Genomic DNA, 53,664 nt, shown 5'->3' with positions numbered 1-53,664 from the left:
TGTGAAAGGGTTGTTTGACTCCTAAAGGGGTCATGACCCACATGTTGAAAACCACTGCCCTAGTATCTCCTCCGAGAAACAGTCACAGACACTCCCAGTGATTCATGCGAGAAACCAGCACAGATACTGACCTGGCAGAGGAGACACCATGATCACGAAGGTGGTTTTCCCAGGGCGAGGCTCACCTATTGCACTCCGGGTGTGCTGGCCCCTGTGATTTCCCCAAATGTGGGAAACTCGACTGCATAATTTGTGGTAGTGGGGACTGCGTGCACACTCTCCCCTATTGAAAAAGAAAGAAAAAAGAAAGAAAGAAAGAAAGAAAGAAAGCAGCACAAGTCATGGGAGAATTCTAAGGACACAGCCCAGCAGCAGGAGAGGTGATAAGAACCCTCAGAAGGATGACTTAGTGAAAGGCTGGGACCTGCTCAGGAGGAAATGCCCCTGAGCTCACTGTACAGGGCTCAGCCTCCTTCCAATGTGCTCTGGGCTGGAGCAAGAGCCAACCCAGCCTTATTTTCTCAGGTATCTTAGCAGAGCATGGGGTGGTGGTGGTAATCAAGGCTAGAATATAGCTTTCTGGGTGGTTGTCCCAGAGTGGTCAGGATCCAGTGATAGAGAAGATTCTGCTCCCCCAGTGTCTTCTCTTACTTAAACGGGGATAATAGAGCTAGAATTGGGGTAAATCCATGGTCATCAAATATAGCTCCAACATTGCTTCTTTCCCCACCTTGCTGGACAGATTGGGCAGATTGTTCCTTCGCCCTCTCCCACAAAATTACGCCTGAGTAGGTCACGGATGACGGCCGAGGACTCGGAAATGCCACCTGCCGTGCTCCTCTGCTCTGCTTCATGTCGTTGCCTTTGGATTGCTTTTTAAAAATGAAAAGTGATTTTTATTGCCTTTTCAAACCACAGATTATTTTTTCACATTCAGATGCTTAGCATTTTATAATCTGCAGGCATCCCCCCCCACCTACTCACAGTAAATCCATATTCTTAAAGTCCCTCCCTCACTAGGTGACAAGCCAAAAGACCACATAAACAAAGTAGTTATGAATGCCCCCTAACTTGTTTGAACATGCATTGTGCTCACACCATACCCTGTCACTGAGGAGTTGAGAGAGAAAATAAAGTATGACCCTTCCTTTCTGTGGAGGCCAGATGGATATAATTTTAAAAATCATATTTTCAGTTTATGTAGGGAGCCCCAGTGGCATAGAAATTACATGTCCGGCTGCTAACTACAAAGTCAGTAGTTCAAAACCACCAACTGCTCCTCAGGAGAAAGATGAGGCTTTCAGCTATGAAGAGTTAGAGTCTCGGAAACCCCAGGCAGTTCCACGCTGTCTTATTGGGTGGCCATGAGTCAGGATCAACTCAATGGCATTGAGTGTGGTTTTGGTTTACAGCGGACAGTGGCTCTAATGGAATTGTGTTCACTACCAAACCAAATCCAAATGCACTGCCTTTGAGTAAATCCTGACCCGTAGCATCCATCTAGGATAGCGCGGAGCTGTCCCTGTGAGCTTCCTAGACTCTGGACCCGAGTAGAAGGCCCGGCGGAGGGAACAGGGGAGCTGTGGCCACAGGATGATTCACAGTCCTCAGTGGAGCTGAATCTTGTGGGAGGAGAGATTATCCAGTTGGAGGGTGGAAAAAGGACTTCCTAGGCAGCAGAAATGAGTGTGCAAAGGTGTGTTTGTGAAAGGGCTTGTAGTGGGCAGAGTGAATGTGCTCGGGTGTGGATAGGGAGGGGCCCTGATAAGGTTGAACAGAATTGAATGGGTCTGATGAAAGGTAGACTGGAAAATAGTACTTCCGCCCTTCTAAGGAATTTGAAAGGCCTAAATCCTGGGACTCAAATCATTTAACAACTGGTTTGCTGCCCTAATGACTGTTTAAGTCTAGAAAAGTGATATACCGACAGGTAGTTTATTATTTCATACTAGTGAATACTTAAATAAGAACAATAGAAGAGATACACAAAACTAGGTAATGTTATAAGAAAGAGTTTAGAAATATTAATGTAAATTATTAAATAATACCTAACAAAAAAACCCATAAACCATTACTTAAGATATTTCCATATTGCTTATTGCTTGGTGTGCTCACTTGCAGTATTCTTCGCTTTTACGTGAGCATCACAGGCTGTGTGGTTTGTCCTCGCCATCTTTTCACTGTAGGAGTAGGTTCCCATTCCTTCAGAGGTAGGCCCACGAGACAACAGTCATTATGCTTGACATATCTGAAAGAGGTGACTTCTTTCTCTGATCATGTGATGTTCATTTTTGGAAAACCCCTTTCCCCTTCTACTCAGTTATTCTGACAAGACTTTGAGCTCTTTGACCACTTTCAGGGATTGCCTCATTCACTCATGATATCTTGTGGGTGTTTGGAGCATGACCCAAAGCTGAAACGAGTGACCGTGTGTCACCTTCTTGTTAGTTGGCACTTTTCTCTTTACGTTATGTATTTGTTTACTGAAGTAAGAAATGCAAAGGAATAAAAACGGAGTATTTCAAACAAAGTATTAATGAGTTTTATGAAATGAATAACTATTACAAGCATAATTCCTTCTATTTTTTATACCAGTGGACAGAATGAACTGTACTGTGAGCCCTTAGAATGTGATTGCTGTGCAGATGAAAGCTTGTCAGTCTGATCACAACCTGATGCTACCTCCTGTGGGAGGGGCCTTCTCCTAAGGAGGACCCTGGGAACCCCCCCAACTCTCTACCTTCATCTTCATGCCAGCGAGCCACTCTGGGACCTGCAAGAGGCCTGGGATGCTCCCACTGCCATTGGATCTGCACGCTGTACCCACCGGCCTGTGATCTTCCTGCGGTCTGCATCATTGCATGTGGCTGTGTGAGTCTGAAGAAGGACTTATGGCCCAGTATCAGATTTTTTTACTTGATCTGGACTGAGCTGGGATGTTATATTGATGCTTTATATCAATTACTTCTTGATATAAAGCTCTTTCTTACACCTATAATGTCACTGAATTTGTTTCTCTAGTCAATCTGACCTAACACATCAACTCAGATAATTGGGTACGTGTCTATAATTAAGTGATAGAAAATATGGGGAGAGAGGAGTCAAGTTTGGGAAATAAAGAAGTAGTTCGGGTCAAAGGGGATTTCAAGTGCTTGGTAAAGGTATCCAAGAGACAGAATTGAAGATGAAAGTGGATTCAGTAGCCACCTGAAGGCCAGCAGAGCCTGTGTATAAAGAAGCCACAAGCCTGGGACATTCCAATTGACATTTTAAAAAGCAGCTGGAGAAAGGGCCATTGCAAAGAGGACAGAGAAGACACAGGCGGAACCCGGCACGGAAGAGCCAGGCCAATGGCGTCTGCAGCTGGTGCTGAGAGGAAGGGGAAGGTTAGAATTGCAAGGGCCCCTTCTCAGTCCCAGTGATGCACCCACAGCCACCCAGGCAATTCTTACTCACAGTGAAGTGGAACGGCCTCAGAGAGTGACCAAGCTTGTCAGTGTTTATGGAGGCAGACTGCCACCTATGATGGATGGTAGGTTTGAACCACCGACCTTTCAGATAGCAACCAAGCACTGAACCAGTAGGGCAAAGGGGATAAAAGCAAAGTTGAATGGGTCTAAGGAATAAAGAGACATGAGGAGGCAGCCATCCTAGACTACCCGTTCAAGACACTTGGCTATGAAGAACAAGAAAGGAGGGTGCACTGGAAGGGTTTTCTCTACGGGTAGAACAGAGTTTAGCAGGTCGTTTGTTTTCTAGCGTATGCTTCTAATGTTGCTGTCATTAAAATGCCACAAGTGAATGGCTTTAATAACCAAACGTGTTCTTTCAAAGTTCAGGAGGCTAGAACTCCAAATTCAGATAGCCAGGGCCAGGGGAAGGCTTTCGCTGGGTGGAGGCTCTGGAGGGAAGGCCCTTATCTCTTTTCAACATCTGTGGGCTTGGAGTCCTGTGGAGCTCTCCTTGTGCCTTAGCACAATTTCCTCAGGGTCAGGGAGGTTCGCAGCACAGAGACCCTGGGTACAAAAGACAGGCTCCTGGGTCTTCTTTCTTGGTGGTACTGAGGCCTCCCTCCCTCTCTGTTTGCTTCTCTCTTCTTAGGTCTCTTGTACAATAAAGATGAGGCAGACCACATCTCAAGGAAACTCCCTTTATATCACATATCAGGCCTGCTCCATCTAATCCCATTCTAATCCTCCCGAATTGGCATAACAAATGTCCTAATTCTTAACAAATAGAGGTCACATAACGAGGACCATAACAAAACATGCACAATGATGGTCTAGCCAAGTTGACATATATGGGGGGACACCTTATGGATCGTGACAATCAGAAACAGTAAGTAAAGTGCTAGGGAAGTGACCGAAAGGCACACCTAAATTGAAAGATGACCATGTTTTCTCAGGATGGTTATTGTGAAACTAAGCCATGACAGTCCGTTCTATCCTGAAAATGATTTCTGGGTACGAAAGTTCTTTTTAATGCAGTAGCTTAGATGCACTTTGCGTTTTCCAGCCTGACACGTTACTTCTAGTGGAAGTCATGGGCGTGGTGAGATTTTCCAGTGGGGTGGACCCCAAGGAACCCGATGGGTCAATCATGGACGGAGAAAAAGGATGAAGACAAAGAGGACTTGGAGAGTCAGGGGGCATATAAAGAAGGAGAGGAAGAGGCTGAAGGAAGGAGGAGGGGGGAAGAGAGAGTTATTGACAACAGGAGAGAGTTTCAAAAGTTGAGCACTGAGAAGTTTGGGCAATGGACAAGGTCCAGGTGGGACCATGGGTGGCCCCTTCAATGACATCATGGACCTTGTGTGGAGGGATGATGGAAGAGGGATGGGTCAGAAAGAGGCTGAGCCAGGGGGACATCTTCAATGCTGTGGCTGGAAACCACTGAAACCCTCAAGAAAGAGCAAGTAAGGAGCGGGGAAAACTGGTATTTCCTGAGGCCCCGGAGGAGGGGCTAACGGATACCAGAGGCAGGCTCACCAGACCTCTGCCCTGAAGCTGGATGTTTCTGTTGTCAGATTGCACCAGAAGGTGATTCCCAGGGGACTGGGAGCAAAGGAACGGAGAGCAGGGCAAAAGGGTGAAGAGAGGAACTGGGTTCCATTGGTTCCCAGCACCATCGCGGCCCAGATGACTCTCCAGTTATGTGTCTGAATAAGGAGGCTGGAAGACAAGGCCAAGAGGCCCCGGTCCTGGAGGACCCTCACGTCGAGGTGCCTCCCACACCCGTGTTTTCCCATAATTTGGGCTTAGAGGATGAATTGTATGCAGCCATAGGCACCTTTAGGCTTTTGAGTAATGTAGAATTTTTCAAGTTTTGCCCTATCTATAAATTTAGATTTCTATCATATTTGCACCCTGGTGATTTTTTATTTCACGTTATCCCTTGTGGTTGTTTAGGGGCCAGTCCACCGGCTGGACGCGCGTGTCAGTACAGTGACTTCACTCAGCTCAGACACAGGTACGGGCTGAGCAGCTATAGTGGCAGCAGCTCAGCAGCATGCTCTGTGAACGCATTCCCCATGACGCTCGCTCCATCCACAGCTAGACCCTTCTGAAGAGGGCATGCCCACTGTTCTGTCAGACAGGCTTTCTACTCCCATGCAAAGTCATGGTCTCAGCAACTCACCGGGGAAATTCCACCCTCTCCTACAGGGTCCCTACGAGACGCCATAGACTCAGTGGCAGTGAATTTTCGTTTTGATCAGGGGCGTCAAACTGGCGACCCGCGGGTCACATGTGGCCCCCAAGGTAATTTTTTGTGGCCCGTGATGCTCTAAAATAAAATAGAAATAGAAAAAATTGTTATGGAGAAAACAGCGCTTAGGTGAGATGGAGGCAATAGTGTACACGCAATTCCTTCGTTAACCCTTTAACTACTGAAGACGAGTCTACACGTGGCTCAGCGCCTTTCCCGGGGGCCTGTGGACGTGTATAAACGCGCTGACTCAGTTCCGGCGACGTTTGGAAGCGATATGTCTGCCACTCTCAGTGTCATGTCATGTACACAGATCCCAATAGCGAAAAGGTTAAAAAGAGCACTCTGGGGTGTGCTGTTAGGAATCATACCTAGCGGCAGCGCTAGTTAGCATTTTTAGAGGGAAGCCATTGTGTGAGCAAATATTTTTGTCCATGAAATTAAGTAAAATGGCATACAGATCAAGATTAACTAACAAACATCTATCTGCCTTAATGAAGATTGTCTGCTCTCAGTCTTTGAATCCAGGTATTAGAAAACTAGTAGGAGAGAAGTGCTGGCAAGTTCCGTGTAAAAAAAAATTCTAGTTTTATAAATACGTTAAATAAATAAATGTTTAAATAAAAGCAATTATATAGTGTTGTAATTATCCTATCCATTCCTGAATCCTCATTTCAAAATGTAAATTTAACACAATTTGTAAATGTGATGTAGCCCGCGTGAATCTTGCCTGTTGCACCAAATGGCCCGCGTTTTAATTGAGTTCGACGCCCCTGGTTTGACCCATGCCCCAAATATTCCTGTACTCTGTGATTCACAACACAGTCAAATAGCAGTTTGGGCACCTTCAAGGGATTCAAAGCATGTTACTTTTAAATGTTGAGTTTGGGGAATGAGTTAGTTAATTGTGCCAGCCTGGCCGATAATCACATGTGGTGCTGATTGAAAGGCGGAGGGATAAATGGGTGGTGAAGCCTCGCCTTTCTAGTTCTCGGGTCTCTTGTTTTGTGATGGTTGCTTCGGGTGCAGCTGCCTTAGCAGTTCCCTGCTTTAGCTTGCAAGATGGATTTCCTACAAGACATCCCCAAGGAGAAGCCGTATGGATCTATCCCGATGCAGCCCTGGGTGCTGGAGCAGCCATGTGGAGACCCCTGCCAGTGCTGAGATGCTTACGCGTTCGCTGACTCAGCTTTCCTCCTGCAGTCGGCATTATTGCCTCTGTTTTGTGAGGTGAAGGACTTTGTGGACTGGTGTTGGGTATGGGTTAATGTTGCACTTGTGGGCTTGGGCAGCATTGGGTTGGGATGTTTTCGTGATGCACATTTTCTTTGCATAAAACTCTCTCTTATACATGAGTTGCTGTGGATTTGTTTCTCCAAAGTACCAAGACTAATACAGGGAACAAAAAGAAATTTGAAGGAGCAACATCCGAGCTATAGGGTAGGTGGGGTAAGATTCCACAGAGACATTCTTCCAGGATAACCCTTACTACTTTTCAAGGATGAGCAGGTACATTGCCATGGGAGGAGAAGATTCCTCAGTGCAACATTCCTGGTCTTTTTAAATTCTCTTTAAACTTCTTCCCAATCACCCCCCCCATGATCTTTTCTATGCCCATCAAGGAACTATATGACCCCTTGGGGAGTACACCAAGCAGTCACCCTAACCTTCTGAGCTGAGCACATTGAGGAGCGCTTGTTCTGCACCACACCTAGTGGCTGGAACCGGCTGGGGACACAGCACTGGCTCAGAGGACACCCCACGTGCTCAGGCCACTAAGACCCAAACTAGAGCCAGAGGAGGCCAACCAGTGTACAGTCTGTGGTCACCGAAGGGCTGAGCCGGCCTTCTCCTGCTGCTCACGTTTTCAGTGAAGTGTTTTAGACCTTCACAACGCCTTCCGAATAAACATTAGGTAGAAACAACTAACCAGGAAGCCCAGTATCCTAGGCAGAGATGTAAAGTACAGTAGAACCCCGGACCTCGATGCTAATCTGTTCTAGAAGGAGCGTCGAGATGCAATGCAGTCGAGTTACGAATCAATTTTTCTCATAAGAAATAACTGAAAAGGGATCAATCCATTCTCAACCACCAAGTTATTACCCTAACCTTGCCTTTTTATAAAAAACATTACACAGAAATTTCGAAGTAAATAAGTTCAGTGTTAAATAATTTAAATAAGAAACAACATTTCGAACGTGTTTAACAACTCCGGTATGGCCCATACCTGGAGATTGATGAGGATCTGGATCTGTGGACACAGGTGTGGAGAGGAGGGATGGAGAGAGAGTCATTGTTTGGAAGGGGAATCCCCTTCCATAAAGTCAACTGGTAGCTGCTTTTCAGGAGTGTTTTCCCTTCTTTGCCTTTTTCACTAGGACCTGGAAAAAATCTGTCTAATGTGGTCTGCTGTTGGCATTTCCTTAACTGTTTTCGAAAAGGGTTTACTAAATTATCATCAACAATATCGATAGCACAGGTAACCAATTTCTTATCATGATTCTTTTCTGTAGGCAACTCGACATCCTCCTTACAGAAGGATAGCGGGGAGGAGACAAGTCAGTCAGGGTGCAGTGTAGCAACGATGAAACATACAACTTTCCTCTAGTTCCTAAATGCTTCCTCCCTCCCACTATCAAGACCCCAATTCTACCTTACAAATCCAGCTAGGCCAGAGGATGTACACTGGCACAATAAGAACTGGAAACACAGGGAATCCAGGACAGATGATCCCTTCAGGACCAGTGGTGAGAGTGGTGATACTGGGAGGGTGGAGGGAAGGTGGAGTAAAAAGGGGGAATTTATAAATTATCAAGGGTTCATAAGGGATGGGGTGGTGGGGAGGTAGGGGAAAAATGAGGAGCTGATACCAAGGGCTCAAGTAGAAAGCAAATGTTTTGAGAATGATGATGACAACAAATGTACAAATGTGCTTGACACAATGATGTATGTGTGGATTGTGAGAAGAGTTGTACGAGCCCCCAATAAAATGATTGGGGGGAAAAACCTCTTAGGATGCACGTTTTTATCTAAAAACAGCACAAAAAGCTACAAAAACTAAAAATTATAGCAAAATGCTTGGAACACAGCCTCAAAAGGTTTAAACAATGCGTAGTAACAATGCCAACTTACACCGAGTGACCGAAACACAAACTGCTTTTGTTTACAAAAATCACGTGCGTCGAATTTTCTCGACATTTCGTGTAGAAATCCGAGTATGTCGAGTACTGATGCGGTTAAGTACTGGGGTTCTACTCGACTGCTCACATGGTACCAAGCAAGGTTTGCGTATCGTTTGCTGTAAGCAGTCATTCATGCGTCATTCACTGCCATCCAGTGGATTGCGGCGCACAGTGACCCCATGGGGCAGGTTGGAACTGCCACATGGGTCCATCTCTTGCAAAGTTGTGCTGTTCACTTTGGGGAGGGGCAGGGCACCCGTTGAAAGTCTGCTCTTGTCTACACCTGTGGAGGCCCCTCACCCTGAAGGTGGACTCCGGACCCACTATCTCTGAATAAGGCCAGGTAATAAACACGATGCAACACACAGAAAACATCTATCTGTCTTGTTAATGGGTGGCTTTTTTTTTTAAAGTTGTTTTGGGAAATAAAATCAGGGCTAAGGCTGGCTGTATACTATCACAACTATGTGAAAAAAAGAAAAAACACATCTTAAAAGTAGCTGCATTTTTATAGTATGTTAGCGTGCATTCTCCTTTTTATATGTAAAAGTTTTAAAATAATACACGTATGAATGTGTGTGTGTGTGTAAAAAACAACACTTAAGTTTTATTTGTAAAAATAATATGCTTGTTTCACTATCATACCACCACCTCCTGGAGGTGCCCCAGGCACAAGAGAATTGGCATCCTCTTCAGATCAAGCATAACAGTGATGAACAGCATCCCCATGTGGCCAACAGGAGGAAGTGCAGGTGTCGACCAAGTGGAAGTTGGACTGCGAGCCATTCATTGTTCTTACTTTCTAAACCTCTACATTTTAAAAACGCATTTTTCATTTTGACATAATTATAGGCTCACAATCAGTTAAGAAACAATTCATAGAGATTCCATATACCCTTTAGTCATTTCCCCCAAGGATAACTTCTTGCGAAACAACGGTAAATTATTGCAGCCTGGGTCTTGACATTTTCACAGTCAAGACAGAGCAGCCCCATCCCTGCAAGGATCCCTCATGTTGCTCTTTTAAAGCTCCAGCCACCTCCCTCTCTCAGGCCACCCCAGTCCAATATTAAGCCTTTACATGTTAAGGCTTTGGGCTGCTGGTATAACAGTGATCCAGCCACACTCACCGAGCCTTCTGTCTACCATTACTTAACACATCAGAAAAAGCACGTGGGGGAGAGACCAAGAGCCCTGGATCTCTAGGTTATCCAAGGAAATGGCAGCTGAGTGAGCTGGACACACCTATAGAGAAAACAGGGGACAGAGCCCATGTACAGACATCTCCCGTGGCCAACCACAAGCTGATCAGCAACTCTCACAGCACAGGGCAATCTCTGGCACTGGACGTTGGAAGAGATGAGCTTCCCACTATGTCCCCACACCCCTCCCACCCAGGGGAATGGAGGAGTGAATGGCACCCAACCTATTGCACTCATCAGCTGGTTTGTTGTGCCAATCTGGCTAATAGGAACCCTCTCTCCACATCCCTGGGCTGTGAGTGTGGACTGAAAGTGGGGTAGATCAGGCAGGAATAACACACAGCACAGGGAGGCAACCAAGCAGGGACTGAATCACCCCAGTCCCCCATGGCTCCCTGGTGCCCAGAAGAGGCTATGGCCCACACAATTGTGCAAGTGGAGGCTCTGGCAATTGACTTCCCCAGATGCTTCAACCCCTGGGAGTACCTTGAGGCGAAGGCAGTGGTGAGGACTGGTTGGGCTCCCTCTTCTTTCTTTTGGTTTGATATATGGCCAGCATAGCCAGTCAATATTCCAGATCCAGCAGAAGGTGAAGGGGCACTAGAGTCAGCTCTGCCCAGGGTCTCTCTTACTCAAAAGACTCCATTCCCAAGGAGATATCATCGGACAGCAACTTGATGGCTAGGTTGGGCTCCACCTCTGCCTTCATCCAGGTATGTGTAGTTGACATAAACTCTAATCATCACAGACACAGAAGAACTAATCAATAGAATTCATCAACTTGGCCCCTTAGAGACATATACAGAACACTCCCCCAGCAGCAGTGCAAGTACATTCTTTTCCAGTTCATGTGGGACATTCTTCAGAATAGACCATATGCTAGGGCACAGAGGGAGCCTCGGGAAAATGAAAAGATATCACAAACCATTTACTCATATTGCACTGCTATAAAATTAAATGTCAACCAAAGGAAGATCTGAGGGAAAAGTTAAATAAATGGAAATTTAACAAATCCTTGCTTAAAAACTACTGGGTAATTGAAGAAATAAGGAATGAAAATTTAAAAATCCTTGAAACAGAGGAGAATGAAAATAAAGCATACCAAAATCTTTGGGACACAATAAAAGCTGTGTCAGAGGACAATTTATAGTAATAAACACATGCACCAAGAAAATGAAAGACCCCAGATCAATAACTTCACCCCACATCTTCAACAATTAGAACAAGAGCAACAAAATAAACTGCCAGCTATCAAAATAAAATGAATAATACAGATTCGAGCGGAAACAAGTGAGTCAGAAACAGAAAAGCAATGGGAAGAACCACAAGACGGGAAGGTGGTACTCTGGAAAGATGAACAAAATCGACAAACCACTGGCAATCTTAACAAAGGGCAGGAGGGGAAATGCAAATATCACAAGAAATGGCACAGGCAACACCAACAGAACCAAAATACGACAACTCAATATTATGACAGACCGTCCTCCAGCAAATTTGAAAACCTAGGAGAAACAAATATCTAGAAGCACACTGTTTAACTAACACAAATTGATGTGGGAAAGCTCAACAGACTCATAATAAAGAAGAACTAGTCAGATCCTTGAAAATCTCCCAACCAAATCTATTCTAGGACCAGACAGCGTCAACAGGAATTCAGAGAAGACTGGATACCAGTTCTATGCAAACTGTTCCAGAAAATAGAAAAAGAAAATTCAGCAGACTCCTGAATTCATTCTACAAATGTGCACTACCTTGATACCAAACCAGGGAAAGATATTCCCAAAACTACCAAAATTGGAAATCACAGACCAATATCTCTTATAAGCATAGATGCAAGCATTCTCAATAAAATCTTAGCCAATAGAATTCAACAAGATATTTGAAAAATAGTACATCATGACCAAGTGGGATTCATGCCAGGTATGCAAGGAAGCTTTATCATTACAAAAATAATCAATCTTAGATTGTATAAAGAAAGGAAAACAATTACGGCATAGTGGATACAGAAATTGATTCAGAAAAGGCATTTAACAAAACTACACACCAGTCCTAATAAAAAATACTCAACAAAATAGAAGAGAAATTACTCATCATAATAAAGGCCATCTATACAAAACCAACCTCTTGCTCATGGGGAGAAAGTTACAGCCTTTCTTTCATGAACAGGAAGCAGACATGGATGCCTTTGATCATTATTCTTATTCAATGCTGTGCTGGAAATCCTAACCATAGCTATTAGCAAACACAAAGAAATCAAAGGCATCCAAATTGGCAAAGAAGAAATAAAACTCTCTATTTACAGATAGTATCATTCTATACATAGAAAACCTCAAAGAAGCAACAAGAAAATTGTTGGAAATAATGGAAAGATTTGGCAACACAGTAGGGTACAAGATCAACATACAAAGATCTATCAGTTTCCTACATACAGAGAACACTAAAAAAGAAATAATAATAATAAAAAAATCAAGATCATTAACAATAGCCACCTAATGAAAGACTTAGGAATAAATTCAACCAGAGAAACGAAAGAATTACACACACAAAATGCCAAACTACCTCAAGAAACCTAAAGAGACTTACATAAATGGAAGAAGGTTTCATGTTCATAGAAATGAAAACTTAACATTGTGAACATGTCAATACACCAAAGCAATCTATAAATATAATGTGATTTTGATCCTTATTCCAGCATAGTTCTTTAAAGAGATAGAAAATTAATCACCACCCACATATGAAAAGGAAAGACACCCAGGATAAGTATAACTAACGAAAAGCAAAGTAAGAGACTTCTCACTTCCCAACTTCAGAACCTACTACACAGCCACAGCAGTCAAAACAGGCTGGTACCGGTGCCACAAGAGATCCGCGGACCAAAGAACCAGGACAGAGAGCCCGGAAACAAACCCTCCGCTTACAGACAACTGGGGAGGAGATTGGTTTCTCAACAAATGGTCCTGGCAAAACTGGATTTCCATTTACAGAAAAATGAAACAGGTCCCATACCTCACTCAAAAATAAACAAATAAAACTCCATATGGACTAAAGCCCTAATGATCATCAGTGGAAAAATAGGGACAAAGATAGGGGTCCTAAATACATCGTCAGATACAATGGAAAAGACACACACAGCAGAAGACAGAATAGATGACTGGTTTCTCCTAACAATAAGACATGTGTGTGCATCAAAAGACTTCACCAAAGAGAAGGAGAGGACCCATAGACTGGGAGAAATTTTTTGTCAATGATAAATTAGAAGAATTCACATCAAGTCGATTCTGACTCATAGTGAGCCTATATGACAGGGTGGAACTGCCTGTGTGACTTTCTTAGACTATTAACTCTTTACTGTGGTTTCGAACTGCTGACCTTGCGATTAGCAGCCCAATGTGTCACCACTATACCACCAGGGTTCCCATGATGTTTTGGACAAGAGACTCATTTCTAAAATCTATGGAAAATTTCAATTCCTCAACTGGAAAAAGATAAATAATCCGATTAAAAATTGGGCAGAGGGCTTATATAGACAATTCACCAAAGAGGACGCTCAGGTGGCCAGTAAACATGAAAAAGTGTTCTTTGCCATTCAAGGGAAGAAAATCAAAACCACGATGGGTGACATGCCACCTGACTCCAGCCTTGAGAGGAAAGTTTAAACAAAACAAAGTAACCAATGCTAGCAAGAGTTCAGAGCGACTGGAACTCTCACACACTGCTGATGGGGATGCAAAGTAAACCCCTGTGTAAAGTGGTAGGACACTTCCTCAGACAATTGGGACTGGAAATGCCATATGACCTAGCAATTCCTCTGCTTGATATATACACGTCCTAAGGAAAGAACAGAGCACAACACATATGCGCACACCCATGACCCCCACAGCACTGTTCATAACAGCAAGAAGTTGGAAACAACCTGAAGGCCCATCAGTGGAAGGCCGGATCGGTAAACATTGGCATATACACGCAATGCAATACTAGGCACTGATAAGAATAATGGTGAAACACATCACGATATGGATAGATTTGGAGAACCTTATCCTGAGTGAAGTTCATCAATTACAAAATGACAATTATTGCTATGAGGCCACTGGTATGTAAAAAAAAAATCAAGATAAAGGTTTTCATGACAAAAATAAATAAAGACTGATGGTTATCAGAGGTGGGAAGGGAACCGAGGGAACAGGTAATATAGGGCAAAGAGTAGATAGGCATTAACTTCATAGAAGAAAAGCTAATATCCTACAAGAGACAAATGAGCGAAAAAGGGTGAGGGAGATTCAGGAGGTACAAGATTAGGGTTGGCGGTGTGGTGGGTTCAGAGGTATTAGAGTTGTTGAACACAAAAATGATGATCTGATATATAAACCCCCACCTAAATAACATTAAAAATGGTTTTGTAAAAGGAAAGGAAACAGTAAAATTGTGCTTGTTGGTGATGGTATTTCAGGGGGTTCGTACAATTTTACAACCAGTCATGCAATTTGAAATTACAGAGTTATAATGGAGTTACATAATTATGTAAATCAATGATGTTCATGGAAATAATGTCTATTCATGTGTTTCAGATATTAAATTATTTGAGTTTTTGTTAAAGACAAGCATGTTCTCTAAGACTGTACATGAGCATGGCACTGTGTGTACAGAGCTTGGTCTTCAGGTAATTTTTCTCCCCAGGTGATTTCTTGTTCTTATTTGCCAAACCCTTCTTGAGACACATAGAGTGAGAAAGAGAACTTAAGAGGAATAGGGTAATTTTCACTCTCAGGTATCCTTACAATGTCATGTGCAAAAACTGATGTCCAGAGCTTTTTCTCCGGGGAAGGTCTTCTCCAAGCTTATTCCACAGATAGAGAGGTATCAGCTCCCTTCACATATAGCCCATAGTTATCAAATACTGAGAATGGTTTGTAGTTCAATGTAAGCTTTTCATGCGCATTTATGTTGCTATATTTAAATGCATTTCTACATATTGCCTTATATGATTGAAAAATCTTATTATCAGCCATTTTAATAGACTTAGTTTAGAATCATCACAACCAGTGTTTTCTCAACTGATGAAAATAATTTGTACCAATTTGTATATTTGATTCATGCAACATAAAATTTATTTCTCAAGACATTCATTTAATTACTATTATATTATGAAAAAATCATGGAATGGTGTTACACACTTAATGATTTTTTAAAATCTTTGAAAAATTCATTTGTTAATAATGAAGACTGCTTATATTCAAAATTCTCTTGTCCTTTTCAGCATGAAAATTGTAGTTGGCATGCTATAAATGACATCTTTTAGTACAAAACAATAAAGAGTAATCATCATATTAAAAATTCCTATTGATATCATAATTTGAGAGAAATTTTACAATATATAAAGTTAACTTGTGGACTATGTGCCAACTGCTCAATTTATTGATTGCATTTGTAAAAAATTTGTACTCATGAACTATTTAAATCCAGGCTTCACAACTAACTGAATATGTATGAACACACTTTTTTCTCGCTTCTCATACACTTTTGACATGAGATCAAAAAACAAATACAATGTCAAAACATTTTGCAACACATCACACGAACTGAAAAACCTCCTAAAAACAAAAGAGAAACCTGATGTTTACCAGGGAATTTATAAGCGTTTCTTGAAGAAAAGTGATGTTGAAATGAAAAGCTCTGGTAAGCCGAGCAGTATTTTAGAAACATAAAACCGATATTTTAAAAATAATCAAGATGTTCCTACCAAAAGAAGCAGACTGTGATGATTACCAGGTGTCAGGGAGAAGGGGCAGGAAGGGTAAACAGTAAACAGATGCGTGGACAGGTGCTACCTCCGGATGAAGGTGCAGATAATATCCTACAAGAAGGTGTGGGGGGGGGGACCAAAAGAGGGTGTCAGACGCAGGGGACCAGGGAAGCCATTGGTAGGTTTGATCAATTAGTTAAGTTGTTGAATGCTGATGTGTAAAATGAGTTGATACCATGAGCTCATACAATTGATGTGTGGACAAGAGCTGCAAGAGCCCCCCAGTAAAATGATTTCTATATATATGTTTTTTAATCTCAAAACTAGCTATTCTGAGGATGTTGCATCAGCGTACTCATCTAAGGATGTCACGTTTTGGAGTTGTCGCCCAACATCACTCTCGAGAGATTCTCGCAGGTGGTTCGTGACATTTCCGGGCTGCGTTTTCACAAAGGCATTCCGCGGACCGGAGCGGGCGCCCTTGACTCGGCCCCACGGCTTGGGATGTCCGGATCCGTCTGGCCTGCGGGGCGGGGCCGGGGGCGGAGCCGGCCGCTGTCATCACCAGCGCCGCCCAACTGCCGGGCTTCTAGGTCCGGGGACTGCTCGGTTGGGCCCAGATCCACTGCGATCCTCCCCGCGGCTGCTTCTGCTGGGTGAGTGCTCCCCTCAGTGGGGCTGAGAGCTTTTAGAGGTCGGTACCAGGCGCAGGAAGGCACGGGCTCCGTGGTTTCTGCTGCTGGAAACCTGAATCATTTTGAAATATTCCTGTATTTGGCATTTACTGCCCTGGTAGCATAGTGGCTAAAGAGTTGAATTGCTAACTTCCACGTAAACAGTTCAAATCCGCCAGTTATTTTGTGGGAGAAAAACAAGGAAAAGAAAAGGCTCTCTACTTCCTTAGATTTTTAGAGACTCAAGGGGCAGTTCTACTCTGTCCTGTGGGGGATCACTGCCTTGGGATCCACTTGGTGGCAGTAGCTGACTCATAATTTGGGCACAGTTCTCAGGAATCTATTCTGACTTCGGATGTCTGGACTGCGGTGCCCCACCTCACCAATGAGGCTGAGCCCGAGATTTGCTTGGGAACAGGGTCTTCCTGGTCAGACCTGAGAGTTCTTCCTAAACCAGACAAAGGTCACAGTAGTTCAGACCAGCCATTTTCAAGGATTTTGTGGCAATCTATAACAAAACCAAGAAAATCTAGTTCCTTTTGTGTTTTATTTGCTTTAATTTTGGTGGCGATGTGCAGTGTGCACAATGAAGCGCCCAGTTTCTGCAGAGATAGTCCAGTGAACTTGATTACGTACTTCATGTTGTTACCGGTCTCCCTTTCTCAATCTACATGGGCACATCACAATTAATTTACACTCTCTGCCCCTTCAGGGTCTCATCTGTGCATTAGATTCACTTGCCAGACAATTCTTTCTATGTGTTCAGTGCCCAAGGCACACACATTCTTTGCACTAATTTACTTGTTTAGTTTAATGATGGCTCGTGGAATAGTTTCTGTTCAAGATTTAAAGTTTATTCCAGGGCAATAGACTATGGGGTTCCCCCAGTGTCAATAGCTCCAGTAAGTCTCACAAACATATAAATTTGAAGGTGTGCTCCGTGCTTTCCCTCTGATCACATCAGGACCCATACTTGATCACAATGTTCAGTAATGGTAGTTAGCTGGACACCATCTGTTTCTTCTGGTCTCGCAGCAGAGAGGAGGCGATTAAACCTGCAGTTCATTTCATCCTCCAAGCCTGGGTTTCCTTTTTCCTCTGAGGTGAATAGAGACCAGCTGCTGTATCTTGGACAGCCTCGTGCACGTTTTTAAGACACTAGAAGCCACTCGTGGAGCTAGGACGTAGAAAGGACGCCGAAAGCAATTTCAGGCTAATGGACTGAACAGACCCAGGAAGCCATGAAAACTAATCTGATGGACTGTTTAGTCATACTTAACTAATATCAACAGAGGCAGCCTTTTAAATCACTGCTTTCCAGAAAGTGATTTCCCCTGTTCTGCTCCTACCCATGGTAACCACTTGTAACCATTGCTCTCTATATAATTTTTGTCTCTATATAATGTTTGTTATTTTATAGGGGAACCCTGGTGGGACAGTGGGCTAAGCGGGCTGTTGGGCTCCTATCTGAAAGGTCAGCTGTTTGTACCCCCAAGCCGCTTAGCAGGAGAAAGATAAAGCAGTTGTTTCTTTAAAGCTTAGAACCTCAGAAACCCCATGCAGCCGTGCTGCTCTGTTCCACATTGTTGCTCGGTGCTGTCCGGTTGGTTCTGACTCACAGCAACTCAAACAACTAAGCAAACAACCTTATACACAACAGAGCAAACAATATTGCTCAGTCTGGCATTTTCTTATGTTCTCAATTGTTCTTATGTTTTAGCCCATTGTTGTAGCCACTGTGTCAGTCCATCTTTTGAGAGCCTTCCTCTTTTTTGCTGCCCCTCCACTTTCCAAGCATGATGTCCTTCTCCAAGGACTGGTCTCTCCTGATAACATGTCCAAAGTACATGAGATGAAGTCTTGCCATCCTCGCCTCTATGGGACATTCTGAATATACTTCTTCCAAGAGAGATCTAATCTATTGATTCCTTTGGCAGTTCATGATATTTTCAATATTCTTCACCAATACCATGGTTTGAATGCATTCATTCTTCCTTTTTTCATTCTTCCTTATTCATTGCCCAACTTTCACATGCATATGAGGCAATTGAAAGTCTAAGGCTTGCATCTGGCACACCTTAGTCCTCAAAGTTACATCCTTGCTTTTCAATACTGTAAAGATGTTTTGTGGAGTAGATTTACCCAGTGCAATGCATCTTTTAATCTCTTGACTTCTGCTTCCATGAACATTGATTGTGGATCCAAGCAAGATGAAATATTTAGCAACTTCAATCTTTTCTCCATCTCTCATGATGTTACCTACTGGTCCAGTTGTGAGGATTTTGGTCTTCTTTACAGAGTTGTAATCCACACTGAAGGCTGAAACCCTTGACCCCTTCATCAAGTGCCTCAAATCCTCCTCACTTTCAGCAAGCAAAATTGGGTCATCAGCATTATAAGACATAGTTCATAAGTTTTGCTTCAATTCTGATGTCAAATTCTTCTTCATATAAATCAGCTTCTCTTTGATTATTTGCTTAACATGCATATTGAATAAGTATGGCGAGAGGATATAACCCTGACACACATCTTTCCTGATATTGAGCATCATTCCCTTGTTCTGTTTGCACAACAAGTTTCTCAGGAGCACAATTAAGAGTTCCGGAATTTCCATTCTTCTCAAAGTTACCCATCATCTGTTGTGATCTACATGGTCAAATGCCTTAGCATGGTCAATGAAAGACAAGTAAACAACTTTCTAGTATTCTCTACTTTCAGCCAAGATCCATATGACATCAGTAATCATATCCTTTGTTCACGTCCTCTTCTGAATCCAGTGGAAACCTGTCAATGTATTACTGCAACCTTTGTTGGATGATCTTCAGTAAAATATCACTTGCATATGATATCAATACTGTTCTATAATTGTGCATTCTGTTGGACCACCTTTCTTTGAAATGTGTACAAATATGAATCTCTTCCAAGCAGTTGACCAAGTAGCAGTCTTCCAAATTTCTGGGTATATATTAGTGGGTGCTTCCTGTGCTTCATAAGCTTGTTGAAACATTTCAATTGGTATTCCATCAATTCCTGGAGCCTTGTTTTGGGCTAATGCTTTCAGTGCAGCTTGAACTTCTTCCTTCAGCATCATTTGTTCTTGCTCATATGATACCTCTAGTTGGTTGTTTTGTTTTTGCATAGAGAGTCTGTATATTCCTTATTTATTTATTTATTTATTTTTAACATTTTATTAGGGGCTCATACAACTGTAATCCCAACCCATACACACATCAATTGTGTAAAGCGCATTTGTACATCGTTTCTCAAAACATTTTCTCTCCATTTAAACCCCCGACATTAGGTCCTCGTTTTTCCCCTCCCTCCCCGCTCCCCCCTCCCGCATGAGCCCTTGATAGTTTATAAATGGGTATTTTGTCATATCTTGCCCTGTCCGACGTCTCCCTTCATCCACTTTTTGGTTGTCTGTCCCCCAGGGAGGAGGTCACACACAGTTCCATGTAATCGGTTCCCTCTTCCCTACCCATTCTCCCTTTACCCTCCCTGTTTTGCCACTCACACCACTGGTTCTATCTTTTGATGATGCCTATATCATTCTATATTTTGTCCACAGAATCTTTCATGATCACAATTTAATTAATGCTTGAAGTTTTTATTTAGTTTTTTCAGTTTAATATATTCTGAGCGTGTTCTTTTAGGTTTTTTGACTCTAGGTCTTTGTACATTTCATTATAATATTTTACTTTGTCTTCTCCAGCTGCCCTTTGAAATTTTCTGTGCAGCTCTTTGACCTCCTCATTTCTTCCATTTGCCTTAGTTGCTCTACCATCAAGAGCCAGTTTCTCATCTGACATCCACTTTGACCTTTTTTTCTTTCTTGCCTTTTCTTAAAAATTAAAAGATCATTTTATTGGGGGCTCTTATATGACTTATAGCAATCCACACATCAATTGTATCAAGCATATTTGCACATATGTTGCCATCATTATTTTCTAAACATTTACTTTCTATTGAGCCCTTAGTATCAGTCCCTTTTCCCTGCCCCCACTCTCGTGACCCTTTGATAAATTATAAATGATTATTATTTTCATATCATACACCGACAGCTGTCTCCTTTCCCCCATGGCATCTGTTGTTCATCCCCCTGCGGGGGGTGGGGGTATCCATCATTGCTATCAGCCCCCTGAAAATTGAGAGGTAGACCCAATATGTTTGGGAGCCTATGATGTAGACCAGGGGTGTCAAACTGGCGGCCTGCTGGGACCACATGTGGGCCCTGAGGTAATTTTTTGTGGCCCACAATGCTCTGAAATAACATGAAAATAGAAAAAAATTGTTATGAAGAAAATAGCGCTTAGGGGAGGTCGAGGCAATACCGTACACACAATTCCCTCATTACATTTTATTTCACAGCATCGTGGGCCACAACTTGGGGGCTGCATGCGGCCTGCAGGTTGCCAGTTTGACACCCCTGATGCAGACTAATAAACACGTGGCTCTTTCTCCTACGAAGTTGAGTAAGTGCGTTGAACAGAGGAGGAAAACGGCCGACTTAGAGAAAGGAGAGCGAGGGTGAAGGAATGGCCCTGGCAGAGAGTCTGGAGACCTGGGTGCAAGTCTTTTCTATGCCATTTTGGGGCTCAGTTTCTTATTCCGTACAACTAGAGGAATTGGACTAGACAGGGTCCCCCCGGTTTGAATGCCTCATGTGGCCAGGACCATGATGTTGACATGTAAGCTGGCCTGAAGAGAAACAGAACGGTGATAACTGGTGGCCTAATGAGAGTACTTGGTCTAAATTAAGGTGGCTGTGGGCCTATACTTTGAGGTTTCCAGGGGAAGATACTCCCCAAGTTTGGAGTGACACTAGTCCTGTTTTACAGGTAAACAGCCCCCACAATTTCTGTCTAAGATGCCCACGTAGCTTTCTGGGAGGCTAGCATAAAATTCGGGCCTCTGCCCTAGGAGCGCAGCTTGGTTGGATCCCTGCCGCCTCTCTGACTGCATCTCCCACCACTGAACTCTTGCTTTGTACACAAGTCTAGTCATGCACTTGTTTTCCTTCGACCTGGGCCTCTGTTTCCCCAGGCCTTTGCATGGTCAGCGCCATGCTCAGGGACACCTTGGCTCAGCCTGGTTTACCAGCCACCAGAGCCCTGCCATCTTATCCACTGACATGCTGATTTCTTTGCAATGTTGACCGCTCTCTCTGATTCTGTGGGTGATTTCTTTGCCTTTTGGTTTATTGTTTCGCCTACACAACACCAATGGCATGAAGCACCACTCTTGTCTGTCTTGGTCACCACAGTGTCTTCAGCTCCTGGAGAAGTACTGGAGAAAGCTGCCACTCAGTAGGTCGTTTTCTGGCCAGAGAAGTGTCTTGAGTCCTCTCATTCTGGTCATAGAATCAGCTTCAGTCACGGACACGAAATAAGGGTCCTGGTCTCTCATGTAAAAGAAGTCTGGAACTTGGAAATCCAGAATGCTCTTCCCGATTATAGAAAGCAGTAATAATCCAGGTGTCCCGTCATCCTTAGACCACGACCTCTTTCCCAGGACAAGCAGTCTATCAGAGCCATGGTCACTGTTTCATAGTTCAAAGAAGCAGGTGAGTGGCAGGGCGGGAATCCTATACCTCCCAGCTGAGTCAGCCTCTGTAAGAGGCCCCACAATGTGATTTCTGTGTACAACTCATCCGTACCCTCAGCTCAAGGGAGACTGGGGCCAAATCCCTCTGACTTGCAAGTTTCTGCTGTGCCATGGCTCTGGGAAACCATGTCAAGCATTTTCGGGTATCCTCAGTGGGAACCAGGTCTAAACCAGCTCCCTCATTTTCAGGTGAGGAAAAAGACCCAAACAGAACTGGGATAACTGGAGGCCTAGTAACATCACCTCTGCTCCGTTAACCTGACTGAGGTGTCTGGACTCCGCACTGTCCTGTGGCTGGTTACCCAAGGGAAGAACTTGGGGCGTGGGAAGAGAGACCGGGCATTGAGTCTCCTTACCCAGGGCCTTTCTCAGCAGCTTCGTTCACAGAAGTGTCTGAATTCTTTTCAACTGAAAAGTTTGGATTGGACCCTGCCTTGAGTATTTCTCAGCAGCCTACATTTCCAGAGGCTTCTCTCTTGAGTAGCCTTCTTCTGACATGTTTGCATGATATTGAAGAAGTGGCAGTGTGGCCTGGAGCCAGCACCTCTGACCTGGGTCTCAACCTCTGCCTGTGTTTGTTTCGCTCACAGACTGTTGGTCCTGCCAAGAGAGTGACTTCCTTCGAAAGCTAAGGGCCACCGTACCTTGCCGGCCTTGCTGCTCCGAAACAGCAGCAGACCCTCTTTTCAGTCCTCAGAAAAAAGGAATCCATCTTTCCAGAGGATGGCAGGTAACCATTAGCTATGGTGGAGTTAAACTTGTTACAATTGATAAGATAGTGAATGCATTGCGAATTATAAAAACTCCAAATTAACACTGAAATCTTGGGTACGACATGGATCACTATCTGGAATCCCCTTATTTTGTATTTTTGTTTTGTTTTGTTTTATTCTTCACCCCAACCCCATTTGAATATACATTCCTTGAAAGTGAGCACCAGGCCTGCTTCACCCTGGAATAATCCCCGGGTCATAGTAGGTGCTCAGTTGAATGAATGAGCCCCAGCGACGATCACAGTAAACTACATTGAGGTTATTCTACCCTACTTTTATTTCTGTTCATGATAAGCATGCACATATACACACACAATGCGGCAACTTCTTTTTTTCCTCTCAGCAGTTGAACATGGAAATCCTTTCTGTTGCAAAGCCTGCACAACTCCAACTTGTTCCACACACTAGAGTGTAGATTAGGGTTGACAGCTTAAGTGGGACAATTCTTTGTTGTGGCTGGTGTCCTGTGTATTGTTGGGTGTTGAGTAGCACATCTCCTGGATGGCAAATTTGCCCCCAGTTGAGAAGTGTTGGTATTGATATTTCATTTTTATCTGTTCTCTTGTTAAACACTCTGTAGACTTCCTTAGTAGCAAATGAATCCAAAGAGTTAAAGTAAAAATGTTCATCATTAACCTAAGCTATCAAAGTCAACCTTTATACTCACTTGAATGCCCTGAAGCTGTTTACTTCAAACATTTTTAAACCAAGATGTTAATAATGTAGCGTTAGAGACTGCCCAGGCAAATTTAAGCTGCCCTTTTGGAAGAAGTACAGCCAGAATATTCCGTAGAAGCAAACATGGTAAGACTTCGTCTTATGTACATTGGACATGTTATCAGGAGAGACTGGTCCCAGAAAAGGACACCATGCTTGGTAAGAGAGAAGGACAAGCAAACAGAGGAAGACCCTCCACAAGGTGAATGGACCCCAGTGGTTGCAACAGGGGGCTCAAGCGTAGGATCCGTTTTGAGGATGACACAGGACTGGGTGGTGTTTTGTTCTGTGGAACACAGGACAGCTGTGAGTTGGCGCTGACTCAATGGCACCTAACAACAGCAGGTGAAATGCATACATGATAGCATGGGACCTTCTGAAAGGGGGAAACTCTAGTGCAGGGGCTAATAATGTGAACAATGCAGCCATGCCCGTAAGACCGGAATCTTCTCTGAGCCTTTATCAGGAGGCAACCATCAAAACCTTTGCGGTAGGGGAAATAGCTCTGATGGCAAACATTGACCTTGACTCCTGTCCAAATATCTTTTGGATAAGCTTATAATATTAGCTCAAAAGTACAAGTCAAGATTGCTAATCTTTGATTTAACATGTTATGGTAGTGCATGAGAAATAGAATTGGACCTTTCTTGCTTTCACTGATAAAAGTTAGTCCACAACGGGCTCAAAGTCATTTTTCTCCCGTTACTTCTCTTTCGACCCTTAGCAGAATCAGATCACACAGTGTATCCTGAGCCACAGAGACTCTCAGATACAGGAGTCGTTGTTTAAACTTGCTGTGTGATCGCTCACGGCTGCAATGGAAACCACGGTGGAGAATAGAAACTGCTCAGTGGTGTTCCCCTTCGAGTCGCAGCTCCTCCTCCAGATTCGCCCCGTGGTCTCACTCTCCGTGCTCCCGAGTCCACACAGCGCTCCTCTCCGTGCTGCTTTCTGCATTCTCAGGAACTCCAGCTCGACCACTACTCACCTAGCTGCCTTGTCCCAAGTCTGCTTGCTCGGGTGTTTCAGCCCAGACTGCACCCTGGTTGCTATTCTCTGTCAGGGCTGCCTGCCTGGCTGTTCATGTGCTGTGGCCTGCGTTGTGCCCAGTGTCAGGTGACTGCAGGTGTTTCTGGGGCTCTTCTCTGCTGCACTGGTAAGGCTAAGGGTGGAGGCTCTCCAGAAGTTCTGCTATTGCTTTGGAGCCACCAGCTTGCCAGGAAAGTTTTCCACCCACGATGGCTGGTTCCTGGTGGGTGGTTTAGTTGATGGTGCTCCCTGCTGAGGCTGATGGATGGGTCCAAGGCTTCCCTCCTCTGTGCTCCCAGGAAGGAAGGTGCAAGCTCCTCCACCCATTCACACTGGAAATCATCCGCATCTCCAGATCTGAAGCCATTGTATGTTAGCATAGCTGTAGTCTATCCTGGTGCTGTAGTGGTTAAGTATTGGGCTGCTAACTGCAAGGTCAGCAGTTAGAGACTACCAGCTGCTCCATGGAAGAAAGATGAGGCTTTCTATTCCCATTCCCATTCTGTCCCAAAGAAGGACAATCTCAGAAACGCACAGGGTGGTTCTAGTCTGTCCTAAAGGACCGCTGAGCATTGAAACCAATGGCAGAGTTTGGTTTTGAGTTTTGGTCATCGGTCCAGATAGAAGAGTGTGGTGACGTCCCATGTCTTTCACCTCTTCTATACTCAGATATGTTCCTGGAGCCTGAGGCCAAGCAGACCCTCTGCCTGCACCTGGGAAATGTGCTCGTAGTGGCAGTCTGCTGCGTTCTCTTCCAGCTTTCCCAGGGGCTTGGGTCCAGACTTTGTGACCCTTTCTTCTTTTAGCATGTCTATCTAGATTTTCTTCTAGGATTGCCAGCTCATTTCTCTGGCCCTTGGTCTTGGTGTTCATAAATTCTAATTCATGATGTTTCCTTATTACTGTGCTTGCCCGTGGCATGGGGGCTCCAACCCATGGTGCTGTCCCCTCTGTGTGTTTGCTCCGGCACGCCTCTCCCGATTCTGGACATTCCTACAGTACAGTCTGCACCACTCCCCCTGGTTCCTGAGCTTCCACGACTCAAGTCTATGTTGCACCCAGGTGCTTTTCTCTCCCAGGCCTTGTCCACCTTGTAACTTCATCCGGAGCAAAGCTGATTATTCAGTCTGTGGCCCCTGTGCTGCTCCTATCTTGGTCTCTCTGCTTGGAAGTGCTGGGCTGGTAGGTCAGGTGGGATGTCCTCGAACCTTATTTGGCTTCTGTCTGCCTCTATTGCTTATATTTCTTAGTACGGTGTTCATGTTAGTTCTTCAGCCCTTCATCTGGTATTCATGGTCCCTAGACCATTGCTTTCATCCATTTTTAATGTGTTTTCTTCTAGCCTTCTTGTGGAGGACCGTGGGGATGTAAGTATGGCCTCTGTCTTAAGGATGTAACTGCTTGTTCTTTAGTAGACATACTTTGACCAATCTTATTTTTGTGTATTAGAAAACTCGAGTCATGATGAGGTAGGATAGAACTAGATTTTTTAAATTCTCATTATTTAAAAATTGTTACCCATTCATAAGATAGGTATTTCTAAGCTTCAGCTTCCGATGGATCAAAACATTGGATTTTCGTCTTACTTATCATTGAATTTCAACAGAGGAATTGCTCTTATTGAGAAACATTTTCTTCTCTCAATTTAGGAAAGAAGGTGTTGATCGTCTATGCACACCAAGAGCCCAGGTCTTTCAATGGATCCCTGAAGAAAGTGGCGGAGGAGGAGCTCAGCAGGCAGGGCTGCTCGGTCACTGTGTCTGATTTATATGCCATGAACTTTGAGCCCAGGGCCACAAGGAAAGATATCGATGGTGAGTCACGGGATACTCAATCTTTCATTTTCCTCTTTAAAAAACAAACATGCTTTGAAGAAAGCACATAATTGGATGTGACTTTTCCCTACCCCCATCCCTTTGCCCTGCTTTCCTGGCCCCGTGCTGACCAGTGGTGATACTTCTGTCTCACTCCTCCCGAGACAGTCCCTGCTACACATGCAGTCATGAGTGCATGCTCCCTTCTGCAGTTCACATACAGCTGGTTCTATTTTACACATTACTTTCACACTGCCTTCTTTTTCACTGTTGCAAAGCACACCAATTCCTCACTTATCTATTGTCTTGTTGTCTGACATTTCACATTTATTACAATAGTGAAAAATCTACTACTCAATTATTTTGCATATTAGCAACCTGTGTGCCGTAGTAACAAATGCCCAGGTGCAAGGTGAGAATAACACCGGCTGTCGTTAAGATTATATGTCAACACGGCTGGGCCTCGATTCTTAGTCATTTGGCTGTTATCTAATCATGTAATTTGGCAATTATGTAATAATGTAGTCATCATCCATTTTGTGAGCTGCTGTGGTTATCTTCCTTTTTTGCATAATGCCAATTTTGGCACAACACCTGGTATTTGGAGCCAAACCATCTTGGTAAGTGAGGAGTGGCTATACTCCATTGCATGGAGAGAAACACTTACATAGCTTCTACTAAAGGCTATTTTAGGTTGTTTTTGATATTTTGGTGCAATGATTAATCATGGCTATATGCCTTTACTTCTTACGCAAGTATATCTAGAAATAGAATTACTAGTTAAAGAGAATGTGCATTTTCTTCTCTTTTTTTTTTTTGGTATCAAAATGCTTTCCATAAATTTTATACCAGTTTACACTTCTACCAGCAAGTTAAAAAGTGCCTCTTTCCTCACACTGTCAATAACAGTGTTAAGAAGGTTTTCTGCAACTGCTGGTCTGACAAACTGAAAAGAAAGAAAGAAAAAAGGCCTCTTTGTGCAGTTATAGTTTGCTCTTCTCTCATTATAAGTGAGGTTTAGTGTCTTTATATATATTTAATAATTACTCATATTTTCTTTCCTATCATTGATCTGTTCCTATCCTTTTGCTCATTTTTGTAGCACCTTGTTGGCTTTTTTTTTTCATTGATTTTTAAAAGCTCTTTATATATGAGTGGGTTTCATAAGTTGGTAGGAATATTCTATTATCTATGAATTCAATTTTCCACAAACTTAAAGCTTCCCTCATATTAAAAAATTGACATATGGTGTGAGAATTGTAAATACTTTTCCCCCAAATTTTCTTTTACATTTAGTTTACTTTTGATGTCTTGCGGCTTTTTTTTAATGCAGTAGTTTATTTAGTTGGTTTTATCAGTATTTTTATTTGATGATCTGGCTTTTATGTCATAAAACATACTCTGTGATTATAAAAAACATTTATGGTGTCTTCTGCTATGTGACAGGTTTTACTTTTTTGCATGTACATATTTTTTCTACTTCAAATTTATTTTGGCGCATAGAGTGAGGTATGGATCCAATTTATTTTCAAATACCTATTTAATTGCCTCATCACCATGTATAGAATAATCCAGCTATATGTATCGTATGTAACCAGCAACCTTCACTAAATCCTAAATTCCTACACACACTTGTTCCTATTATGTTTTGTCTATCTAGTTATGAACCAGTATCCCAGGTTTCAATTAGTTTGGCCTGTCATTTGATAATTATAGAGCCAGGTCATCATAAAACTGTTTGTGTCTCGGTTATCTGGTATCGCTGTAACAGAAGTACCACACGTGAACGGTTTAACAAATAGAACTTTATTCTCTCACATTTCAGAAGGCTAGAAATACAGATCCAGGGCACATACTCTAGTGTTGAAAAGTGAGGATGTCAGTTTGAGGACTAAGGTGCACTTGACCCAAACCATGGCATTGTCATCCATTTGGGATGCGTGTGAAAGTTGGACATTGGATAAGGAGGACCACAGAATCGATGCGTGTGCGTTTTGGTGCTAGTAAAGACTATTGGAGGGACAATGGACTGACAGAAGCGCGAACAAATCTCTCTTGGGAGCATTATCGCCAGAATGTGCCTTAAAGGCAAGGAAGGCAAGACTGTCTCACAGACTTTGCACGTGGCATCCGGAGAGACCAATCCCTGGAGCGGGGCATCATACTTGGTAAGGTAGAGGGGCACCGCAAAAGGGGAAGACCACCAAAGAAATGGATTGGCATATGGGCTCCAACATAACCACAGTTGTGAGGACGGCACAGGATTGAGCAACGCTTCCTTCTGGTGTACATAAGATCTCTCTGAATTAGAACTGACTCAACCTCGCTGGATGGGTTTTGTGGACCATGTTGTTCTATCTGCGTGTCCTGGCCAACAATGACATCCAGTGATAATCTGGAAGCCTAAGTTAATGCGAAACAACTGTATGTGACTCCCCCAACACGCGAATTCCAAAATAAAAGTGATATTAACATCTGTGCACTGCATGCTGTGAGCCTCCTCCCTCGAATCATTTTCTAATAACATTTTCTAACGTGGAGTCTGTGAACTGACTCGCCAGCTCCAGGGCCCGAATCCTTATGAGACAACAACAGTGAAAGGCTTCTTTGGTGATCTGGAGAGCCGAATGTCATGGATTTAATTTTGTCCGTCCATTGAGTTGTTCTAACTCATCGTGACCCTGCGTACAACTGAGTGAAAAACTGCCCGGTCGGGTGCCATCCTCAGACTGTCAGGTTTGAGCTCCTTGCTGCGGTCAGTGTCTCAGTCTCTCTTATTGAGCGCCTGCGCCTTTTTCACTGGTCTTGACGAAGCATGATGTCCTTTTCCAGGGACTGGGCGATCTCTTCTGACAACACGTCCAAAGATGTGAGACGTTCTAAAGAACACTCTGGCTCTACTTCTTTCAAAACAGATGTGTTTGTTCTACTGGTAGTCCCTGTACTTTCAACATTTTGTGCCAACGCTATTCAAATGCGCCTATTCTTCCTTCGCCTCATGTATCGCCCAGCTTTCGTAAGCATACGAGGCGATGGAAGCGAACTTTTTAGAATGGTTCTCATAGTTAGCTGGAGGTTCTTCCGGGAAACATCTTATTTGCCTCCGAGTAATGCAAAACCTTATACAAACCCCAAAGAGACGGAAGTAGGAGTCAGGGGAACATGGCATAATCAGGCTAACTACAGAAGTCAGTTAGGTTACCGTGTTTTCACTTCAGGTCACCCAGTGACTCTTGGAATCCTCCCCTCCCCTGGCCTTCTTACCCGGGTCTAGGTCAATATGGTAGAAGGATTCTGTCCTTCAGATTAACTGCCACAGAGGCAGACCCCACCCTCTGCTGGTTCGCACTACCCCCTAGAATGGCTCACAAAATTCGTGGAGACGATTACCTAATTTTACAGTGACCGACTTATCATCGTCAGAAAGGAGGGTTCCAGTGCAGAGACCAAGCAGGTGAGCATTGGGAGGTCTTGCAGGAGACTTCTTTTGTCCCTAGGTTCACGCCACTCCTCCCACTCGATGGATGCTCTCACCAGTCTAGGAAGCCAAACTGCTTCTATGTTCAGGGCCTCTGATAACAATGTTTGTGCATTATTCTGGCCTCACTGTACAGTAATAATTAAGTGCTTCATTGCATATGCATTATACATTGAACACATGAATACAATTGATTGAATCATGTTTCCTTCTCTTCCTAGAAATTGTTTGCCAGGTGTGGTCCTTAGGGCTCCCATTATATTTGCATATGCCTGGCACTTTCAGGCACCTTGATTGCTGAAAAATGCCAAGGGCTACCCTCAACAGCCAGACACTATGGCCAAATTCAGTGTTTTCCCTATAGCGCCCTCCCACCCCCCAGATTATTTTGAAAATGTTGTGCATATTTGAGATCTTACATAATTCTTCTTAGCTGGTTGTTGTTTCTGTACGTGATGATGATTAATTTCTCCCTCTCTATCTCTGTGTATGTTTATCCAGCCACTTAACTAATGTCTTTACTATTTGTAATGGTTTTCAGCTGATTCTCTGTCTTTCCAGACACACTCAAATCACTTACAAACAATTCAATGCAATCTTTCTACTATGTAACACCTCTCGTTTTGTTCCATTGTCCAACTGTGTTGACTGTAGCCCCAGACATAATATTTGGTATTCATGGGGATTGCCCAAACCTTTTATTGTCACAATGACAATGCTCACCATTGCTTTTTAATAATTCAATCATTTTCTCTTAAAATACAGCGAAGACTTGGAAGTTGAAGAATTCTAAGACCCATTCATTTTCAAGTGAATAAAGTAACATCAGCACATTGTAAGAATTATTTGAAAATGTAAATGAGCATAGGCTAAATAGTAAAACCTTTTTATCTACACACCAGAACCAAAGAAGTTTGGCTTTTGAGTGTGCAGTATTTTATATATTATTCCACACATTAGCAAAATTACACATTTATGAGGCATTTGGAAACACTACTAGATACAGATGTAAATGGATGCCCCAGCTTAGTAGGCCTACTTGATTCTCTTAGCTATATGTGTGTGTGTGTCTCTTAAACAGAACTCCTTAGTCTATTGAATGATAACACAGCTTTGGGGTTGAAGCATGCCTTCCCAAAGCACGTGTTGTAAATCCTTACCTCTATGCTTGTGGCTATAATCCTACTTGGAAATTGGTTGTCTTGAGATATTAGCATATGTATAGGATTAGAATAGCGTGTGTCCTGAGCCGATGTCTTTTGAGATATGAAGAGATTAAATAAGCAAACAGAGGAGAGAGATGGGGTTAAATAGGTGCCAAGATGCGTGGAGATCTCCAAGAGACCAAGATGAGCCCTAAAGGGACAAGGCTCTTCTTCCAGGGCTGACAGAAAAAGCCTTCCTTAGAACTAGCACCTTGCACTCAGACTCCTAGTCTATAAATTATGAGAAAATAAATTTACTTTTGCTATAGGAGGCAGTAGAGTTAGCCTGCTGTTAATCAATACCAGAAATGTAGCATGTAGCATGTTCGGGATCTGTATTGCTGAAAACTGAAATATACTGGTCGCCCTTGCCTCCCCTGTTTTCAGTAAAATTCCTTTTAATCTCAGTCAGCAGGTCTGGGTAATTAAGACCACCTGTGCAAGCAAGGCCACCGTGATAAGCACGGAAGCCTGAGACGTTAGGGAACAAAACAACCCCAAGGATGTCGCTCTGTCCCCTGTGAACAGTGCCTCCTCGGTCCCCTTACTGAGCATTGTTCATGGTAACAAACCTGGAGCTACATGGTTTAGAGTATAGAATTGCTGCTTTTAATGGAATTTCTGAAGCAGTCTGGGAGGTGAAAACCCTACTGTTTGCTTCTATCAAGCATTTGCAGACATAAACAGAATTTCTCGAATCATGCTGGTCTCTGTCTTTGGCTACAGTGTCAGGTGTCCCAGACATTAGCCACCAGCACCATTTTTGTTAAAACCATCCACTTGTGGTGTTTCTGTTTCAGCAGTACTCGATAATTAAGACACACAGCATCCTATGTGTGTATTTCCCAATTACTTATTTACCAATTCCTATGTTGATGTATATTTCTGTTGTTTCTAACTTTTAATTTCAAACCCAGTGTCAATCTGTCTTCCATGACTTTTGGATTTCCTGCCTTGCTGAGGAAGGCCTCTCAGATGCGCATATAAACATCCTCTGAAATTCCCTGTAATACTTAGATACCTTTGCTTTGAAACTTTCTTCTCTCATCTATCTAGGATATATAGTATATTTTAGTCACACTGTTCCTTTTTGTTTGTTGCTCCCATTATGTATGTTAAAAAAATGAACCAATTGTTGTAAAATTAAAAGTTGCTTAATTAGCTTCAAAGAGTCACAAATTGGGAAGCTCTAAAATGAAAGTTCCACATGATGATCCAAAGCAGGAGCATAAGCAAACATCTTTTTCATGCAGCTAGGCAGAATTTTGTACAGAGGTCGGAAGAGGACTGTGTACATTCAGTAGATTGACATTCAGCATGCTCTTGTAAGACTCATTGAAGAAGAACTTCTATTGGTTGGCTATTCAGCCTGAGTCGCAGTTTCCTCTGTTCCAGACCTGGTGCCGTCTATTTCTGCCAATGTTCTGGCGAACCCCCTTACACACAGTCACAATTGGTCATAATAGACAATGGCAGTGAGTAAAAGACTAAGTGTATTCCTAAATAAAACATCTGCAGTCATCTACTGATTGCACAGGCATGTTTAAAAACATTTGCTAGAATAAACCCATGCCTGTGTGAACGGGAATCCTAGTGACACTGCTTTGTGAGTTATCTTCCTTATTCATAGAAGTAGTTACAGCATTTTCAGCTTGGTAAGGACCGTGGCTGTTGGTGCTGGGAGGTGGTGTTGAGTAGGTTCCAACTCAGCGGCCTGAGCACAAGAAATGCTACATACTGCCCTGTCCGGCGCCATCTTCACACGTGCTATGTTCGAGTCCATTCTGACAGCCGTTGGGTCACACTGCGGAGTTGCAGGCCTTCCTCTTTTTCGCTGACCTTTTCAATCATGATGTCCTTTCCTAGAAGGGCTGGTCTCTCCTGATAACATACCCAAAGTGTATGAGATAAGCTCTCTCCATCTCGCTGCTGAGGAACATTCTGGCTGGACTTTCAAGACAGTGTTATGTGTTCTTCTGGTAGCCCACTGTGCTTTGCATCTTCTTTGCCAATATCATGATTCAACTGCAACAGTTCCTCTTTGGTCTTCCTTGCTCATGGTCCAGGTTTCATTGCATATGAAGCAATTGAACGCACCAGGCCTTGGGTTAGGCACATCTTAGTCCTCAAAGTGCTCTTTGTTGCTCTTCAATATGTTAAAGAGGTCCTGAACAGCAAACTTGCCCAAATGCAATACTTTGTTGGACTTTTGGACCGCTGTTTCCATGAGTGTTGACTGCAGACCCAAGTGAAAGGAATCATTGACAATGCTATTTTATCTTTGTTTATCATGATGTTGTGAAGGGTTTTCTTTTCTTTATATTGAGTTGCAATCCATGTTGAAGGCTGCAGTCTTTAGTCATCAGCTAGTGCTTTAAGTCCTCCTTGCTCTCAGCAAACAAGGTTGTGCATCTGACTATCGTAGGCTGTTAATAAGCTTTCCTCCAATTCTGATGCTGTGTTTTTCTTCATATATAGCCCAGCTTTTTGGATTATTTGTTCAGCATAAATATTGAATAAGGATAGGGAAAGAGTACAACCCTGACACACAACTTTCTTGAGTTTAACTATGCAGTATTCCCAGGTTCCACATGAGAACAATGAAGTGTTCTGGAATTCCCATTTTTCTCATTGTGATCCATAGTTGTTTTTTTAACCACACAGTTGAATGCCTTTGCATAGTCAATAAAACACAAGTAAGCATCTGGATATTCTGTGCTTTCGGCCAAGATCCATCCAACATCAGCAATGATATTCTTCTTTCACATCTTTTTAAGAATCCAGCTTGAATTTTTGGCAGCTCCCTGTTGGTATACTACTATAACCATTTTAAAATTGCCTTCAGCAAAATTTTACTTGAATGTTGATATTAAAGATACTGTGAGATCATTTCTACATTTGTTTGGGACCCCTTTCTTTGGAATCAGCACAGACCTGACTCTCTTCCATCAGGTCTTTCCGATTTCTTGGCATAGTGCTTCCAGAGCCTCATCAGCTTGTTCTAACATTTCACTTGGCTTTCCGTCCATTCCTGGAGCCTTATTTTCCCCCATTACCTTCATTGCAGCTTGGACTTCTTCCTTCAATAGCATGGGTTCTTACAATGGTTGAACATTGACCATTACCAATTGAGTCTTTGAGTCCATGACAAGTCATAGTGATCCTCTATAGCAGCGGTTCTCAACCGGTGGGTTGTAAGCCCTTTGGGAGTTGAACAACACTTTCACAGGGGTCACCCGATTCATAATAGTAGCAAAATTACAGTTATGAAGTAGCAACAAAAATAATTTTATGGTTGGGGGGTCACCACAACATGAGGAACTTAAAGGGTCATGGCAGTAGGAAGGTTGAGAACCACTGCTCTATGGCTTTTCAAGACTGTAAATCATTACAGGAACAGAAGTTAGTCTGGGTAGGCTAGAGAAACAAATCCATGGATACTCATATGTGTATAAGAAAGAGGTTTATATACATGAGCAATTTAATATTGAGAAAACATTCCAGGCCATTCCAGATCAAGTCCATAAGTCCAATATTAACCCATATGTCCGATACCAATCTATGAGGTCCCCTTCACACTCACGAAACACATGCAATGGTGCTGAGTGCAGGAAGATCACAGGCCAATGGCTGGGAAGTCTTGTGGATCCAGTGGCGTTGTAAGCATCTCAGCATTGGCAGGGTTTCTCCAGCTCCCAGGGCTGCATCAGGGTAGGTCCTTGTGTCTTCTCCTCAGGGATGTCTTGCAGGGAGTGAGCCTTGTGAGTAGAGAGTCTCCATGAGAGTGAACAGAGAGTGTCTCCCACCTCCAAGGAGGAAATACAGGAGTTCCCAGAATCCTCAGGTGAAGGCCATGCTCACACAGAGGCCTCATTGGCTGTATCTGGAATGACAGGCTAGACTCCGCCCCTATGCTCTTAATCCTCAAATTGACACCCAATTATATAACCACCACTCATCTTTCTCCTGTGGAGCAACTGGTGGGTTTGAACTGCTGTCTTCGCAGCTAGCAGTTCAATACCACCAAAGTCTATAACCATTGAAAATACTCACTGCCATTGAGTCCATTCTGATTCATGGCAGCTCTACATGACCAATAGAAGTCCTTAAATAAGATGCATTAGTTAATAAGGCAAGATATGGATTATGTAAAGGAACATATTTCAGATTAGCCCTAAGAATTAATAGCTCTTTAGTCAAACAAGGCAACGTTGGCTTTGTCATCAATCAAGGTAAGAGAATAGCAATATCAAGTATTCTTTTACTGTACAGATGAATGTGTGGAGGGAATAAAATAAGAATTTGATAATAAGTGAGTCAGCAAACAGAAATACTGATGAAAGGCAAAATTTAATAAATGATCCTACTCCATGTGGGATGAACAAATTTAAATCACCTCCCATAACAATGCCAGTGGTGGTTTCAAACCGTTTTGACAGTAACTCTTACCGCTCTCAAACAAAGTGAATAGTCTCTCGCTACAGAATCTAATTGGGGACAGTATTATCCAATAGATTTTTTTTCAATGTCTGTGTTATTATGTAAGGACTTTGAAGGCATTTCTGTTTGTTCCATGGACTAGTAGAAGATTTGTCATAGCTAGGTAAGTTTAAAGCTAGGAAATGGTTAGAGTCCTCTAGGTTCACGAAGTACTCTCTCTGTTCAGGAGCCTATCACAGGATGCTCTGGGCTCTGAGTTTTAAGAAAAACATAGAGTAGTTGAGCAATGAAATAAAATGTGGAAACCAGTTGGTGCAGTACCTGCAAAGACCTCAGCAACCCTGTGCTGGGTTTTCAGTTTTTTGTTTTTGTATTTGGCAAGGGATGTCTACAAACTGTTCGAAGTCTTTGTGGGTTCAATTAGATCCCCTATGAAGTTGGAATGTTACCTAATTGAAGTTTGCTTTTAGGAGTTTTTGTGGTGTAGTGGGGCTAGACGTTGGGCTACTAACTGCAAGGTCAACTCCTGTAGTCACTCCTTAGGAGAAAGATGAGGTTGTTTGCTCTCATCAAGAGTTACAGCCTCAGAAACCAAAAGGGGGCTGTTCTATCCTGTCCTGTAGGATCACTATGAGTCAGAATCAACTCAATGGCCTTAAGTGGGTTAGACACCCTGTGTCTTCTAGCAGTCAAGCAATTAAGCAAATACATAGAGTCTTCTTCTTGGCCTGAGGGATTCTTGGGAGAATGCAGTAAATCATACTGAATAAAAAAGAAAATTACTTAGAAACAGTAGGTCCTGTAAGTCAGCTTTTAAGACATGGCAGAAGTAGCTGGAAGATTCAGCAAAGCAATGAAGCCTTTGATGGTCTAGGTATATTGATGTCAGTCCCAAGTAAAGGTAAATAAGGCTCGACTCTCTGGGTGTCCCAGGATACGACAGAAAGCACAGAATAGGTTGACTACAGTAAAGACCCTAGTTAAGGGGGGTATTTAAGACAATAAAAGATGAGGATTTGAAACTATTGGCGATTGGAGAATTATCTGATGATTGGTGACCATAAGGTCTTGAACAAATCTCCAACTTTTGAAAATTAAGCTTGTTAACTGGAAAAATTGGGACATTACATGAGGTAGTGCAAGGTATCACTAGCCCTTCCTAATGAAGTTTTCAACTACCGGGGCTCACTCTTGAATTGTTTCCTGACATAGAGAATCTTAAGAAATCCTGAAAAGTGATTTTGTAGGGTTAATTTGAATTTTTATTTTTTCCAAATGTGCATTATATATTCTTCCTAAGTCTATGGAAGAAGCACATAAGGTTGGGGATACAGAGAATACTAATGTGTTTTCTTTTTCTAAAATAGAAGCATGACTTTACCTGTGGTCAAAGCTGTTAAGTCTCATAAGATGTCTATTTGGGAGGTCTCCAGAAATTGCATTTCATCCTTTTAATCAGAGACTACAGAGTAGTAGTCTCTTAATAAAACTCATCATGAAAGATTCTCTGGTGTAGCGTCACATAAGAGAAAGCAGTGGTTTTCAGGGAAGGGCGCTAGGGACACTGGCCTACATTGGGGTAAACATTGCACAATTTTAGAGGCCCCACAGCCGCAATGAGTTTATTAATCTGAGGGAGAGGATATGTGGGGCTTACGGTACTGGTAACAACAGTATCTATTAAAGAGGTTAAGTCATCCTCATTCGTTTTTAAGGTGGTTTTTCATTTAAGAGTAAGGCAAAGTAGAGCCCAGTGGGTCCCTCAGAGCTCCAGCAGTCGGCAGGGCTTTGTTGATTTTTTTGCCTTATTTTTCAGTCTGTGACAGTGTTTATCTAGCATGTAGGCATCTCACATTAAGGGCACATTCTAGGAGAGAATGGCATAGAATTACTACCTCTTAAAGGATTTTGCGACTGTTGGCGCTTCAGGACCATAGTCCAATTTGGCGGTTGGGATTTATTCATTTGGAGAACGTGAGCCGTGGCTTGTAGCTATATTAGTAAGTTAATCAGAAACTTATCTGTGGGTTCTTTGTAGGCTTAGCAATTCCTCTGCTTTCTCTCTCATCCTAATCTGTTCTTTTTTTATTATGTAGAAGATTGATGTAGAATATATCCAACACTAGCCCAGCCTGATTAATATGGCAGGCAGCCCATTTCCAAATGAGACTGTAGCCTCAGGATTAGAGGTTAGGATTTCACATAACATTGTTCTTCTGACAACTCATACATTAAGTATTCTTTGTCAACCCCACAATTCAGTGCATCAGTTCTGCTTTCTTCCTGTTCATTGTCCAGCTTTCCCATATGCAAGGCCACTGAAAAATTCATTAGAAAGTCCTTGACCTTCGTCAGTAAGTGCTTTATTTTTTTAATAAATCATTTTATTGGGGGCTCTTACAGCTCTTACAATAATCCATACATCAATTGTATCAAGCACATTTGTATATATGTTGCCATCATCATTTCCAAAACATTTTCTTTCTACTTGAGTCCTGGGTGTCAGGTGCTCTTTTTCCCCTCCCTCCACTTCCCTCCCACCCTCATGACCCCTTGATAAATTATAAATTATTATTATTTTCATATCTTACGCCATCCGCTGTCTCCCTTCACCCATGTTTCTGTTGTTCATCCTCCCTGGGGTGGGTGTTGTACATCAATCATTGCAATTGGTTCCCCTTTCTTCCCCTTCTCCCTCCACGCTTCCCCTTCCTTCATGGTATTGCTGCTCTCAATATAGGTCCTGAGGGGTTTATCTGTCCTGGATTCAGTGTGTTGAGAGATCTTATCCATAGCAGTGTACATACTCTGGTCTAGCTGATTTGTAAGGTGGAAATTGTTATGATAGTCGGGGAAAGGAAGCATTAAAGAGCTAGATGAATGTTGTATGTTTAGTCAGTACTACACTGCACCCTGGCTGGCTCGTCCCTCCCTTGTGACTCTTCTATGAGGGGATGTACAATTGTCAACAGATGACCTTTAGGTCTCCATGCCAACCTTCTTCGTTCACATCGATATGATTGTTTGTTTTGGGTCTTCTGGTGCCTGATACCTGATCCAGTAGTAACCTTGTTATCACATGGGTTGGCATGTTTCTTCCATGTGGGCTTTGTTGCTTTCCCTGCTAGCTGGCTGCTTGTTTAACTTCAAACCTTTAAGACCCCAGACACAATGTGCTTTAAATAATCTTTGCTTTCAGTAAGTGAGGTCATCTATCTGCACTCACATACACTCAAACCCACTTGCGGTAAAAATAAATTCCATTCATAGCAACGCTTTAGGACAAAGCAGAACCGCCCCACAGGGTTTCCAAGGCTGTGGTCTTGAGAGCACACGCCACACTTTTCTCCCATGGAGCAGCTGGTGGGTTTGAAATGCCAACTTTTCAGTTAGCAGTCAAGCTACTCCTTCTCATCCTGATTGGATGACTTGCATAGCATACAGATTGAATAAGTCAGGTGAAAGGATGCCACACCTTCCCTGATTTGAACACATGCAGCCACCCTCCCTTTGTTCTGACTTGATAGTGAGTGGGGTCTTAAAAGCTTGTGAAAAGCCATCCAAGGTGCAACTAATGGCCTCTCCCCATCCAGAGCAAGGAAGAGTGGCACAAGCCAGACACAGACGACAGTTAATCCAAAGGACGAATGGACCCCACAGACACCAATATCCATGGGTCCGTGACCAGAAGAACTAGGGAGTGCTCAGCTACCATTGCCAATCACTCTGAAAGAGACCCCAATAATAGGAGTGAGGCAATAAGGCAGTTTGGATGGATCCAATCAATAAATGTGCATGAATGCATCATGCCCCACTCCTTTCCCGAAGCTCTTACCCTGGGTGTGGGGAGCTGTACGGCCCCTATTGCCAGGTTCTTTTGGAAAACTGCTTGGGCTATTTTCATGACCCACCCTACTGCCGTCAGTTCCATTCCAACCTGGGGGACAGAGTGCAGCTGCTCCACAGGGCTTCTGAGGCGGTACATCATGACTGAACTGGAGGGCATCATTTCCGCCGTGGCGTGCTGCTGTCCGACCTTGGGTTAGTGGTCCAAATGAGCCATCCAGGCAACTGGCGACAGAACACCCCAGCAGGCTCTATGCCGACCCAGCTCTCTACGGAAATGGTGGAGGGGGAACTGCCTTTTTTTTGGGTACAGTGACTGCATATACCTTCCATCTTCTTTTGATGCTTCCCGGAGTCATTTGATAGTGTGTCCATGGAATCCTTCTGAGATTCAGTGGGGCTTGATTTTCTCCCTCAGTTTGAGAAAGGATGAGTGTGCTCTTCCACCGTTCGCGTCTTAGACAGTTCATCATAAGTCTGTGTTTGTCTTCTAGAGCTCTCCTTTGAAATCTTCTACTTCTTTTACTGCGTCTTTGTGTCAATACGTTTAAGTGTCTTCCACCATACATTTTGGTCTTCTCCCACTCTCCTTTTTTTTTAATTACCATTTACTTTCTTCATGTATGACGACCTTTATGTTATTTTACAATTCTTCTGGTCTTCAGTTATTCGTATTCAAATCTATTCTTCACATGGTCTCTAAATTTAGGTGGAACGTATTTTGGCTATTGTGGGCTTGTTTAATTTCCTTCAGCTTCTACTTGAACTTGAGTCTAGTCAGTTCAAAATCTGTTCTGCAGTCAACTCATGGTTTTACCTTGACTGATGATATTGAGTTTCCCTCGTGTCTCTTCCCACAGATACAGTCTATTTAATTCCAGTGTAATCTATTTAGCAAGATCGACATGTTTGGTTATCAATGTGTTGTTTAAAAAAATGGTATTTCCAATGAGTAAGTCATTGGTCTGCCAGATTTCTGTCATGTGATCTGCAGCCTCCTGCACCATAGCTATATTTTTCAACCGCTGATATTTTGTTTCTAACTTGCTCATTCCAATCCCTAACGGTTATCAAAACTATATCTGCGATAGGTGCCATATAATGTAAGAAACCAAAGCCCTGTTGATCACTTTACTGATAAAACACAACCTCTTATCTACAACAATCTCATAGGTTTTCATGTAAAGACAGAGCTTTATACATCGAAATCACTCAGAGCGTACTCTTTGAATGAAAGTCAAATGCCTATAGATCAAAGAGGAAACTCAGAACACTAAATGGTTAATTATTGATTTGTTGAAAGTCTGTTGACCCAGCCCTCATTCTGACTTTTCTCTGACTAAGGAATGGTGTAGTTGTCGAAAACTTGAACATGGGGTAATCCAACCTCTGAGTCCTCTTTGCTACTTAGGACCCTGGGGCATGAAAAAGTAATTCCTCTTTCATTGGGCCTTGTTTTTCTCCTTTGTTGTTGGGGAATGACCCCCATCCCACTGGTTATTGTAAAGATCAGAGTCAGGGAGGTGGAGTGTTGAGAGTACTTTCCATGGCACCCGATGTGCAACAGATGTTCCATGAATAGCACCAGCCAAACCAATGGCCATCAGGTAGAATCTGACAAATGGTGAACAAATGAGTCAGAATAAAACTGTCTCCATTGGTTTTTGACTGATTGTTTTGGATGTGTATCACCAGGGCTTTATTCCGAGGTGCCGCGGGGTGGACCAATAACATCCCAGTTAGTAGCTGAGCTTGTTAGCTGCTAGCACCATCCAGGGACTCCAGTGAACCTGTCATCAACACAAATCAATGCTCTTTGTGGATAATTTGGGTTGCCAGAATCCTTATTAAGGGGCAGATGAAACACAGAGTTTCTCTGTGTTAATTGCTGTCAATTCTGGCCCCTCAACCCTTTTCCTTCCTGTTCCCATTGCTCCTGCCAGATTCCCCCTCACACCTCTCTGGGCGACAGAGCCCTGCCCGGGCTTTTCCTGGAATCACTGTTCCTACACAGAGCCTGACTGACCCAGATTTGAGAGCTTCGTTATTTCTCTCACTTAAGACTCGTATGGCTGCCCATTGGTGGCGGGAAAAGTGCAGCCTCCTTGGCAGGCTCGCCTCAGTGGCAGCACTCCTGTCATGCAGCTTGATGCCACAGCGTAATCCTTCCTGCGAGCCTAGTGCATAGACCCCTGCCCACCTTTGCACGGAATACTTCCCGTGCTCCAGAATGCCTAGCCAACTCCTGCCCAGGCTTGTGAAGCTTTCTGTTGGCACATGTTCCCCAAATGAGCCATGCCACCTCCTGGGGAGCACTACATGGTCTCTCCCTCGAACTCACTGCCCAGAGGCCCGTTCTCCCTCCTAGCTACCAGACCCGAGAGGGCAGAGCAGACCCGTCCCTGTGGGTTTCTGGAACGGTAACTCTTTATTTTTTAAATCATTTTATTGGTGGCTCATACAACTCATATCACAATCCACTGTAACCCTTCCCCCCCACACACAATGAGTTTTGTTTCTTTATTATTTTTTAATCATTTTATTGGGGGCTCACACAGCTCGTATAACACTCCATAGTTCAATTATATCAAGCACACTTGTGCATATGGTGCCATCATCATTTCCCAAACATTTTCTTTCTACTCGAGCCCTTGGTATCAGGTCTTCATTTTCCCTCCCTCCCTCACCCTCCTACCTTCGTGAATCCTTGGTCAATTATATATTTTTATTGTTATTTCATATTTTACTTCCTTCACTCACATTTCTATTATTCATCCCCCTGGGGGTATATATCTAACCTTGTGTTCAGTTCCCCCTTTCTCCCCCGCCCCCTACCTCATGCTATCACTACTCCCACTACTGTTCCTGAGAGGGTCATCTGTCCTGGATTTCATGTATCAAGAGCTCTTATCTGTACCAATGTCTGTACTCCGGTCTGGACAGATTTGTAAGGTAGAACTGGGTCATGATATTGGGGGGCGGGGAGGAAGCATTCAAGAACTAGGGAATGTTGTATGCTGAAATGGTAACTCTTTATGGGAGTAGAAAGCCCTGTCTTTTTCCTGCAGAGCAGCTGGTGGTTTCAAACTGCTGACCTTGTGGTTAGCAGCCAGCAGAAGTAGATATCTACCCTTTATCCTGGATTAAGTCTATAGTACAAACGTTTTTAATTGCGAAGTGGATGCTGAGTTTTTGTTTGTTTCTGAAAAGGGAGTGGTAGGCCAAATAATTTTGGTCATTTATGCTCTCGGGCATCCTTCCTCTCCAACACAAAAGAATTGGCCTTTCCTTCCTCGGGACACCACTGGATTGGTCACACCCTCCCAAACTAGACACAGCTCTGCACCTGCATTGTTGGGTGTGAGGCTTCTCTGAGCACAGCATTACACTAGGTTAACGAATAATCATTCTGTACATTAATCGTGTGATCATTTATCTAGTTCTTCCACGGGATTTTCTTTGAACCCAGGAATATAAGGTTAGGATAGCATCTTCCTCTTCTATTCCTTAACCCAAGTGCTAAAGCCTGCTACAGGCTCAAAGACTATCTATTGAGTTGCCCTGATGGTCCAGATAGCATACAACTTTCATGGGGGTTTGCAATGGATGCTCACTGGGCTGAGACAATGTGGCTTATTCCTCCCAGGTGCCTTCTCTAACCCTGAGCCCTTCAACTATGCGGTGGAAGCCTATGAAGCCTACAAGAAGAAGTCTCTGGCCAGAGATATACTTGATGAGCAGAAGAAGGTTCAGGAAGCTGACCTAGTGATATTTCAGGTTCGTGTTCCCTCTGATACATCTACTACCTTAGAGTCAACACATGTACAGACTCATTCTGTTCCTCAAAGTGCTGTTAAGTTTGGGCACATTTGAACACATCTCAATCCTCTATTTGGATAAGGAGCTGCTTGTAGCTGATAGCACCTCTATAAAATTGCTGGCCCTCAAGTGCCTAGTGTGGAACAACTGTCCGCTCGACCAGGGGCCCATGAAATGTCTCCGTCTTCCAGATCCGGTTGCATTCCCTCCCTGTGTGTGCAGGGGCTGCCTCAAAGCCAGGTCTGTCTACACAGCACTTGTCAAGACAATTCTGGCCAAAGCACCGGCTCCCTGAAGTTCTCTGGTCACTGAGAGGAGCACCAGCTGCCCTCTCTGCTCCTTGGCTCCTCACAGGCCCTCTCCCTTGTATTTATTCACAAATGGTCCAGGGAGCTGAAGCCTCAGAGAGGCGAAACACCCCCCAGAAAGTCCCACTAAACCAGGCTGCGGCTTTCACGTATCCAGATCGCTGGCTGCAGTACTGAGCAGGTGTGAAGCCTTGTGTGTGATTGTAAGCCGGGGGCAAAGCAGACACATGCGCCTTTGAGGGAGTCTTTACAGCTAGGGAAAAGAGGGACCTTTTATAAGGGCTCCGGTCACTTGCCCCTGAGCTGGACAGTGAGATAGGCCATGGCGGGGCTCCTGGCGGAGCTGGAGCCAACAGCCCTCTCTCCTGGGACTTGCGTCTTGGCTTCACAGGCCAAGCCCTGCAGTTACTAGATTCATTTAATCCCAAACCAGCACCCCCCAAGGAGTGGATCTGATTGACCCAGGCTGTCTCCTGCTGCCATCCCTACTTGAGGGCAAGAAGTGGCTGGGAGAGCAAGATACCATTCTGCTGGGACTAGCCTTCCTTGTGGACGTGAGGAGCCGGGTCCAGTGGGTCAGGATCAAGAGGAAATGGCACACTTTGACTGTGAAGGTCACAAGCCCTTCATAAAGGGACAAGCACACTCCGATAGGGGCGTGGACATGCCTCCCCTTCTTGGCCCTGCACCCCTCCCTTCTTCTCTCTGCACCCCTCCCTTCAGCTGTCCCTTCCTTTACCAACTGACCTGGACTGACTGACCAGGTCACAGTACAGGGTGTTCTTTCATCCTGGTGATGCAGAGGGAGTGGAGTACCTTGACCTAGGTGACCAATGGTCATGCCAGGAGAATGGATTCAATGGTGACCTCCCCTTCTCACGCGCTGATGATCCTAAGAACCATTCTTAGGACCTTTCTGCGTGACCCTGACCCCAAAGTCTGCCAGCCCAAGTGCATCCGTGGAAGTGGGCAGCTGCAGTGCGCCCAGGCCCACTCTTTCTACAACACTTTTTCCTTTCTGCCACTCCCCTTCTCTTCCCCTTCTCCATTACCTTTGTCCCGATCCTTTGCCCACACAGTCTGTACTCTCCATTGACTGTCTCCTTCCAAATAGTGGACATTTCCTTCATTGCCGTGTGTACCATTGCTACCATGGCCCCCCTCTCCCAGGCCCTTCCTGTGCCGGACCCGGAGCATGCCGTGGAAGGCTGTGGGGAGGAGCTATCAGCAGCCCCATTTGTCTGGACAAAGAGGCAAAGCGAGGTCAGGCAGCTCACCAACATCCCACAGCAGCAGCGTGTGGGGCCCGGGATTCCGCCAAGCTGTAGGTTGAAAGCATTAGGAACCAGGGCTTCTCCTTCTGGCACCAGATTATCATCTGTGTGCATCACCCTTTATCGATGATGCTGTTGAGCAGTGTTAGGACTTGGACTTGAACCAGAGACAACTTCAGGAAGATCTTAGTGTAGCTCATCAGAAGGCAAGGTGTCAAAGTGCACAGATTCTCAGAACCAAACTCCACCTGATTCCCAAATGCCAGTAAGGCCCTTCTTTCCCACCCACCCCCACCCTCCACCCCCACTGCCACCCCCCAGCACGCGCAGAGGCCGTACTCCTTCTTACACTATCATTTTTGCCCTCTCTTCTTGATTGGCTCAGTCTCTCGATTGCTACCACAGCGCCATCGTCCACCAGGGCTTCCCACCCCTTTCTGCATGCTCAGGGGCTTTCCCTGGGGTTTCAGAGTCACCTCCACCCCATCTGTTGTCACTGCACCCACACTGAGCATCGGAGGAAAGGGAAGAAATAACCCCTGACCTCTGCTGCCCACCGGCCCAGATGCCAAACCGGGAACAAGCTTTGCTCTGAATGATCAAATAGGATCAAGGGGGGAGATCCCAGCAGTCACAGCACTTGCTTCTCCCTGTGCCCCACTCCAGTTCCCACTGTACTGGCTCAGTGTGCCGGCCATCCTGAAGGGCTGGATGGACCGAGTCCTCTGTCAAGGGTTTGCCTTCGATTTCCCTGGATTCCATGACTCTGGTTTCTTCAAGGTATGTGGTCTGGGGCCGGGACGGATGTGGGGCGTGTGTGTGTATATGTGTGTGAGAAAGAACGTATGGGATGCGTGAGAGCGTGCGTGAGCATGATTTTGAGTAAGAATTTGTGTGTGTGTGTGAGGTGGGTCGGTTCACCGGGTTGTGCTTATACTTGTTTTATTGCCACTCTGATTGCCCAGTAATGTGTGCAGTGTCTCACACGCCAGGCAGGCATGTGGTCCACATAGTTTCTGAAGGCACGGAGCCTTTACTCTACTGCAGACATAGACATGCCCGTGCCAATCCATGCACATCCAAGAGGGCATGGGGCCAGTTGTTGGGGCAGGTTGAGGTGTCCTCGCAGCAGGTAAGACTGACTCCAGAGAGGGGGGTTCCTCCATGATGAAGCGCTGAACCCAGGCTACACTCGATCTTTGCTGTGGTATTCAGCTTCTCCATGGCTGAACAAGACAAAGGGAATTCCTCCCTGTAGGGTGAGATCTTCAGAAGCCCTGGGAGCTGCTCATTGACAGGGAGCTATGGGTTTATTACTGAAATAAGTTCTTACCAATAAAGGATTGCTTTGCATGTGAAAGGCCTCGGACACTAAGTGTGCCTAAGGGTGGTCTGAATATGCCAAGGCTCCTCTCCGACTGTGAGGCGGTGCGCACGGGCCACGTTCCGCTCACTTCTGGTGGCAGTCCCACAGCGTCACTGCTTCAACCAGGCCCAGGTCACAGACGGCTCCCCTGAAACCTGATGCCTGTCAGAAGCCTGAACATGTCCATGTCCACATAGCCCACTTCCTTTGGTCACGACGGTGCCTCTTGTTGGGCCGTCGTCACCTGGGGCCCGCCTACCAGAGAGATTACATTTGTATCTGTCCCTGGAGAGAAGTGACTACAGATGCTCCCTCCTACTCACGGGGAGCCCTCGGACCGGTAGGGCGTCCCTGCTGCTCTCCAGCGCACACAAGTTGTCTTCTTCTTGGCAGGGTAAGATGGCACTCCTCTCACTAACCACAGGGGGCACTGCAGAGATGTTCACCAAGGATGGCGCCATTGGAGATTTTCGGTACTTCCTCTGGCCTCTGCAGGTAGGTGGACCATACTTGGCTCCTTGGCATGGGACCATCGTACTCTGCTGCCACCACTCTCCGTGGCTTCCCCTGACTGTTAAAGTGGGACTTCATGTAAGTCCAAACCTTACCATTTGGTTCCCATTTTTGTCTAGAAGAATTATGTCTGCGTGAATGAAGGCCCGCACTGAGGGTGGCCTTGGGGAAAGGTGTGTATGTTAGGGGGCTGGGTGCGGGTGGGCAAGAGGCTCAGTGCTCCAGCAGGCACATGGGGTAGAGCAGCCTGCAGTTCTGATGTTGCTCCTTCAACCTCTACCATCGCCTGGCATCCAGTGCCCATGTCCTCCTCATCACCACTCACCTCTAAGACTCAGGGACTGAGGATACCCCTCCCCAACACCTGGGGCTCTCTTTACTATCTCTGAAGAGACGGTGGGAAACCGTGCACAAAGCTTGTCTGGTGATCAGGTGATCCTCCTGAGCACCGTCCCTTCTCTAAGACAGAGCTGGAGGTAGAAAAGAAGGGTGTCAGCTCCAGGCCAAGGCCTTGTCGGCCTCTCCCCAAACTCTGAGGAGACCTGCAGCCCAAGGTGAAGTTGGTCTCCAGGTCCAACTTGCTCAGGACACGTTGAACTGTGGGTACTCCTGCCTAGAGCCACAGGAGAGGGGTAAGCCACACAAGGGTTTATAGTCAGGATCACACAGGGGAGGAGTGTCATGTCCCCAGGGCAAAGCGGTCTTCGAAAGGAGAACAGACAGTGAATTCCAGTTAGCAATGCTCGGCTGAGGGAAAGGATACTGCCGAAACCTCCTTCTCATTAGGCCATGGGTCAAGTTTTAAGTCTTCCAGTTTAACAAACATTACTACTTTCTCCAGTTGTCAGAAGCACGTGCTGTAGAGCAGTGGTTCTCAGCCTCCCTCCTGCCACAACCCTTTAATACAATTCCTCATGTGGTGGTGATCCAACCCCCGCAACCATAAAATTGTTTTCGTTACTACTTCGTAACTGTAATTTTGCTGCGTTATGAATCAGGTGACCCCTGTGAAGGGGTCGTTTGACCCCCAAAAGGATTCATAACCCACAGGTTGAGACCTGCTGCTGTAGAGAAACATGGAAATGTGAAGTATAAAAAACAAAGCCAGTCTGCTTAGCCCTACCCTCAGAAATAAATCCTGAACCATCGTATATTGTTTATTTTCAGCTCTCATTTATTCATATCTATGCCTATGTATCCACATTCAGAGGTATTTTTTCATAAATGGCTTACTACTTGCTACTTACATTTCTTTGTTTCCATTTACCATGTGTCTCAGGCAGCGTTTTATGGTGGCACTTTGTCAGTAGAGCCACCTTAACCTAGAATAATCCGTCTAAAGATAGTACAGTGAACCCTCGCCACTTAGCGCTTCGACTTCCTCGGCTTCACTCTATCGCGGTTTTTGCGTAACAGCGCATGCTCTGTCATTACTGCCACTGATTGGCTCATACTGTACACACTTGATGCCATAAATAATATAATAAATAATAAATGATCATTGTAACGTCCAAAATGTTTTACTGTATTTTCCCTTTTTCGTTTAATAAATTGGGTAATACGAGAGTAATGGTGACTAAAGGGGGTTTTTTCATGTCCTCTATGCTCTAACTACGAAAATATTTGATTTACAAATAAGGAATCCTACTTCGCGGAATTTCATTTATCACGGTAGGGTCTAGAACCGATTAACCGCGATAAACGAGGGTTCACTGTCCACCTGGGTGATCAAAAGTATAAATTTGAATGTTCCAATCAGTAGCAAAGATCACAGACTAATCTCAATTGTAATAATAGAATTCGGAAAACCCATCTAGCCTGAGTTCTTCCCCTCCTTCGGAAAGCCCAGCATGCTAATGCTGTCAGAAAGTTCTGTGGCGTTAGCTTGTCTAGTGCATTAAAGTCGCTCTGCTCGTTTTTGAATGTCTGTTTCATATCTCTTTAGTCTTTTAATTTGACTAAATGATGCCAGTGGGCTTGTTTCTTAGCAGCTCTTTTCTTTCCTTGTGTTTTAGCATGGCGTCTTGCATTTCTGCGGATTTAAAGTCCTGGCCCCTCAGATCAATTTTGCTCCTGAGTTGGCAGCAGAAGAGGACAGAAAGGGGATGGTGGCATCCTGGGCTCAGAGGCTGAAGAATATCTGGATGGAGGAGGCTGTCGACTGTGCACTGTCTTGATACTTTGGGCATTCACATTTTTGTGCCTTGTGTACAAGATAAGAGCAATATAACACAGATGCAAGCAAATGTAATGAGCAGATGCTGCTACAATAAAATTAAATGACAACAAAATCTCTGGATATATTTAAAGATGTGCAAGAATGAGTATCTTTAGGGTTTTATATCACCAGATCAAATATTTTAATAGCTGATTTTACTGAACTCTATTGCTAGATCAATATCATTTTGCACAAGGCTTCCTTTTCTTTACTATCTAATGTCTTTCCATTTCTATATTGTCAGCCCGTATGGATAATTTTATTTTCATGTAGTTCTCATGTTATGGAGCTAGGTTTGTTCGTTTTTCATTTTGTATTTTAAATCAAGATTTTCTTTTTTTTAATAAGAACGTTTAATCTGCTCATAGCTACTCTTTTTATGCTATGCTTGCATTTATCTTCCACATTTCTTTTTTTCACTTGCATGAAGACTAATGTTTTAATTGGATAGTAATTTAACACACATTGAAAATTATTAAGCAATGGTAAAAACGGACATTTTTAGTCAGATGGCATCCCATCACTATGCACCTGTCTCTCCCCAAGAAAACCTGACTCACTGCCATTGAGTCAACTCCATGGCAACCATATGAGACAAAGTAGAACTGCCCCTTTGGGTCACTGGGATTTTGAGCCTTCCAGGCACAGACAGCCGCATCTTTCTCCCTCAAAGTGAAACCCACTCCTGACTCTGTAGTTAGCAGCTCCATGCGTGGCCCACTGCGTCACCCGAGCTTTATAGCACATCCATTACCTGAAAGCAGGGCGCTTGAAGATCAAGGAGTCTCTCTATAGAGCAACTCTAAAGGACCCAATGTCATCTTCATCTCTGCTTATCTCGAAGATCGTGCCCGTGGACCGTGACTGCCCTTAGAGGCCCAGCATTTCCAGTTCAAATCTGCAGTCCTCATCACTCTTCAGACTTCTCTCTCCAAACCTCATCAACGATCTTCTCATCTGCATCTTTTTAATCTTCCTCTTTAGCTTCATCTTTCTCTTCCTTTTCATAAGCATCTTTACATACTCTCATTTGTGTTTTAATTATCTTTAATTTTATATCACTAATCATTAAAGCCTTTTCCATTTGTGTTGCCCTGCTTTTGTTAAATTAAAAGATCATTTTATTGGGGGCTCTTACAGCTCTTATAACAATCCATACATCAATTGTATCCAGCATATTTGTACATATGTTGCCTTCATTATTTTCTAAACATTTAGTTTTATTTGAGCCCTTGGTATCAGCTCCTCTTTTTTCCCTGACTCCTTGATAAATTATAGATTATAATTATTATCACATCTTATACCAGCTGCTGTCTCCCTTCCCCTATGGTTTCTGTTGCTCATCTTGGGTGGCGGGGTTGTTATGGATTGATCATTGCAATTGGTTCCCTTTTCCTCAGCTCCTCTCCCCACCTTCCCCCTACCCGTCTGGTATGGCTACTCCCATTCCTGTTCCTGGATTGTGTGTGATGAGCTTTTATCTCTTATGTGTACCTGTGCACATGCTCTGGTCTAGCCCGCAGTGAAAGGCAGGATTGGGGTCATGTTAGTTGGGGGTGAGGAAGCCTCAAGGAACCAGAGGATTGTGTATTTCATCGGTGTTATACCACACCTTGGTTGACTCCTACCTTCCTTGTGACCCTTCTGTAAGGGGATGTCCCATTGTCTACAGACAATGGGTTTTGGGTCTTTGCTCTGACCCCTTTCATTCTCAACAATATAGGTTTTTTTTGTTTGTTTGTTAGTTTTGGGTCTTCTGATGCCTGCTACCTGATCCCATGGATAGCGCATGATCGCACAGGCTGGTATGCTTCTTCCATGTGGGCTTTGTTGCTTCTCTGCTAGATGGCCATTTGTTTAACTTCAAGCCTTTAAGACTCCAGATGCTATATCTTTTGATAGCTAGGCACCATTGGCTTTCTTCACCACATTTGCTTGTGCACACATTTTGTCTTCAATGATTGTGTTGGGAAGGTGAGTATCACAGAATGCCAAGTTGTTAGAGCAAAGTGTTCTTGTGTTGAGGCAGGTCTTGAGCAGATGCCCAAAGTCCGTCCACTACCTTAGTGTATTGCCATGTAAATATATGTACATAGGTCAATACCTCTATTTTTATGAATTAATGTATTTGTATATGTATACACCTATGTTTATACCTCTATCCATAGATCTTTCCTCTGTTTCCTTTCACCTTCCTCCTGCCTGACTATCATCCTCTCTCTTCTTCTGCCTCTTAGTAATTCCTCTCAGCTAGATTGCTGTGCTCCAACACCTCCAGGGTCTCTGTGTCCTCTTCTTTGTTGATTTTAATTCCCTAGTTGTTCCCCGGTCTATGGCATTGTTTGCTCACCTTGCCTTTCCCCACCTCTTCTTCCGCCAAGTCTTTCCAGAACCATAGGTCCCATTGCTTTCTCCTTGAGCTTGCTTCCCATGCCTATCTTATATAGGGAGGCAAAACCAACAATAACAGAGACAGAACAAAAAGAAAACAAAAGATTGAATAAAAAGAGAGAAAAGAAAATAATACCTGAGGGGGGTGGGAATCATCTGAACTTCTTCAAACTCCCCCAGGGCCTTCCTCATCAAATGCTTTGTTAGAGCCATAGCGTTCACATTCTTTTTCATGTCCCCTTTGTCCTCTCCCAAATCCCCATTCAGCCCATTTCTCGGTTAGTCTTCAGATACTCTTTCCGAGACATTTCTTGTTTCGTTTCTGTTAGACGATTGAGCAAGCTCCAGCTCATCTTCAGTTATCTGCTTAGGGCCACTCTTTTCATAATCTTTTTCCACCTGGGCTCATCTTTTTAGAATCTCTTTTGGGGCCATTCTCCTCAAATTTGGTGGGGGGAGGGGTCATTGCCTTAACAAGATTCCTTTAGGAACATTTGAAAAGTCTATCCCACATTATGATCTTTCAAAATTATTTTAATCTAGGAGGAATAGAAACAGGAAAGACAAGGATCAAGTAGGATAAGTGACATTATATTGAAGGGATTACAATCAATGAAATGAAACAATGTGAATATAAACTGTGGAATTTAAAACTGATCATCTGCTCTGTAAATCTGCACCCAATTCACAATGCAAAGTTTAAAAATTATTTTCCCCTAAGAACTTTGGTGGCACACTGTTAAGCATTCAACAGCTAGCAAAAAGATAGGCAGTTTGAACCCACCACCCATTTTGCAGGAAAAAGGTGTACCAGTACACTTCCCTAAAAATTCCAGCCTTAGAAACCTTCTGGGGCTGTTCTACTCTGTTCTGTAGGGTCACATGAATTGGAATGGGCTCAAAATCAATTGGTTTATGGGTTATATGACAGAAATACAAGTGGACAGCTTTAGCAAAATTATTTTCATTAATAAGTTCTTTAAATGCCATTGTGGTTGTGGCTTTTTAAGCATTTGCCGTCGGCTTGCTAGGGTTCTGTGAAGCCCACCTTTCCTTCCTTCCTTGTTTATTTACTTACAACTGTGCTCTTTCTGATTCAACCACTAGCTGCCTTGGCTGGCTTCAAAGGAAAGCCACTCATCCTCTTGAGATCTCCTCAGCTAACAATCTGTGATGCCATCCATACTCGGACAGTGTTCTGGCAACCACCAAGTTACGTCCATTGAAAGTTTGAATACAACATCCACTTCTTCTACATTTCCAAAGGACTCATAGTCTATAACATCTGGGGGGTTGCCAGAGAAATTCCTAATTTGTGCAAATGTTCAACAGTATACTTGAAGGTCTCTGACCTATTCAGCACCAGTGGACCATTCTCAAAATATCAAAGATAAAAACATTTTTAATAATGACAACTTGCTTGTGGTACACTTGGGATAATCCAACTTTGGGGTATGGAGACAACTGCTGCTTATAAGTTGTTCTATCACACACAACATTCTCCACTTCTCCAGCTACTGAGTTCCATAATTCATTGCAATGACCACACAGAACTCCCAGGCAGTATTCGGATTAAAGGATCTATTGAGGAAGTTATCAGGTAATAATACAAGTGATAAATGCCCAGGATATTGCTGCTCAGTCAGGCCACGTGACTAAACTTTGTCAGCACTGCTAATGAATGTTCAGAGAGTGTGCCCTGCTTTAAGTCTCAACTTGAAGGTTCTCAGCTCCAGCCTGTGGGCCAACACACCCAGCTTTTCTATTTAAGAGCTCAGAGGCCTGCCACTCCAAAAGCCAGCACCCATCCCCAAAGCATTCAGCTTTACTTGCTTAATGAGCTGGGAAGATCTGTCCACTCTGTCTCATGCTCCGGCTCATGGTTCTGCTACTGCGGCTTCCCCGCCTCTCCTTTGATGTCACAGCTGTCGTCTGGATCAAGGAGGCTAGCTGTACAGAGACCTCAGGTCCAGAGGATGGGCCCCACTCCTAGCACTTGCTGGTACTGAGAATCCCTCTCACGTTTCACAGAGGACTCATAAAGCACAGTGAATCCGATTACAATCACTCAGAGGTGAATCCCATCAAGACATACCCACACCTCGCTCAGAGTCCTACAAGGAAAGGGTTTTTGGTGGGAGTTATAGGGACTTTGACTAGAAGCGCCACATTAACTAAGCCCTCAAAATACATAAGATGCCGGCACGGAGTAGGGAATCAGTGGAGAGGTCTGGGGGGCTGGTCCCAGCCCCAAATACTAAGTGGATGCCTGCCCCTCCCCCAAGAAGAATTTATTTCAAAGGATAGCACTGAATCTGCAGCTTCGGGAGAAGGATATATCTGACCAGAGCACACAGGAGCA

General features: G+C 43.9%; 1 protein-coding gene and 1 non-coding gene across 2 annotated transcripts; both read left to right on the top strand.

The window, feature by feature from the left end:
• The first annotated feature begins 123 nt into the window (after positions 1–123).
• Positions 124–285, top strand: LOC115872507. Its single transcript, XR_004047905.1, has one exon. It is a non-coding gene; the product is annotated as a U1 spliceosomal RNA (small nuclear RNA).
• Positions 286–16,407: 16,122 nt separating this feature from the next.
• Positions 16,408–48,984, top strand: LOC101660020 (ribosyldihydronicotinamide dehydrogenase [quinone]-like). Its single transcript, XM_045298044.1, has 7 exons — positions 16,408–16,486; positions 22,702–22,841; positions 26,280–26,444; positions 43,060–43,190; positions 45,481–45,594; positions 46,574–46,675; positions 48,709–48,984. The coding sequence occupies exons 2-7, from the start codon at positions 22,835–22,837 to the stop codon at positions 48,868–48,870; spliced, it is 681 nt and encodes a 226-aa protein (XP_045153979.1). The 5' UTR covers positions 16,408–16,486; positions 22,702–22,834; the 3' UTR covers positions 48,871–48,984.
• Positions 48,985–53,664: the final 4,680 nt, after the last annotated feature.

Source organism: Echinops telfairi, unplaced genomic scaffold (genome assembly GCF_000313985.2).
Source record: "Echinops telfairi isolate 266 unplaced genomic scaffold, ASM31398v2 ScPeMD7_7424;HRSCAF=8462, whole genome shotgun sequence".
In the NCBI taxonomy this organism is placed as follows: Eukaryota; Metazoa; Chordata; class Mammalia; order Afrosoricida; family Tenrecidae; genus Echinops; species Echinops telfairi.
The sequence above is the reverse complement of the archived record's forward strand: the minus strand, read 5'-3'. Positions and strand labels throughout refer to the sequence as shown.

Coding starts and splice junctions, on each gene's coding strand:
- LOC101660020 (XM_045298044.1), top strand. Junction 43,191..45,480: donor CTGACCTAGTGATATTTCAG/GTTCGTGTTCCC, acceptor GCCCCACTCCAG/TTCCCACTGTACTGGCTCAG. Junction 45,595..46,573: donor ATGACTCTGGTTTCTTCAAG/GTATGTGGTCTG, acceptor TCTTCTTGGCAG/GGTAAGATGGCACTCCTCTC.